The sequence below is a fragment of the Carassius auratus genome, unplaced genomic scaffold (genome assembly GCF_003368295.1).
Source record: "Carassius auratus strain Wakin unplaced genomic scaffold, ASM336829v1 scaf_tig00014207, whole genome shotgun sequence".
Classification (NCBI taxonomy): Eukaryota; Metazoa; Chordata; class Actinopteri; order Cypriniformes; family Cyprinidae; genus Carassius; species Carassius auratus.
In genome coordinates, this window is record NW_020524479.1 from 86,678 (window position 1) to 158,766 (window position 72,089).

Consider the following 72,089-nt stretch of genomic DNA (forward strand, 5'->3'; position numbering starts at 1 on the left):
ATTTCGTCTAATTCATTTGTATTTTTGGGTACAAATAGCAGTTGAGATAGATCAGGCAGGTTATTTGCGAATCTTTCTTTGGTGGCTGGAACAATAGTTCTGCCCAGACGGTAACGCTGAGACATATAGTTAATTATCAGTTATACGCAGCATGCACGATACAAGGAAATGGTCTGTAATATCATCACTTTGAGATACAGGTAGATTTTGCCTACTTAAACTCTGACTCTGCTTTATGAAAAAGCTTCTTATGTCCCCTATCTTCTTCTTGGGTGGCATCTACAAAGTACAAAAAGGGGCAAACAAAAATATGAAATATTAAATATAAAAATGTTTTTACTCTGGCCTTTGTATGTAGCATATAGACAGCCCTTGTAACTTACCATCGGCGTCGTCAACATGTGCGCGCGCACAAACCAACCGCTCGCTGCTAGTGCAATCACAAAAGTAGTCCCGGCCCGCGCGTGTAGCCTGTCAGATACCCCGCCGCCAATCAAATTATGGCGTTTCTTGTACTGTCGTCGTCCTGGCCGTTAGAATCGATCCAAATAGCAGTGCAAAGATCCAAATAGCAGTTCAAAGGAGCTTGCTAAATATTGGTGGGGACCAATTTGTCATTTAAAAATATTGATAGGGACTAGTACCTAGCGTCCCCCCCTAAACCTACGCCCATGGCCTTATCAACTGTAACTAGAAGGTCTGAGAGGAAATCTGCAAATTCTTTTAGGAATTCTGTATATGGCCCTGGTGGTCTATACAAAGTAGCCAGAGCAAGAGATACATTAGATTTCTTTTGCATGTCTGACAGTGTAACATTTAGCAGAAGTATTTCAAAAGAGTTAAACCTGTATCCTGTTTTCTGGGTAACATTGATAATATCACCATATAGTGTTGCAACACCTCCACCACGACCAGTCTGACGGGGCTCATGCTTATAGCAGTAGTTTGGTGGAGTAGACTCATTTAGACCAAAATAATCATTTGGTTTTAGCCAGGTTTACGTCTAGCAGAGTACATAAAAAAAACAATATAGTAACAATATGACAGTAAGGTTTCGGAGACCATGAACTTTCTATTAAAGAAAGAATGTGTTGGAAATATATGATGATGACACAGAGTTGCTAAAATGATACAGATTGTGAAGGTATTCTTTTTGTTACTGACCTTGTAAGAAATTCATTAACTTCTCCAACTATGAAACAATGCTCTGACAGAAATGAAAGAAATGTCTCAATGACAATTTTTGGCAACTGGAAAAATGCAGAAGTGCACAAGTGATGACTTGGAGCCCAAAATAGTCAACAATACGCAGAATATTAAATACCACTATTGCAGCCCTAACCATACCAAACATGCTATTGTATATTATTATATAAATATTTATTGACTTTTTGACTGACCTTCAAAATATACAGTAAAAGCTAGCCTCTTTAATCAGGATTGCAGACTCCCCTAAAGTTGTTGGAGCCATCAATAGCACTCTTATAAAGTAATTTAATATGGGGCTTGGACAAATGCCACTACTCTGGCCCTATGAAATACATTTAAATTATTTCCAAATTATTACAATTATTTTAGGCGTTTAGGGCTCTAATATTTTTTTTTTCCCACCTTATGTTTTATTGTTACCAAATTCTGTGTTAGCATGTCTAATTATATTACGCAGTAAAAACAAGTTTTATTTATTCTTACAGTAGCCTTAGTTTTTTTATTGTATATATATATATATATATATATATATATATGTGTGTGTGTGTGTGTGTGTGTGTGTGTGTGTGTGTGTGTGTGTGTTTATCAATTGAAGACAGAAAAAAACATTCATTAATTTTTTTTCTTTTTTAATTAATGAAAATTATACAAGTAAAATAAACATGATTTACTATTACAATTAAAACTCAGAAGAAATATTGTGGTAGTATTATGTACATTCTACAATACTTAATGTATTTCTGGCACAATATGTGTGTCCCAAATCACATACTTGTGCTCTATGACATATTGTAATATGTAGGCCTATTTAATTTTTTTTTTTTCTGGTTATCAAATGAAGATATAAAACATTAATTTAATTTATTTTTTTTTATTTATGAAAATTAAACAAATAAATTTGGCAAATAAAGAGGATTTACTTAAAAGAAATATTGTATGATTGTTCCTTCAAAAATATATTTTTTAATAATTGTAGTTAAGTCAGGTCCAGTCATCTTTATTTTAGTAGCACTTTAAACTAAACAGATTGTGTCAAAGCAACTGAACAACATTCATTAGGAAAACAGTGTGTCAATAATGCAAGATGACAGTTAAAGGCAGTTCATCATTTAATTCAGTGATTTCATCATCCAGCTAATTTCAGTTTAAATAGTATCTTTGCAATAATTTGCAATCAATTAATGGTAGTAGTATTATGTACAATCTACTGAACAATACCATAATGTATTTCTGGCACAATAGGTGCTTCCCAAATCACGTATATGCTCTATGACATTTTGTAGTACTGTATAAATATTGCGAGTAGTGCATTCACACTGAAAATTCCTAAAAGAAAAAAAAAACTTTAAATACCTGGATGATGCATTTAAATAACTGAAAAAATAAAGTGAAATGTTGGACTAGTCATGCACTCAACTGTCGCCACTTTAATTACGTCGCGAAAAGGGAGGGGCTATCAGACTCTGATTATTGATGACAAAAAAAAAAAAAAAACATACAAAATTCATATCCTACATGGTTGAATACATAGTGTGTAAGTACATAGTGTATCATTTGGGACATATTTGTATTAGAGTTAAACCAAACTTATTTTGACAAGGTTGCCTTGAATTTACATTTCTGTGTGTATATGATAAGATGCTAGTTTAACTCAAATGCAACAGTAAAATGCTCATGATGTGACTCTCAGAGCAGTTCTGGAGATGTTGTTGATGTATGTCCTAGTTAGACTGTAGACGTTGTCACCGCGAGCTTCACACGTAAAATTTAGCAAACAAAACTCCACATCTGCACCATTCATTTACATAGGGACACACCGAACATGCAGGATTCATATTTAAAAAAATTTTTTTGCTGCTTAATATTTACAAATACTAGTCCTTATTGCGGTTTTGATTTAAGTGTAATGACCTTTTGATTAATTCAGCCAGACATGAACAAATTCTGTGAAATTCTGCGTTAATTCCTGTTCCTTAAACTTTAAATTCTAGTTTTTATATCTGGATGCTGTAAGTCCACATTTTCCACAAGGCATATATCAGAGGGGCCTATTCCTCTGGGTCCTAAAGATGGTGCTTTTATATAATTTATTCTCAAACTATCAGAAAACTACACTACAACATGTCTACAATGTCAGTGCCTTCTGGAAATTTAGAGTGCATGTAGCCTACAGTACATCATACTTCGCCAATGCTGTCATAGTCTCCAAACAATGTTCGTCACTGGTGGAGTTCATGTTTGTAAAGTGTTGACACTCCTTTCTGCTGCGGGAGTCTACAGCCATTGTTAATGTCATTGTGTATATATACCCCGTGCGATAACGCTTCACATACTGTACAGCTCAGTAACAAACCAACAACCGTGATGGCTTTTTCATTGTAACTGGTGACGTCAACCAAGTAAAGACAGTTCTGCAGAAGTTCTACCAACATTCTAACTTTGCAAAAAAGGTGAACACATTGGACCTGGTGTACACAACCAAAAAATACTGCATTCAAAGCTCTCCCCTGCACCTGCCCCCACCCCCACCTCAGGTACTCGGATCACATCTTTGTCATGCTAATTTTAGCATACAGATCTCTTTTCAAACTAGCCAAACCGGTTCAAAAGAATATCACAGTATGGCCAGATGATGCTGTCTCAGCACTACAGAACTGTTTCCAGGACACAAACTGGAACGTTTAAAGACACCATCTACAACCATCAAACAAACCTGAAAGAGTACCCTGAAACAGAGAATTCTTACATCAAAATGTGCAATGATGATGTGAGTCACCAAGACCATAACCATATGTGCCAACCAGAAGCCATGGCTAATAGCAGATGTCCATAGGCTGATAAAGCTCACATCAGGATATAAAGCTGCCTTCAAAACAGCAAGAACCAATCTGAGACAGATGGAGCCTGTGGCTGGCAATTCAGACCATCAGCGACTATGATGCTGACAAATCCCTCCTATATGCACACCAAAAAGGATTCAAGATTCAACGCTCCCCTGAGCATGCTAGACACATTATTATGGCTAGTGTCATTTTACACAGTATTTGCATATCCCTCCTTGGTGATGATGGTGACCATAATTACTTCTGACGAGAATGATGAAGATACTTCCGACCACACAATACTGAGTGTTTCTGGGAAAGCATCAAAATGGGACTGCTTTGCTAGCTTACATTTTTGATACTGGCAAAACATGTTGACAATATGTAATGATACATCAAATTTGTTATCATCACATTTGATTTACTCAAAACATATGCACAATCATTGTATGTTTAATCACATCAGTTTTAGCGTGTTATATCAATATTCATATTGGATTTTAAGTTCACTACCTCAGACTGATGTGCCCTCCAGAAGCTTGTGCTCTGCAAGTGAACAGCAAATTATAGTACAATCCCAAAGAGGCAAAAAATCTCTTTCACATACTTTTATTTTAATTGTACCCTGCTAATGGAATGGCCTGCCCGACTTGATCTTAGCAGCTGAGTATTTAGCCATCCTTCAGAAACGGCTAAAGACACATATATTTCATCTTGACCATTTAACACTAGATCCCTCAATTCTATTTCTTTTATATGTGCTTGTTTCATTTTTATTTATTATAAAACTTGAACCTTTAACACCTGTACTCTTTATTATATTTCTATTGTATCTACTTGTTTTCTTTTATTTATTTATAATAATAAAAAAACCTTGACTAGTTTTTATTCTTATTATGTATTATATAATAAACCTTGCTACATTTGTTATATTATATATGAACCTTGATACATACTAATTTAGACTAACCGGGACTTGTCAATGCATTTACATATTGTTTCTTCCTTTTTTTTTTTTTTTTTTTTTGACTTGATTACTTATATTTTCCTCATGTTAATTTGGATAAAAGCATCTGCTAAATGATTAAATGTAAATGTAAAATAAATGAAGAATACCAACAGATGTGACCAAATTATTCAGTAACCATGGTGATTAGCAGATGGCAGGAAAACAGAGTAACAAAACTGACCAACTATAAATAACTAAGGAAGACAAAACATGAACTGAACAATGAAAAATAAATTAAATCACAGTAAAATTAAAGAACATAATTTTTCACCTGTATCATTGTATCACTGTAAGGCAGAATGGACATTTGGAAGACACAGGGAGACATCTAGTGACGGTACAGGACATACATCAGGTGGATTGTCTCCACCATCATCCACCACATTCACAACATTAAATAGTTAAAACAAGTTTATTATTATTATTATTATTATTATTATTATTAATTTATTTTTGATTGATCGATTGATTGATTGATTTACAGAATCTGGGGTATCTGCATTGCACTAATGGGAGGAACATTCCTAGTATCTCCCTTACAATTTTAGCAATCTCAGAAGATTACATGGAGGGCTGGCCTCCTACAATATGAACATGTATACATATATTTGTATATACATACACTAACCCCATTTTTCTTGAGCTAAACTCAATGATCTAAGACTTTTTCTATGTACACAAAAGGCATATTTCTCTCAAATACTGTTCACAAATCTGTCTAAATCTGTGTTAGTGAGCACTTCTCCTTTTAATCCATCCACCTCACAGGTGTTGCATATCAAGATTTATTCCTAAATAAAAAGTCTTAGATCTTTGAATTCAGCTCATGAAAATTTTGTTCTCTCTCTCTCTCTCTCTCTCTCTCTCTCTTTGCCTGACCATGTTTTATCTTAAGTGTTTTTCCTTGTGCTAATGCAAATGTTTTACACCACAGACTAAAGAAAACGGAGCATTGCTTGGTTGGTTGACCTAAATTGGTATTGTCTAATTGTGTACTTTAATTTAACAGCTGAATAATCTTTGGTGGATTGTAATTCATTACACGCTTTTCTATCAAAGTTATCTGACAATATCAAGTTAAATATGTTCTGGCACAGTGCAAATAAATGTGATAACGTGACAAATGTTGAAGGTGTCTGAGTAAATTAATAGCAAATGCATTCATTCATGAAATTTAGTGACTGTTTTTAGTTTAGTATTTATAAATATATAGTTATTTACACACACACACACACACGCACAATGACAAACCTTTACTGCTTAACTGTTTATAGCCTCGCCGTATGTAAAATTCCCTGTCACCCATCTCTCAACTGCTAAATGTGGACATTTAATCATTAACATTATGAATTTCTGTAAAACTGCTTTAATGCAAAGTGTATTATGAAAAACAATATACAAATAAAACTGATATGATACAACACTCACACATATTAAAAATGTGTTCCATTTTTAATAATTGAATACATTAAATTAGGCTGTAATAGCCTGCCATTTGACAGTATGGTACATACAATCACAGCATTAGTTGTTATACAACTACATAATTGCTGAAATTATGCAAGATGAAATTTAATCCCTTTCCCCACAGGACTGAAATACACTCATAAAACCAGAAGGATAAATTCATAGTGTGTGTCCTCTGCAAGAAATTTGCTTTTTGATTCCAAACACACTTATGTTCTAACTGCCACTGTGCAGTTAGTAGGGCTTCCCTCCAAGGGCTGTGATGATCTGTGTCACTCCTCAGTGGTTGGCATATCAGGCTTTACTCCATCACGCCTACACTGCAGCATCACACCATGCTGAGAATGTGAAATACATGTAATGTTTATATCAACAAGAACCCAGTGAAGCCAAAGTGACTGTGGTAAGAGTAAGAGGAAAAATGGAGATAAACCAATCTCAGCTAGGGGAGCTCATACTCCTCAAAATAACAAAAGAGTGTTGTAGATATCTTTCTGATTTACAGCGTATACGGTGGTCTTTCACTTTTGGTAAAGTGGATCAAAATATAATGAGAATTTCATAAATCTACAATACTGTCCAGGTAACATATAAGAGCCATTTCTAAAGACATTGTTTAGTTTAGTCTTGCAGTAAAAAAGCTTAAATGGTAAAAGCCAAATTAAAATATTTAATATTAAGTTAGCTTAGGTTACATAACAACAATAAGATGATTTATTAATGACATGCAGGTTATTAGATTGTCAGGATTAAAAGATGGAATGATTTCACTACTCTTAAATGTATGTGTGCAATGTATTTAAGTATCGGATTGGGTCTCAGTAGGATGGAGATCAGATGGTGATCGGGCTGGATGGCATGGCCAAAATCATAATCGTGATATATTTTTCATATCACTCAATATGAAAACTCAGCTCTTGTTGCTGTGTCCAAATTTTCTAAATTTTTCACCAGTTGTGTTATCATTGCAGTTGGCTGCATTAGATAAGCGCATTAACTATTTTGCATTGCAACTAATAAAATAAGCATTTATTATTATTATTTACTTTTATTATTGTTATAATTGCCTTCTTTGAAACTTATAACTACAAACTGAGCCTCCAAAAAAAAAAAAAAAAAAAAAAAATGAATGGAGGGGCCATTCAGACATGCAAATACTGACAACAAAGAACTACAGATAAATAATAAGAGGTTGTGCAATCATATGATGAACATCAATTATGTCAAGAAGGTGGTCATTTGTCATAAAGACAGAAGTTGAGAAGCAGAGGGTACATGAGCTATTTAGTGAAAAAATGTGAATAGATGAGTTTTAAGTTGAGACTTAAAAGTCTGAAGAGAGGAGGCAGCACGAATATTATGGGGCAGCTTATTCCACAGTTTAGGGCGATAATACAGAAAGTGCTACAACCCATCATACACTAAAAAACACTGGGTTAAAAACAATCCAATTTGGATAAATATAGAAAAGAACCCATCTTGGGTTACATATACCCAGCAAATTGGGTTTTTTAACCCGGCATAAGTTAATGGGTTTATTCATTTTTACTATATTAAAAAACATTTTTTTTTTGTACACACATTAATGTTTACAGATTAACTTAAATCCACTGAACTTTTCTAAAATACTCCACACAACCTCTGGTTTGTATGATAACTTCCTTTATGTATCATTTAAAGGCATTGTTTATATAATTTTTAATAGGCTACACATATTGTTCTATATTTAAACTCATTTAACAAACATTAGAAGAAAAATCCAACATTAAAAAGAAGTAATCCACGTGTAATCCACCAGCCTTGGTTATTCTGTTTTCACTTTAATGACATTGGTTCTCTTGCCCAAGTTGGAGTAGTGTTCGGCGGGGAACTGCTAACAGACTCCCACCCTGCATTTCACATAGACAAAACATGCTGTGACTCCATAACCTGCAAAAATACCGAACAATAAACAGCTTAACATGTTTTAACATCCAAAGTATTATAAGTAGTATAAATAAAATATTTTATTTTATGTAAAGCATCAGGCTTTTCCACCACGCAAAAAGACAGTGATACTTGTTAAAAGTGATTCCCCACGTGCGCCTGTATGTTTCCATGCATAAAACTGAATTATATACAGCATGGTAACGATTTTATAGATAAAATAAAAAGTACACATACCTGTATTTTACCGAAAAATGCATAAATGCGATGGCGCTTAGAACTGCAATCTCATGAGATGCAAAATCCCCATGATAAATAACTCATCTGCTGGGTTACGTCTGACCCAGGATCTGAGTAACACAAAAACTAGCCAAACATTGGGTTATGTCTGACCCAGGAGCTGCAAAACAACCCAAACACTGGGTTAAATTAAAGGGCTCAAGCAGTAGAGTTTTGTACCATTTGGAGGTGATTAATATCTTTGGCAGGTAAGCCACTACAGAAGGAGTTACAGTAATCAAATCTGGAGGTTATAAACGCATGAATGATAGTTGTATCATCTCCAAAATGAAGGGAGGGAATATACGAACAATATTCCACAATTGGTAAAAGCATGATTTAACAATCTGACCAATATTTGAATCAGTCATACAATACTCCCAAAGTTCTCACAGTTATTGATGGCCTAATCTGGACACAATCAATATTTATGAAAATGTCGTGCTGGGAGGAGCTCTGTGATTTACGGCCAACTAGTAGGATTTCAGTTTTGTCTGCATTTAGTTGTAAAAAAGCTATCTGACATCCAGGTTTCAAGTTCTTGAAGACAGGAAACGATAGAAAGGAGTGGACAAAATGAGTTGGGTTGAACTGTAAAATAGATTTGAATGTCATGAGCGTAACTATGAAAATTGAGTCCATGACGTCTGATGATCTGAACCAGTGGCAGCACATAAATGAGAAAAACGTGTAGCAAGTACAGAACCTTGGGGGACACCAAGGGAAATAGTGACAGTGCGAGATTCTTATCGATCCTAACAAATTCCTGTCTATCTGATAAATATGAAGTTAGCCACTGAAGAGCAGAACCAGTGATACATAGAAGATAATAAAAAAGAAGTACAGAGTGGCAAATGGTATCAAAGGCTGAACTCAGATCAAGGAGGACAAGGATACTGTGGACACCTGAATCAGAAACCAGAAGGAGATCATTAAACACTGTTGCTGTTAAGTGCTGTTTCTGTGCTGTGAGAGGGACAGAAACCAGATTGAAACCGCTCATAAATGTTCCTCTAAATGAGACTGCAGTTGTGGTGCAACTACTTTCAAGTATTTTAGCAACAAATGGGAGGTTTGATATTAGTCTGAAATTGTTCAGATATGTGTTGTCAAAGACCAGGTTTCTAAAGGATTGATGGGAGCTACTTTTAGGTCTTGTGGAACATAAACAGTGACAAGGGATCAGTTTATAATAGGAGTAATAGATTGGACGAGTGAACGCAAAAGGGTTTTGAGTAAGGATGTTGGAATAGGATCAAGTGTGTAGCAGGCAGAGTTAGATTTGATAATCAGTAGTTCAATCGCAGATATATGCATGGGTAAGAAAGTGTTGACTGGGTGACCTATCAGACATAGAGAAAGGTGGGGAGAGACCAATGGAGAAAAGTCTTGGTAATTGTTATAAATTTTACGTAGGAAAACAGACTGAAAGCTTCCATAAATATTAACAAAGCCATTAATTGCTACGGACGGTGGTTTAACAAGTTTGTTGATCTCAGAGAAAAGAGCTTTAGGTTTGCACTTGGCTTAATTAATGACAGTGGAGAGAGATGTAGAGCGTGCAGTGTTAAGTGCTTCTTTATATTTCATTACTGAATCTGAAAAAGCAATAGCATACACTACAATTTTTTTATAGTCGTTCTAGACGCCTACATTCAGCTTTCATTACTCTAGGTTAAAATGTGAACCAAGGAGAGGAGTGAGCAGGAGGGACTTTTCTAGTTTTTAGTGGACCAAGGTCATCCAAAATATTACAAATAGTTTAATTTTAGGTTGAGAATATCTCATCAGTGCTCAGGAGGTGGAATGTGGATGAGAGAGTGGAGGCAGCAATAGCAACAGAAAAAAAATGTCAGTGGTTACATATTTCCGGTTATAGTAAGATATAGTAGTTTTAGTTTTTGGTTTTACAATTGGGAGAGGAAAACCAAAGACAATAAGTTTATGATCAGAGATGCCCAATTCATGACCCTGAGCACCAATATTGTTAATACCAATAATGCAAAGCAAATTACGAATATGAAAATGTGAATGCATTGGAAAATCTATATTTTGTGATACATCGAGATAATACAAAACAGACAAAAAGTATTTTGCAGCAGTATTACAATCAGAATCAACATCTATGTTAAAGTTACCTGGCATTATGATTATGTTATGCTGGGCCCAGATCTTCATGGTTTAGGCTTTAACTATCTTTACCCAGAAGCAGAAATCTATGGTAAACCCGGGAATTCACAAACATAATTAAACAAATTTAAGAATCCTACATTTTGGAGAGTCCCATGCAATTGTATGCCTTTTTTTTCTCTCACTTCAACATGGTACATTTCTCTACAGAATATGGTTATGAAATATCAGATTAGTAAATTAGTAAATTATTTCTCATGAGTCTTAGTGTCTGTATACTTACCCAGTACATTCTCTCATGAAGTATGCAGAACACATGCACTATGCATCCAAACATTTCTGAGAACCATCACTCACCTATGCCAACACAAACACAGAGAAAATAGTTTTAAAATACAAATCTAATTTTACAACATGTCATGATATAACTGGCAATGTAGTTAACTAAATGTTTAGACATTATTACAATTACAATACTACAACTGCTACCTATTTACTTACAGAGCGCAAAATTTAACAAAGATTTTAAATATATTAAGACAAAAAAAAAAAAAAACATCTATAGTTTACATTAAATTTTACATATTATTTAGCAAAACAAACTCCATTGACCACTCAGCCTGACCTCAGTGCATGGGTAGATAGCCACATTCTGAACTTTGCATGCACTTGATTTGCCAGCCATTCTCCCACTGCATCTGTGTTACAGCTGGAATGTCAGAGAGCACCAGTTACATAAGAAATCAGGGATGGGCATTTCTTATTTTTCCTTTGGAGCACATGACAGATCAGCAAAACTTTTCCTCAACTACTGAGATGTGCAAGTCACAATGATAATGAAACATTTTAAATAAAACATAGTTTTGACAACTGTAGAGAGAAAAGTAGCATTACTAGATTATTAAAAATGCATCCGTTTTTGAAAAATAAACGTATGTAGGAATGTCACTATTAAAAAAATCATGATTGTTAAGTCCTGTGCCGGGAGGGCCAGTACCCTGCCAAGTATAACACCGACCAGCTCCAACACACTAGCTTGGAAGTTTCTAGTCACACCCTACATGCCTATTCACCATTTCCTTCATTAGTCCACTAATATAGTCCAGTTGAAAGAGTTAATGAAAACACAGGTGAGCGAATTCAGACACTGAGTGTGCCGGAAGGACTGCTGATTTTGCATAGTTTGTGCTTGCTCTTTAATATTCATTTTAATCTTAGCAAACTGGTAGCTCCACTAATGAAAAGATTTATCTTAACTCTGTCATGAAAACAAGCATGTATAAACCTTAATTAACCTATAAAAGGAATCTATACCTGTATGACATTACACTGCACCCACATTGAGCAAGCAGGTTGGAAAATGTTTGGATGGAAGGATTATTCAGCTCCAGGCGCCATCTTCTGGTGAGTCGTGGGAACTCGTTCAGAAGGACCATAGTGCAATATGGGTGCTAAGGTTAACATTGGTTGTATAGTCATTTTTGTGGTCCATTGCTGGATTGAATTAATGTACTTGATAATGTCCACTATGCTTTCAAACCTCACTGGTGCCCTATTTAAAAATATAGAGGGTATAGCTTGGTAATCCTGAACACCTTGATGATCTGGTTCAGGTGTGTTTAATTAAGGTTCCCTTACGAAAAAAAATCAATTTTTTATACTGTTTTATTAAAGTAAAACTGTAGTAACCCATGTTTTTTTGTGTCTTGACTACCATTTATAGAACCCAAGATTTACTACAAATACCATGGTTAAACTAATAATAAAACTAATTTAGCAAAACCATGGTTAATTTGTGGTAACCATGGTGTAACTATAGTAACCATGTTTTTTTTTTTTTTTTTTTTTTTGGTTTTATTTGTAGTAAAACCATGGTTACATTTCGTAAGGGTTGGAGCTACCCTTTGCAGGACAGTGGCCCTTCAGGAACAGATTTCAGGATTCAGACTCTCCTGAAATAATGCCGCATTCCAGGCAACCCTTAACTTGTGTTTTTCCAACCTTCTACCCATTAAAGTGCACTGGAACAGCAGTCAAACCCTTGACTTTCCACCAGTGAACTCGTACTAGATCGATGTACTCCCAGTTCCGAGCTGATGTCACATAGCCCACGAAACAACAATGGCAGCCCCTACAGATAATATTTTCTATGGATGCTGTGTTTATCCAAGTGGTACATGTTGAAAAAAACAATTTTAAGACAATGTAATATTGCAATAAAATGTATAATCTAGCTACAATTCCTTGCGCTCAGAAATTTTTAGAACAGTAGTATTTTCACAAGCAAACAAATTCTAAGTCAGGTTTTAAAAAAGTTATTTCTATCTTTTGTTGTAGTCTGTCAGTAGGAAATATCAGTATATATTTTCCAACGTTCCTTTTTGTCATTAATTGTGGTAATCCATTGAGATTTTTCAGAGGGGAACTGTAGTGAAGTATTTTTACTTTACTCAAGTAAATTTAAAAAGTATCTGTAGTTTTTCTTTGGAAAATTTTACTTCACTACATTCCAAAGCATAATGTCATACTTTTTACTACACTACATTTCATAAATTAAAGTTGTTGTTGTTGTTGTTTTACCGTTAATACTTAAGAACATTAAAAAAGTAAACATTAAGTCTTTGAATTACTTTTACTTGAGTAAAAGAAAGAAAGTAATAGATTTGTAATGTAATTAAATATTAAATTATATTTAATATGAGATGCAGAGCTGTAAAAAGTACAATGCTTTGAATTAAAGTTTTCTAAAGAAAAACACTATGATAAATTACTGACACTTCAAAAGTACTTTTACAGCGGAGTAAAAATACTTCACTTCTGTCCACCTCTGAGATTTTTGTTTGCACAAGCAGTCTGACAGCAGTCAGTGCTCCACACAGAGATCTGATCTAGTCATCATCCAGTCTGTCTGGAATAACATAAAGAAACAGAAAAAACTGAGACTGAGACTGAAATGTTTCCAGGATTCTTGAAGAAACCTACCTGCAAAGCTTCAGTACTGTTAAAAGTTTTAAGCACTTGTGTAAAAATACTGCAAACCCAATCTTTGGTGATGTCCATGAGTTCCAGACTTAAGGCAGTCATTGCCTGCAAAGGATTCTCAACAAAATATAAAAAAATAACATTTTAATTATGATTATACTTATTTGTCCAATTACGTCTGAGCCCCTGCAATTGGGGGGACTTTGTATAAAAATTAATGTAATTCCTAAGCATTTATCTTATAATTTTGTCAAACCCCTTGCATTAAAGCTTATGGTCTGCACTACAATTTCATTTTGATTGCTTAATATTCTAATCTGGTGGCATATATAGCCAAATTATATAAACCGTTTCAGTGTCTATATGGACCTATATGGCGTGTATTTTTCCAACACCTAACAGTGTATTTATTATTATTATTATTATTATTATTATTATTACATATTTTATTTTTTACTTTGTGTTTGCTGGGTTTCTACAGGTTTCATTTGGGTAACCTTAAAAAGAAAATTAAGACCAAGTATAAATAGAGAGGCTAATAAAATAATTAACTGAAGGGAACCCATATGTCAACATATTCTCTAATTGTAAATGTCTAGGTAGCACACAATATATTAGGAGCACTTAAAAGTCAGTAATTACAACTTTCTTTTTATTTAACCCTGGTTTGTATTGTGTTATACATATGAGTATTTTGTCAAGCCATTTATCAATGCATTCATTGTGAGCATGAACTTTTGCTAAATACTTTTGCAGATTCATTGAATAAATCCAAAATATGGAGCATATGATTGCTGACATGTTGATTTAGGGTTGATAAAAAAAGAAAAGAAAAATTGATGTTGTTGGTTTCTGCTTAGATGCATGTTTGGATGCACATCTAAATAGTGCCTGCATATACATTTCTTAAATCATTATAAATAATATAAATGATGAAATATATAATTAAATTATAAATAATTATAAATAATTAAATAGTAGGTGTTTTGGCTGATAGTGAAACAAAAATAGGCAAAGTGTTCAACAGTACAGTATTAGGGGTCAATAAGGTTGAAACCTATACATTGTTAGATAGATAGATAGATAGATAGATAGATAGATAGATAGATAGATAGATAGATAGATAGATAGCATATGTAATAGAACTTAAATGAAATTCAATTAAATTAAAATATACAAATTTAAACGAATTAAAAAGAGTTATATAAACTCTTATAGTAGCTTCTTATTGATGCTTAAATAACAAGAAGGCCAAATGTATGTCTTTTAGAAATTTTTGCATTTCTTCATATAACGTTACACTTATTTTCATTTTCGTCAGGGCTACTGTTTCACATGTGGCATAATGCAAACTAATTTAGATCTCCACGACCTCTGTCAGGTTGGTTTAGTTAATCAGTTGCGAGGATAATGCAAAATAAACGCCTCAAATACAAAAAAACAAAAAACAAAAAAACAACAACAACGTCATGAAGACATAGTCGTACCTTAACTCACTTTAAAACAAGCCACGAGATCATGGAAAACAACCAATCTCAGTCATTTACTTTTTTATTACAATAAATAGAAACACGTTAAATAGCAAAATACAAATAAACTGTGCTTGCCACTGAACAATAAGTTTATTGTTGAAAATACGTTACTTACAATTTACGTGTCGCATTGAACACTCAACCTTTCCTCGTCACGTCAAAACAGAGCGTCTGTCACAACACAACACTAAACACCACAACTTAACTTATTTGTAGGTGATTGACAGGCGTGAATGACCAATCAAACAGTAAGATGAAAATCGTCACCGTAGCAGTTGCATGAATTGTCAACTCTTTCAGCCAATGGAATAAGGATGATAACTGTTTTACCCTCCTATTGACTAAACAGAAATAAAACGAAGTCGTGCCGATTGACAGAATTACTGACGAGTCCTAAATGTTAGATTTTCTTAAAGGGAAGTGAGTGGCAGTAAAATCGGAAAATGACAGTTTATTACACAAATCATAAGCGCGAGGAAAGGAGGGTTTTGTGGTGGGCGTGGCCAAATCTTGGTTTGGTTGCATCGCAGCGCATACACAATGGCTGCTGGAAAGAGGGGAAAGCAAACAATTTTTAGGCCCGCCGCGTCCAGCAAAAAATATGAGAAAAAAATTGTTAAAAATCCGGGGAATAGTTGAAAGTCCAGAAAAATACCATAGAAGGGATGTTAACGCTCCCACGGTGAGTTTTATGCATATTTAGGAAATTGTTACGACGTTCTTTAATTAAAATATCGGGGTTATTCAAATTATGAGAGAGGGGTGAGCTAGAGAAAAAAAGTTTGGGGTTAATCAGCGCCTAGTTTGGGACCTGAGAGAAAAGCAACGAAAGACTGAATTAAATAGTAAATGTAACACAATTCTGTTTTTTTGTTTCTGTCAAGTCAGGTTGCGCTCGGGCGAATGTCAATAAACAGAGAAACGCGTGAAGTTGTAAAAGTTGAAAAAAAGTTTTTGAAAAAATTGTTTTGAGATTTTCTCCAAAATACAGTAACAACATGGCTAAGGTGATAGCTATAGCAAACCCCTGAGAATTTAAATATATAAAAAAGCACGCTGCATACATGGTGCGAAAATTTTGACACAAACATGCACGCGAATCGAACACAAACACGGGGTTAGTGATTAAAGCACCTTTTCATGTTTGTAATCACATTTAAACGCACAATGTAATAAGTAGGCTAAGCGGCGTAATTATGCTCAGTGTTGGCACAGTTTACAAAGTTAGTTGTTTGGGAGTCACAGTCAGTGAACTACCCTATTGGGGTGTCAATGAGTTATACAAAGTTGCACTAGGGTCATTATAGGAAGAGAAAGCTGCTTGTCAATATCGAAAACAACCAAAATGGTGGGAGAAGTGAAGGGGGACTAATTAGAAGATGCTGATCAGAACTCTTCAGTGTTCATCTGTCTAGCTTCTACTCCGAGAGAAAGTCACCAGGAAGAGTGATTGACGAAGGACCATTCGATCTTAAATCTTAAATAACAGAATCCTGTAATGATGCTGACAATAGTTTGATTCTACTCTGGACACCGAGAAGTAAATAGCCTATCGGAGTTGTTGGTTGCTAAGACAAGGTTTGTGGTGTGTTTCTGTAGAATGTCAGCGTACATTTATTGTAGGCTATAGTTTTCAATCAGATATAGTTTCATATGAAACATGTGCATGTGATGGAGCTGCGTGTGGTAACGCGAGAGCATCAGCGGCATTGTGCGCAAAATAGCCCACAATGTAGAGCTGTTTAAATCGGCGCACTACGCGCGCGCGCGTGTTTGCTATAGAGATAGAAGGTTTACATAAACATATTTTGGCTACACACGGCATATGGCCAGATGCGGTGGAAGGTTGGAAGTTAAGATTCTCTATCTGGGCTATGAAGCACCTTTATCCATACTGCTCCTGGATGTTCGTAAAAAAAAAAAAAAAATCACGTGAAAGGGGTCATCGGGTTTTCCGCGCAGTTGTTGTGAATGTGAAGTTAAAAAAAAAAACAAAAAAAAAAAAAAAAAACCCACAAAACCTTCCCCCGTAACTCACTATATTAGTAGTGTGAAATGCATGGATCTGTTGCATAGAAAAAAAAAAGCATTTAGCATTCAGGAAATGTTTTCGTAGCCTATATTTAGATCTTATAATTTATTTCGGCAGTCAAAAAGCTTAAATAATTGTTGGTCCGCGTAATGAAGTTGTAAGACTTGGTGCCGCGAGGAATGTAAAATTTTGAAATATGAATAACTGAAAAAAAAAAATGGTCCATGCAGGTCGCACTCCTAATAGCCTTATAAGAGACTACACATGATTTTTTTTTTTTTTTTTTTTTTTTTAGCAGACTTCCTGCAGCTTAAACAACACAAAGACCATAGGTTTGATTCCTAGGGAAAGCTAGAACCTTTACCCAGATGGAAGTTGTGCCTTTAATAGCTTTGGATAAGCTTTTGCCAAATTACATGTATTATGTAGCCTATTTAATTAAATGTGAATGAGTAGAATATTTTATCCTTTACTTGTGTTTGTTTAGGCTACGTTTTATTTATTAAAACTGTTACAATTTAGCCAAGTAGTGAATTCTTAGATAAAGATGGTGCTTTATGTTCTCTTGCATTGAAATGTCTAGAACTTCATTAAAATATGTGTAATAAAGTATATATGTTAACTAATGAATCTCTGCAGACAATAGTGCTTTATCTCGCCAAGGAGACTACAATTACTATAAAAAAACATTTCCTTGTAAGAATTTGTTTAATATTAAACAATATTTGTTTAATTCCCCTTTTTTCTTCTTCTTCGTGTTGTTTAATAAAACTGAAAACTGACATAGCATTTCAGTTTTGTACTGGTACAAAATCAAAACTTTTTTTTGTCATTTAATTTAAAAGTAATTACTAAAGCTTCAATGCTAGAAAAAAATCTTTGATGACAAAAAAAGTTGATGCAATTCTAAGTGACAACCCATTTTGTTCTAAATAATAGTCTAATTGTAATATACATTTTAATAAATCATAGAAGATGAGACATAATAAGTTAACTGATTTATCTTTTTTTTTTTTTTTTTTTTTTAAGGAATGTCTGTTGTTGTTTTAATGTTTAAATAGTTGTTGGATTTTAGTCTTTAATCCATCCAGTTTGGAAAGGAACAATGTGAGAGAAAACATAATTAAAATGTATAAAAAAAAAAGTAAAATAAAAAAACAATTGTGTTGAATGACAGCCTTTTAGCATTAAAATTTCACACTTCCTGTTTTTTGTCTTTAATTGCAAATATTCCACTGAAATAGCACACATGGAATGCCATGGGGGAATTGTATAGCACTGAAAAAAAAATGCAGGATATATACCTGTTCAAACGTTTGTGAGTTTGTGAAATAAATTAAGGAAAAAATATGTGAAAGAAAGACAAGTAAAGAAGTGATGTTGGCAACGTGAATACTTTCCTAGGTATAGTCTTTGAAAAAATAGGAAGGCAAGTGGATATCAGTGTAAAACGCAAAGTAAAGAAGAGCAGCTGAAGTTATTAAAGAGTTTACGTTTAGAGAGTCTGGACTTCTGTAAGGTTTAGTGAGCCTTGCCCTTTCACACAGTTCTTCATACAACCTGCATTTTCTGTAAATGATGTATGCCAATAAGTATAGTTTGCAACTTTGTATTTATTGCATGTTTTCTATATTTTAATATGTATGGAGTTTGCCACTGTGTTCACACAGTTTTTTACTGTTTCAACAGTATACACTTTACAATTAAATCAACCTGCAAGTGGCTTCTATGTGACAGTGTATAATATGATGGCATGGCCGTGAATGAAAGTATTTTATTAAAGGAAAGCAAATATTTTATTACTTAGTAAGGTTTTAGCTAAAGTTTTTTATTAAGCATTCATCATTTTGCCTGGATACAGATTTCTGTATCCTGTTATCATTGTCTAGCTAGTGATCTCAAAGTGTGGTACGAACACCATCAGTGGTACACTGAGTGTCCCCAGGTCATAAACTGAGGAAATTAAAAATGTAAAAAGGTAATCTGAAATCAATTACAGATTTGAAAAAAGTTATTTATTTTTATTATTATTATGTATTTGTTTGTTTGTTTAATAATTTTTGGGGCTCCAGAAATATTTCAATAACTTTGCAGGTACAAGAGCAAGTGTTTTTTTTTTTTTTTCACCGTACTACATAAAAAGTAGTCAGTTCATTCATCTAGCCAATTCATTGTTTGCTGTCTTTTTCTTAGAACATTGTGTCTCTGCTGTGTTGAAGATTTGGGCTGCCACACTCTGGGACATATCACTCCTGTCCAACACATGGCTTGCTGTCGCTAATTTGCCATGGCAACGGTATCTCCGAACGACTGCCCCACCACGGCAGAACATTGCCGAGTGCGGAAGAGGAGAGTAGAGGGTAAAGTGAGGAAGAACTTCTCCTGTCAGTTGTGTGAGAAGGCCTTCAACAGCTTGGAGAAGCTGAAGGTACACTCGTACTCCCACACAGGAGAAAGGCCGTATCACTGCACACACACTGACTGCACCAAGGCCTTCGTCTCCAAGTATAAACTCTTACGGTAGGAACTTATACTTTCACAAACCATTCCATGGCCATCATATGTTTCTGATGCAAACCCACTGTTTTTGTCTAAGTCAAAATTGACAAATAAATGAGTGGTCTGAAATCATATGGTAATTGTTATTTTGCAAAATAAGGTGTTCTTCAGTGGTCTTGGAACAGCATACCTACATCTTAATCTTGACCATCAAAAGGATAGATCACTTAAAATTAAACAATCTCTCATTTGCTCTCCCTCTTGTTGTTTCAAACGGTATTTCTGAAACTAAATGGGGTCGAAACCACATCACCAAACTTGTGGATAAACTGTCCTTTTAACTACCACAAGATTCAGAGGTAAATAAGTTTATTATGTTGTTGAAGCCCTAATACCAATTTACACCTAATATCAAAAGGTAATAACTGATTGAAAGGTATGTTAAAGCCCCAAACTGCAATTCTAACTCCACCTTCTAAGCTAAAACCAAAAATCAGATGGACTGATTGATAAGAATATTGGTCCCGTAACTTGATGCAATCTTATTAAGCAAGACCAGATATACTCAAGTTTTTTTAATGACATTTGGACATGAATAGTTTCTATTCTGATCAGTGTAGTTTAATGCGTTTGTGTCCATAGGCATATGGCCACACACTCTCCAGAAAAGACACACAAGTGCAGCTACTGCGAGAAGATGTTCCACCGTAAAGATCACCTGAAGAACCACCTCCACACACACGACCCCAACAAGGAGGCTTTCAGCTGCACAGAATGCGGCAAGAGCTACAATACCAAACTAGGCTTTCGAAGGCACCAAGCCCTACACGCCGCACACCGTGGAGACCTCACCTGCCAGGTGTGCCTGCAGTCATACCCAAGCACTCCCCTACTGCTGGAGCACCTACGTGGGCACGCAGGGAAAAGCGCTACCGCAACTAAGGAAAAGCGACATCAGTGCGAGCACTGCGAAAGGCGTTTTTACACCCGTAAGGATGTGCGACGCCACTTGGTTGTGCATACAGGACGCAAGGACTTCCTTTGCCAGTACTGTGCACAACGATTCGGCCGCAAGGACCACCTTACCCGGCATGTTAAGAAAAGCCACGCTCATGAGCTGCTGAGGGTTAAGGCAGAGCCCGTAGATTTGATGGAGTCACAATCCTCACCAACATCTGGGCCTCTCTCTCTAAGGTATCCAATAGGTCATGCTTCTTACTCACCACCACCACCACTGAGGGCGGAGCTTGAAAGTTATCTCTTAGAGCTACAGGCTGAAGATACACCCAAGCTGAGTGCTTCTGCAACGGTGACTGGAGAGACAACATCGTCCCTGGACTTTCTGTCTCCATTGTTTAATTTTCTGCCTTACAATCAAGGGCCAGGGCCTACTTTGGGAATGGCCTACAGCCAGGAGGAGGGGCCACTGACCACCCCCATGCAAGACACCCCAGAGCCTCTTAGCCTCCTTCACACAATCACACATTCACACACACTGTCACAAACAAATGCACTCACTCCGAGTTATACACATCCACCATCTCTGAATACAACCACCACCCTGCCTCGCTTCCACCAAGCCTTCCAGTAACCCAAATACATTCACACACTTACAATTTTTGTAGCACTTATTAAAACACTCTTATGTTTATTATTAACTTAGCCCTTAATCAGATTCATACAAGCATAGAGTCTATAAGAAATTTTAAGGAAAGTCTTGAGGACAGTATCACACTTTTCAAGAAGTTAAAAATGCAATGCTCATTTTATTTTGGCAATCTTTTTAACAATGGAGGATGGCAATCACCTTACAAATATAACTGAATATTAATTACAAGGTAATGTGATTTTTAAGAGCAGAGTTCAGTTTGCAGTGAGGTTTCACTCCCAAAATGCTGAAAGAGAAAGAGAGAGAGGGAGAGAGAGATTAACACTTTTAACTCATTAACACTTTAAATTTATAGCCACGTTGAAGTTTCATCAAAGCTGAAAGATATTTTGTCTAATGGTGTTTCCATCTTGTTGTTTAATATATAGCTCAAAAACTGTTGGGTACTGAACTACCACCATTTTAGTGACTATGTCACAACTATTTAAAGCCAAAGGCAACCAAAACCTTCACATCTTAAAAAATAAATAATAATGGTTACAAGGAAGGTTCATCTCTTTAGGTTTTTTTTTTTTGTTGATGGCTGTTTGCCATCATGCTGCTACTCGTTGTAAGGGCCTCAAAGGATACCAGTGCAGGAATGCTTCACAATTCACATCAACAAAGGGAAAGAAAGATGAAGACTCTCTCTCTCTCGCCCAAATACACACTCACATCCTTTTACTTTCTTACTTCATTCAACCTCATCCACCAGAATGCTGGCTATTGCACTGATCAAAACTGTCAATGAAAGAAACATTCATATCAGTTTTTGTCATATCAGTTTTTGCTGTCTTGGTTTAAAGCTCACATCTTATATAACTTCCAAAATACAAATTACAGTCTGTGACAGAGTGTGTCATTATATTGACTTCTCTACAGTTTACCTGAATATAAGCTGAGGATGTAGTTGATCTCGGTATCAAATCTATTGAAGTTTGTAATGAACATAAAAGTTATTCACATTGACAGTGATTTGCAAAGCAACCATTTGCCATTTATGTTTAATTAGAGTTGCCAATTTTAGGCGACACAAGTGACCGAGACAACTTTATGCAAATGGCCAGTGAAGCAATGTGTTGGTTACTAAAGAAAGTTTGCACACATATGATGAGATCACTCATATGATCTGTCACTGAATAAAGAAGCTGAAAAGGAATACCTGCTAGTATACCACAGTACAGCAAGTGGTTGATCTTCAGCAATGTAGCTGCTGTCAGTATGATTACATCTTCCTCTATAGACATCCTCTAGAGACTGATCTGTGTATGTGTGTGTGCTTAAAGGTATTTGGACAGAATGTTGGCTAAATGTCTGTTAAATGGAACTGTGTTTTACTTCATACGGAGCAGAAGGTTGTTAAAAGCATAAATATTCAGAGAACCTCCATTTTGGGCATATATTTCATAACAGCACTTTCAGAAAAAAAAAAAGACTTTTTGTGAAAGTAAATAGTATAGATAGCATAAGTAGCTTTTAGAAGATTTTAAGCATACATACACAATGCTATATGTGTGATATTTTTACAGGTACACATAATACAGTGTTTTTTTGTTATTGTTGTTTTGCTTTATTGCACAAAATATCTAATTGTCAGTGTCTCTCGATTGAGGCTTCAGCCAAACCAAGAAAAAAGGTCAATTCCATCAAGATTCCTTTATAAAGTACTTATGACATTTTCTGGTAGCTTCAGTATTGACAAAATTGTGTAGATCAAGGTGGCCCGCTTCGATGAGGTCATCTGAATGAGTGATGTCATTCATTTATATTGCTGCTGAATCATGGACTTATATTTCTATAGGATTGCTCTAAAAAGAAAACTTTATCATTGGGAGCCACAAACTCTCCTGTTCATTGTCATTGGTACAATCACAACACAGACTGTGTGAGCGACACTCCTGCAATAAATCTGATGGATAATGCTGCTAATGGACAGTGTATAGACCGTGGTGGAGCAAACAACTTTCTCTCCTCTTTTAACCCCCCGACATTTTAAACTGTGTTTTAAATTAGGTGTGTGTGTGTGTGTGTGTGTGTGTGTGTGTGAGAGAGAGAAAGAGAGAGAGAGAGAGAGAGAGAGAGAGAGAGAGTGTGTGTGAGAGTGAGAGTATCATGGGTTGGGGGTTATGTGAGCCATATTGTTAATGTGCTTGTAATATGGTGCATATGACACAAACCATTTAGAGGATGGACAACACCACAGCATGGGGAAGGCCGTGGAGGTACTGACCTATGATCCAAGATAGATGATATTGGTAGATAAACAAGGACAGACAGCATTCCAGCCATAAATATGTGTGTCATTGTGTTCTTTTTGTTTTAATGCCATTCTGTGTTAATGGCCTGCTATTGCTAATCAAGTATATTTTACTTTAATGTATTTTTCAAACTACTGTTGTACATGTATAGCCTAAGACAGACAGAATCCTATATATCTATATGTATGAATGTGTGTTATGCATTTGTCTCCATCATGAGAGCCTGCTGCCACAGCTGATAATTAATTTGTCTCCTACTGATAACATCATCCAAAGAGAAAGTTATTTATTCACTGACTAGCTGAGTCAGGTGTCTGTTAAGGAAGGCAGGCTGTTGGCAGTTGTGCATGTTTGATGAAAAGTGTGTGTTTCTGTGTATGTTCAGACGACCTTTGCTGCTATGTGAGGAGAGGAGAGATTTGGTCCAGTGTTAATACTGTCCACAGTAATGAGTGATCAATAAACACAAAAAAGACTCACTCTAACAGGTTTTTGTGTAAATGCACACCCACACACATTGGTTTACATTTTTATTTGGACATTCCATAAATGATTTTTATACCCAAACGTTATCCCTAAACCTATAAATATTTGTATATTTAAATAATAATTATAATAATAATAATCTGTATGATAAATGTGACCCTGGACCACAAAACCAGTCTACTGGGCTATATTTTTTAGCAATAGCTATAAAAATATTGTATCAAAATTGTCGATTTTTCCTTCATGCCAAAAATCATGAGGATATTAAGTAAAGATCATGTTCCAAGAGTTTTTTTTTTTTTTTTTTTTTTTCTACAACAAATATATCAAAAGATAATTTTTGATTAGTAATATGCATTGCTAAGAACTTAATTTGGACAACTTTAAAGACTTTATTTCGATTTTTTTAGACCTCAGATTCCAGATTTTCAAATAGTTGTATATTGGCCAAATATTGTCCTATCCTAACAAACAATACATCAATGGAAATCTTATTTATTCAGCTTTCAGATGATATATAAATAAAGTTTTACTTAAATAAAGAGGAAAAACCTGTACATACTATGATGCATAATGAAGACAACAAGAACAACAGGTGTAGGATAACTGTGATAACTTAGCAAACATAAGCAAATAAATAAATACCTAAATAAATAAATAACTGACATAAGTTATTACATGTTCGCATAATACCCAAAAAAGTTACAAAGTTAAGATTCTGAATATTTTTTTCAAAGTGTGTGTTTTTTCAAACTTACTTTCTTTTCCCTTTTTTTATAACATAAAAAATATAGTGGAAATATCTTTTATTTAAGCATGATCAATTTAAATTGAATATTTTGTTAATTTTTATTTGCAACATTTATTATATGTAATAAATCCATGTTAGTTTTTTTATTCTTTGTATTTGACAATTGCCATTATCCCCAGTGATCGGCAAAAATCCAGCAAAATGACTTTTTGTTAGGACGGAAATGTTGACGCGGTGTTGTTGTCACAGAATACCCGGATGCTTCATATAAATGAACAAGCAGGCCTCAAAGCCTTCCTTTCTTTTAGGACCGGAGCGGGTTCGTGTTGTGCATTTCCTGACTCACCGCTGTTCGCTTCTCAACTATTTCCACGAATAAGTCGGTCAGGAATTAGTAACCATGGTAATTTGACTTTTAATAAATATTGTATTAACACGGAGAAGCAGCATATGTTGTCTTATGTGTCTGTGTTTAGGTGTTGAGTAGCTCGTGTAAACACGTGCCGCGCTCCATGTTTCTGAATTGTTCCGGCGTTGCGCCGAGCCATGTTTTGCAGGCTTGGGAGTTTGAGGAGTCTGCGATCATTGAAAATCATTTTATGCCAAGAGACAGCTTATGATTCTTTGTTGATAAATAATGACACAGTTTACTTTGTGTTTTATATGGTAAAATAGTGTATATGTTTGTGAGCACACATTTTATCTTCCAATTTCTTTTGGAAGTAGAACATAGACGATTCATAGCATGAGTTGCGTATTTTTGGCTTGTTTAAAATGTTTTATGTAAATTATGTTTTACGACCTCCTCACTTCGGAGACACTAAGAACTTTTGACATTTAAGTATAAAGATTTTGCAAATTAGTGATTTGCACTGTATTTTGTATTGATATATTTGTCATAAAATCCAATTTCAATACATGTATTCAATTCAAGTTTATTTCTATAGTGGTTTTTACGATTAAAATAATTGCAAAGCAACTTTACAGAAAAAATATTTTCTACAATATTTAGTAGCTTAGAAGTGGTTATTTCTACATGCGGTGGAAATATATGGAAAAAAAAAAAAAATCTGTATATAATGTGCACAGAGTATTTGATAATTGCAGGTAAAAGTGTGCCCCAGACTGTTTTAAGTAAAATAATTTGATCCAGGATTTATTTTGAAATGTGTATGGGTTTGTTCTGACACTCTCTGCTGATAAACAGGTCAAGGTAAGTTTAGTGGGTATGTCAGCCCTCTGGGTTTTAATATGAAAGTAATTTAGGAAAAAAGTTGTAAGTATTTGAGTATCAGAATTGCATTGTTTGCACTGTTCAAGAAGTTTATTAACAGCATGTGTTTTGCAGGCATTCAAAGACACTGGTAAGGCTCCTGTTGAGGCCGAGGTGGCAATTCACCGTATCCGCATCACACTGACCAGCCGCAATGTCAAATCTCTGGAAAAAGGTGTGTTTGCTCCCTGGTTCTCTGCTGGTATTACATTGATGGCAGTGAGGATAATAATATATGAATGATATAAACATGAGCTATATTATACGCTATTCTGAGCCTTTCTTCACAAAACTAATTTGTGTGTCTGAATAGATCAGGCATGTTGTCATTAAACACTTTTTTTCTCTCTCTCTCTAGTGTGTGCTGATTTGATCCGAGGTGCCAAAGAGAAGAGTCTGAAGGTGAAAGGACCTGTGCGTATGCCCACCAAGGTGAGTACCAGTTTTGACTTCGGTCTTGATCTTCTCATATCTAAGCAAATGGAAGTGTCAAAGGACTTCAATTAAATACTTGTATCATTAACAGACAGATGTTTGCCAAGAGATACTCCCAGTTTAAGATGCATATCTGGCTGTCATTCTAATTATTATTTTTTTATTTTTCTTGTTTTCTCTCAATGTCAATAAGACTCTTCGTATCACTACTCGCAAGACGCCATGTGGTGAAGGTTCCAAGACCTGGGACAGATTCCAGATGCGGATTCACAAGCGCCTCATTGATCTACACAGTCCATCTGAGATCGTCAAGCAGATCACCAGCATCAGCATTGAGCCTGGTGTTGAGGTGGAGGTCACCATTGCAGATGCATAATTGCTGTTGTCCCACCTAATCAGCTGTGTGTTTGCTATCAGCTCAATAAAATTGAGATTTTTGGATTTCTGTCTGGTGTGTTGTTTTATTTATTTTTCTTCTTCTCACTACCCTCAGACTGGATTGGTCTCCCATAAAATTAATTGCTTGTCTTATTCATGTTGCAAGAAGCCTGTATGCATTTATTTCATTGTCAGGAGCATATTGACATTTAAAAAGGATACTTAGTGCATTTCATTATTGTTTGGGTCCAACATTCTTAAATTTTGTATCTTATGATCTGCAGAAGAAAAAGGTATAAAAGTTTGCAACTACACAAGGGTGTGTCAGAAGAATGAGTACTCCGATATGTTAAATTGCTTTCCACACACTATGGCCTTAATGCTGAATGAATTTATATATATATATATATATATATATATATATATATTTGTTTTGGTCAGGACTAATAAAAAAAAGAAAACCCTAATTGCACCGCAATGAATATTCATCCTAAAAGGAATTTACAGGTGTCATAAATGTCTTTTTAGGACCTGATCATTAAGTACTGATTGGTGAGCAGCTGTGACAAATGCATTTTGGGTAAAATATTGTCTTGCCCGTGTTATCAAAGCATTTTTTTGGTTGTTGTTTAAAATCGTTTCAGTTGTTGCAAGTTATATCAGTTTGCTTTTGGAGTCTTGCCTAAATCTCTTACCCAAGCTAATGTCAAGTTGAAGACTTTAAAATTTAGCTCTCATTGTTTTAAGCACATAGTGGTTTTATTACCATATAATAATGTCAACTGTTATTGACATGACAAATGAGGACACCGTGTTAGTGGCAATGGAGTCAACTGCTTGTGAGCCTCATCATGCAGCTCTACCTGAACTTTCTGGAGTTTCCTCCATAACATCACAGGTAAGATTGCAAGTACTTATGTTCTTTTGAACTCTTTTAATAACATGTTGTATTGTTTTATCTATGTAGTATAGTACTTTGTAGGTCTTTTGATGTCTTTGTTATGTGCAGAGTGAGACCGCTGAAATCTCTGAAAAACAGCAACTTCGAGTTTACTTGAAGGTACGCCCTTTTAGTGAAGAGGAACTCAAAAGCAGTGAAGATCAGGTATTTTATAACTTAGTATAATGTTAATTAAGTTGTGTTTGCTTTAGGAAATGTTGGACTTCTGTGAACATCCTTTTTCTTCCAGGGTTGTGTTGTTTTGGAAGACTCTGAGACCATTGCCCTTCATGCTCCTAAAGGATCTGCCACCATGAAAAGCAGCGAGAAAGGAATTGGTCAACAGGTTTATAAATTTAGCTTTACCCAGGTACAATACCATTAAAAAAAAAACAGAATTTGGACTAACCTTGATTCTACAGATAATGACATACATTTGTAATGGAATGCAGATCTTTGGACCTACCTGCACTCAGGCAGAGTTTTTTGATGGCACAATCAGTTCACAGGTGCATGACTTCGTTCATGGGAAAAATGCATTGGTGTTCAGTTATGGTGTGACCAATGCTGGAAAAACATACACCATTCAAGGTGAGCTTAAAGGAATACTTCACCCGAAAATGAAAATTGTCATTAATCACTTACTCCCATGTTGTTCCAAACCCGTAAAAGCTTCATTTTGTCTTGGGAACACAATTTTAAGATGTTTTGGATGGAAACCCGGAGGCTTGAGATTGTCCCATAGATTGCCAAATAAATAACACCGTCAAGGTCCAGAAAAGTATGAAACGCTTTATCAGAATAGTCCGTCTGCCATCAGTGGTTCAATTGTAATGTTATGAAGCGAAGAAAACAAAAATAATGACCTTATTCAATGACTCCTTTTGTCAGTCTCTTCTGTGTCTCTCCATATCGCCATAGGCTACCCATGCTCTCATGTGTCAGCTGCACCACAAGGATGCACGGTTTCTTTGTGCATTTTGATTTGAAAGCGCAACCTTGTGGCACAGCTGATAGAAAAGGGCGTGTCGTATTCTCCTTGCTTCCTAACATTACAGTTGAACCACTGATGGCAGATGTACTATTCTGCTTTTCATACATTACTGGAACTTGACAGTGTTATTTACTTGACCGTCTCAAGCCACCTGGTTTTCATCCAAAAGATCTTAAATTGTGCTCCTAAGATGAACAAAACTTTATTTTTATTTTTTTTACGTGTTTGGAACGACATTGGTAAGTGATTGATTTTTTTTTTTTTTTTTTTTTCTTTGGTTGGAGTAACCCTCGAAAGCTGCAGTAGGGAACTTTTGACGCTCTAGCGGTCAATAAACAGAACTGCTTGCGTCTTGCGGAAGAACATCGTAGCCGGAACTACTTCTCTCTGTTTATGTCTATGAAGAATCACAAAGGTACTGGGTTACTCCGCTGCAGTACCCCCGAAGCAATCTAAAATAGTCCGAATATAAACCCTTATTATAGGTGCACCCTAGTGATTCAGGACCGACTAAAAACACGGTTTGGAAAATGGATTCATGGTGTAATGGCTTATGTTCATTTTTCTACATTTTGAACACAAAGTTACGGACCGCAGCTCTGATTGGTTGTTTTTACCGGGAGAGGATGGCTTTCTGCAAATGGCAATAGGACCACTGGGAGGAGCATGTGTATATATATATATATATATATATATTTATTATTATTTTTTTTTTCACAGATTATCGGTCTCTCATTCTACTGTCAGGACATAATGACAGGTTTAACAAATATGTAACATATATTTTTACAAAAGTTCACTACTGCAGCTTTAATACATTCTCACTGCATATGCATCCTATTTTTTTTTTTTTTTGTGTTGTATGTCTGTAACTGTTACATGTGAATCTGTCTGTTTTAAGGTTCTCAGAAAGATCCTGGCATTTTGCCCCGTGCTTTAGAGGTTGTATTTAAACACATTTCTGGCCACCAGTATGAACATATGGACCTAAAGCCATATTTGAGCTCAGATGTGCAAAAATTGGACTCTGAGCAACTAAAAGTAGAGAAGAATGCCAAGGCAGCGCTCTTCAGTTTGCTCAAAGAGGTAAGACTGGTCTGCACCATATGTAGTGCTTCTGAAAGGCATTGTTAAATCTTGTATATCTCTTTTTTTAGGAGCCTGAACCCACAAAATCAAGTAGAAATAGAAGTTCAACATCCTCTGTCAGTAGTTTGTCATTTTCCAGTGTTTCGTATGACCACACAGGTAATCTGCAGTATGATCACTAAAATGGGTGTAAGAACCCGTTTTCAGCTTTCTGCCCATGTCTTTCAGCCGACAGTGTTGATGGGATGGTTGAAGGGCATTGTCTGTACTCTGTATGGGTGTCGTTTTATGAAATCTACAATGAGCACGTGTATGACCTGCTTCAGCTAGCCCACACCAGCAAGACCAAAAGACGTCTTGCACTGAGGGTTTGTGAGGACAGCACAGGGAGCTCTTACATTAGAGGTATAGATTCTTCATTAAAAATGAATGTTTATTTGTTTTTATTGCTTTTAATAAAGTTAGTTGGTCTCTTTTTAGATTTAAGATGGGTTAATGTGCAGAATGCAGAGGAGGCTAGTAAGATCCTGCGTGTTGGCAATAAGAACCGCAGCGCAGCAGCAACCAAGATGAACCAGTCATCCAGCAGAAGGTAATATATCTATTTACCCATTTAAAGAGACTTTTGTATTGCAAGCATAAAGGTGCTTTTACATGGTTTTTAAATTTAAATGTTCCCTCTTGGCAGTATGACCTGTCGAACTGAGTAGCTGAATCCTTTATCTTCAAGAATCTGCTTAAAACCCATCCCTGCCATCTTTTTTACCCTCTAGCTCTCTGCATTCTGGTTCGGTGTAAAAAAAATAAAAAAAAAAAAAATAAAAAAACACCTTGCCCCTTTTAGACTTGCACCCTACTCATTTACTAACTGCTTGTCATCTTCAAGTCTCTAACACTAGCTTGCTCTGTTATTTTTAATCCTTGCTGTGTACTGTTAAACTGAGACTTGTTAAAGTGATTTTGATCGCTTCCATTGCCCTCATTTATAAGTTGCTTTGGAAGAAAGTGTCTGGAAAATGTAATACAGTACATTCTTTGCAGTTTAGTGCAGCCTATACATTTAAAGCAAGTGAAGAACACTTTGGTCTGTTTGCAGTCATAGCATCTTCACCATCAAACTGATACGCATGGAAGGAGACGTTGTTCAGGGACTGTCAGAGTAAGTGAAATGCATATGTTTTGAATCGTGTTATTTTGAAAGTGTAACATCTCCTCTTTTCTTGCATAAGTCTCTCACTTTGTGACTTAGCCGGCTCTGAAAGGTGTAACAAAACCAAAACATTTGGAGAGCGACTGAAAGAAGCCGGTAATATAAACAACTCCTTGCTGATTCTAGGCAAATGTATCGCAGCACTCCGGAATAACCAAGGTTGCAGGTACATGCAAATACTAACTAGATGGGTAAGAGTGCCTGGTTTATGTGCTGTTTTCAAAACTGTTGTTTTCTTTAGGATGAAGATGAGTTACATCCCATTTCGAGAAAGCAAATTGACAAGGCTCTTTCAAGGAATGTTTTGTGGGCGTGGCAGGGCTTCCATGATTGTGAATATTAATCAGTGTGCCTCAACTTATGATGAGACCCTACATGTGATGAAGTTCTCTGCTGTTGCCAGACAGGTTTGTGTGTGTGGTTTTTTTTTTTTTTTTTTTTTTTTTTTTTGTGGGGTAACATGAGCTTTTGCAATTGGCTGAATAGAAAAGGTTACAAATGAGAGTTCTATAGTCATGGTTTTGATGGTTGCATAATTCATATGACTACACTGCTCCCTCAAGTGTGCCATCTGAGGTCTGTGTATATATTAGGTGTTGCAGGTTATACCTCAAAGATCTCTTGAGTCTCTGGCACCACGACTCGTGGGTCTGGATGGGAAGCCATTGCTGAAAAATGGAATTATTGATGACCATGCTGTGGATGACTACTTGTCAGAGGAAGAGCTGCTGGATGGAGATGAGGCAGATATGTCAATATTGCCTCAAGAGGTGATGCTTTGCTTTTCTTGAATACGTGCATCAGCTGTGACACTGCTGCACTACAGTAACTGAAGTTGCTCAGTGCTCAAATAAGACTAACACTTTTACAGAAGCCTTTGCAATGTGTTCACTGACTTGGCTATTTGAATAATTCTGTAGGAGTTGATGAGCTTGGTGGAAAGCTTGCGTGTAAAGCTGTTGGCGGAGCGCAGGAAAAATCTGCTGCAGGAGATTCAGATACGAAAGGAGATGGGAGATGCAATGTTGCAACAGATTATGGAGGCAGAGGAGCTGCACAGGTATGTTCTTGTGAATGCAGAAGCAACAAAGACAAATCATAGTAACATGTGAGGGTTTTTTTTTTCCTCTTTAAAAAGTCGTCAGATGGTGGACCTAAAGGAGAGTTATGAAGAGAAGATGGACAGCACATTTGACATGTATAAAGAGGCGTTGAAAGAGCATGCATACCAATGCGCTCTGGAGAGACTAGAAGAGGATTACATCCCTGTAGAGGAATACAATGAGGAGCAAGAGCGAGTCAAGGTATAGACAATTGTTCAAATTAACCCCTTATATAACTATATAGTGTAACAGCATTGGGTGTGATACATTTGTCTGTATATAATTAACTATATCTAGGTATGAGAATTGAATAGGCCAGCACTTTAGCATTGTAACTGTACAAAATGTCAACCCTGTTGCCTTTAGCGCTTTCCCCACCTTTGACGAGTTATGGCTTTTCGTGTTTTCACTGTTATACACTTGGGGGTGCTATGGCACATCTTCTGAATGAGTACAAAACCTCCTGAACAGGATGGAGAAACGAGTGATCTCTTATGTAAATGGATGCATATTAAAAATTAATGCAATCAGCAATAGGCAGCATGCAAATGAAAACCACATGATGTTACAGAGTAATTGTTGATCCATGAAGTGTTAGTCTGTGCAGGCTTTGGGGGTATTGAATGAAGAGATTTTACTGGATTTGTGCTCTTATTATACTAAATATTAGGTAGATGTAGTTTTTCACTAGGCTTTTTTTAATGCTGGCAGGGGAAAGAGTTAATTGATTAACATACTATCCATAAAACACCTGATTTTTGCTGGTCATTAATATAGGAGCTAGAAAAGCTTGTTCGAGAGTTGGAGGAGAAATGCCAGCATTGTGGTCCTCCACAACTCATGCAGGACAATTCCATGCAAACAAATCCAGTTCCTGCCACAGAAGAATCAGGTATTATCTATTTGGTGTGTGAATGGACCGGTCTCTCTGTGAGTTGTGGTGAAAATTTTATATCCTTTTGTTTTATCTTTGTTTTTGTTTTTTTGACTGGAAAATGTAAATGCATCTGTGTGGGGTGAGGATTAGTTTTTGTTAGATTTGAACAGTCATCTATACTCTAGCCATCCTTTGCAGAAAGGTTCAAAATGCTGTACAAGGAAAAGTGTGCAGTGGAGAAACTATGTGTTGAGAAACAAGAGGTACATGGGAAACAAAGTTTCTGTAGCCGTTTCATGATTTATTGTTCTGAGGGTTTTTGAGTTAATTGTGTCTTTCGAGCAGCGGATCAGTGAGTTGAATGAGACTCTGCAGGAAGCTGGGGAGAGCTACTTGGAAAAACTTGCAGAGGTCCAAAACCTACAAAACAGACTCTCAAATCAAGTAAGAACAAACTTTGATGAAACCTACTGTATGGCCATGTGCTCATTATCAAAGCTTTTTATTTGTTAACAGGAGCAAAAAATTGAGTGTTTACAAAGTGATGTCATGGCCAAAGAGAAGGAGATAATCCATTTGCGGCAGGAAATTGCAAAGCTGTCTAATGATTCTGTAGGACCGTCTCGTCAAAGATGTGGTTTGCTGGTCAACATTAAAGAATCAATGACGCCACAATCTACAGGAAGTCTATGTCGCACCATTAAAAAGTCTGTAAGGGCAACAACATCTCTAAGGAAAAAGCCGAGCTAATTACATTGAAGCTCTACTGTAGCACTATTCGTTAAATGTTTTTCTGTTTTTATCTTTTGTAATAAAAGTATTTTTAAACTTGAGTTCTATCAATGACTGACTTAACATGCTGATACAATATTTACTGCCCAAAGGATCTCAGAAACCAGTGAATTGTCTTTTTAAAGGAGTCATGGTATGAGATCATGTTTGAGATGTTGATGCATTGGAGGGGTTCCATATTATGATATAAGAGAAAAAGAAGTGCTTTCCCCTCCTTTAATTACTTATAAACAACATATTATTTAACCCTAACACTAAACAATAGATCCAGAATTTATCCTTATTTCTTCTAATTTCTTATGTTCACTTAAAACACAACTGTGTTGTAGTCTTATACTCAAGAGGATGGCTCAAGCTATTTCACTTTCAACATTAAAGGTTAACTCTTAAAATGATGATATTTTGCTGTTAACGTAATGACAAACCCTTGTTATTAGTGATAGTGGTGACTGTTGAGTGAGTTATGGCCAGCAACACTCCATATAGTAATGCGAGCGAACAATGACTAATGTGATTCACCAACATGTCAACAGAGGAAGTTCTTTAAAATTACACTGTAGTGTATGGGGCAGATTGGCCAGTTTTTATTATTGGTTGGGACTTTTCCCCCTCAATGTGTATGGTGGTTATGACCCTGCACTTTCGTGAAATATGTTCCACTGTCTATGTGTGTCTACACGTGCTACAGAATGTTATCTAAAAATATGTAATGATTGATTGACTTCTGCTTGTCCTATACAGAGATGAGAAATAACCAAATCTTCCCTTTTCTTATCAAAAACGGCTCAAATATCTTCCCATTCTCTGTGCCTAGCAGTCATCTTCAAATTGCTTCAAATTCCTATTCCTAGCATTTCTCTCTCTCTCTCTCTCTCTCTCTCTCTCTCTCTCTCTCTCTCTCTCTCTCTCTCTCTCTCTATATATATATATATACATATTCTGTGATGCAACTGTATATAGAAAAGATGTACTACAACATATTCTTAATGAGTTTGTATGTCAGTCTTTTTCTTCAGTGACAATGCTGCTGAATTGTAAGCCTGTCATATTCAACTGTAGATCTAATCAGAGCACAGTATACTCTCTAAAAGTGACAGTCAGCTAGCACCCCATTCTAGACACCTTATATTAATATCCTTCTTGTATTTGTCAAATATCTTTTGAATATGGATGCCGATTATCAATTTTGAATCCATCCACAATCTTAACACACCTGCTCCAACAACTGATTATAAATCTTTAATTTAACTTTAGGTCTTTTTCACTTTCTTAAAAAAAACGTATTACTAGCCTCTTGGATTTCATTTCTACATAACTTACATATCTTTCTCCTCTCACTCTCTCTATAATCCAGGTAGGTAATCCAGGTACTTTTTACCAACCCATTTATGAGTATTGTGAATTTGGTCATATTACTTTTATAACTTTCTGTTTTTGACCTGCTACATAATAGGGAAGTATGCAATTTTAGATACAGCCAAATTCTCTAATGAGCTGTCTTATTTTACTGGATTGCAGCCATTTTACTGGATTGCAGCCAGGAGGGCTGCATCACTGTCTTGCGCTACAGCACCACACTGGTCAAACTATGTTATTGCAGGACCTTACTTGTCTATTTTTGATAATGTTGATTAATCATTTCAGCGCCAGCAGATGTTGAAATATGGGCTACAAATTGAAATGTCACACTTCTGACCTCAATGCATCAATCATACCACAAGATGGCACCATAACTCACCAAAAAAACATTTTATGTTCTGGAAAGTCTTATGATCTAGTTGGGATTTTATGCCCTTCACTTGCTAACTTCTGTACGTAATTGGTTACACTCCACAAGTGCCAATTACTGGCAGAACCCTTGCTATGGGCTAAATTGGAACCACCTAAGCCCTTGATTTACTGGAGTTAATTTACTATTTATTTATTTTTCCCCTTAAAAATTAGTTTGATGCAGCATTCTCTCTCTCTCTCTCTCTGTCTATATATATATATATATATATATATATATATATATATATATATATATATATATATATATATATATATAGGTATGCTTGGGCTATATTAAATCTTAAACAAATAAGTAATATATTTTATATATATTTTATAATAATATTTATTATTAGAGTTGTTCGGGGTGGGGATAAATTAAATGAAATATGCTATAACATCACAATCGTGTTGCAATATGGGTCTGTCCATATGAACTATCCTTGTCCACTTTACTAAGTAGAACACACTTCAGAGTGAACTTGGAGCATATTGGATTGATATACATAACATGACATGCTGTCTTAATATTACTACAGTTTGTTGCATTTCTGTATTTTTTGTTTGTTTTGTTTTTGGCACACGTAGGCTCTACCCTCAAACTATGTCATTGTGATTTGCAAACACAAAAATGGTCTTAAAATTTCAACGTACATCACTGTTGCACTCGGGGCATCCCGAATCTTGGTTTGAAAATTCCCAAAATATAAATCTTAAAAAAAGTGAATGCTAATGTATGTGTTTATCTTCAAAGATGTTGCTAGAAATGGTGCTGCCAGGGGTGTAGTGGCCATCTTACGGCCGTCAGCCTGCTGATTTATCATCTAAGAGAAAGTGTCAGATAAAGTGACGTTGACAGTCAACCAAAGGGGGCGCTAATGCAATCTAACAGTGGGTAGTACAATTCGACAATGAAAAATGCTACTGTAAAGTTATGGTTTATTAATGTCTACACCTACCACAACCCTAATCCTACCCTTACAGTACTGCAAATACAGTGATTATGTGTTATATTCGCTGTTATAGCTAGGGATACAGCTACAGGAAACCAACAATAGCCTAAATATTATTTTCTACCAATTAGATTGCATTTTTATTAAAGTCTACTCCTACTCCTACCTCAACCCTAAACCTACCCTTACAGTAATGCAGATACATTAAATATCGCTGCTTAGCATGAGAAAAAGGATGCGATATTGATGTGCGCATGCGCAGTTAATCCTGGTAGGAAAATCTGATGGGTAGGAAAAAACGTCAGGACACCGGCCCGCAATGTCTTTTAGTATGGCACGATGGATCGTTTTAGACTAGGATGATCAATTTAAAAATATTTGGCACAGGTAGGCTCTTAATCATAAACAGGATTATGATGTTAATGCTATTTCCAACCAGGAGAGATCGCTAGTTTCAGCCTCTCCCCGTATTCATTTCAGTGTAGACATGCACTCTAATGTAAACATTCACTTACATTAGCACATTTTTAAATGAAAAACAGAGCATGAAAACAGCATTTTCCGGTCAGGATGGTAAACAGATTATCTTTTACCAAGTTCAATGGGATACTTATATGTTTAGAGTGTTTGGGAATATGTTACTTAAATCTTTATCACAACACTATGCATTAGGGCTGTCAAAATAGCTGAAAAACGTAATTCGAATTGTGTACTTAAATATTATCAAAGTTCAAATTAAATTCGTATTAAAAATAGTAGGTTTAATACGAATTAAATTCGTATTAAAAAAGCATAATTTCAGTAAGGGTGAAGAAAGCGATTGGCGTCTCTCCTGAGGCCACAAGAGGGTGCATGAGCAAAATATTATTAATGCACGTTTATTCAAACAAAACAAACAAACAAAAAAATATATATTTAAAATAATGTTCATAAACCATTTATAATTAATTAAATTAATTAAAAAAAATTGTACTTTCATTAATTTTACATGGCTTTCAAAACACGCGACTCTCTTGAGACATGAGTCCAACGGTGTCCCTCTAGAAAATGTGTGAAATATGCATTCTGTGTTTCAGTTTTGATGTAAACATGATCTTCTATTCTTCTTCACATTGATGTCCTTTTTTTTTTTTTCATGGGTTTCAACTGAATACGCTAACATAATTCTTATAATGCAATGACATCGCATCGCATCTCGTGTGCCACTGATAAAGGTCAAGTATACTATTTTTGAGACCACGAGAACGGTGCACGTACGCAAGGTGAATGTTGAGACAGAAGTATCAAAAACTTAAAAATGCTGCCTTCGGAGGATGCATTCCAGGGTAGGAAGGCATCAAGGCACATCTGAAATCAATGCTAGCTTCACTTCCTGTCTCCTGAGATACCTTCATCTGGCCGATTTTTGAAGGCAGCATAGATGTATCCTTCGCTGCCTTTGATATCCCACAATCCTGTGCGTTATTGTTCGAGGGGGAGTGGCTTGCTAAAGTCGATTAAGGTAGAAAAAAAAAAATGGTGTCAGAGAATACGGTTGGAGGCCAGTTTTTGTACAAATGTAAGTTATATTTTCACATCAACAGCTTTTGATTGCATTTCCACTGAGAAATAAGTGTTGTAGTCGCTAAATATTTGCTTGTTTATCACCAAACCACTCTCTATTTATAGTTCAAATATCATTTCAAAAGGGTCATCTGAGGATACAGCCGCTTTCATAAAGGCTCGGGCTGAAAATGAGCAGGCATTCACTGACCATAAAAACAGTGCTGTGAATGGGTGGAAGTAAGTTGTTGAATATAATTTTTCTTCTTAATTAAAAATGATTAAATGCCAATGTTAATGTTGCATTATTTGTAAACTAAATGCTTAAGCTTTTGCTGTATGAATTACCATTGTCGTAATGTACAGATGTGTAACTCTAAGCATATTATTTAATATTTCCTTTGTGAGTTAATAATGAATGCTTTACAGGGATAGGTTATCTGTATGTTTTTAAACCTTTAATCTCACTGAATTTTCTCAAGAAAAGTGCTTCAGACAATTAGACTGGAGGGGAAAGTAACACCACAATAACCCCTAAAAAAGAAATATTAGGTATGTTTTATACATATTCTTGGTAAATATTTTGACATGCATTCTATAGTTTATAAAATATATATATTTTCCCTAATGGATGAGGCATTGGGTTAGAAGCATTCAGTTACTCCTCCAGAACTGCTTGCCTCAATGTCCCATGCCTCTTCCACCTGTGGTAAGCAGGGCCTTCAAATGCCTCTCCCTTGCCGCTCAATGAAGACCGAGAACCTGAACCAAGCAGACTAGGGGGTAAGAAGAGGAGCCTCATTGAAATGTTGAGGGAGAAAATTGCCAGAGAGGAAGCCAGGGAAGAAGCCAGACAAAAGGCTGCAGAAGAGAGGACCAACAGACTTCTCAATTTACTTGAGACTCTTGTAAAGAAAAACTAAATTGTATATATTTCATGTGTTCAAGTTATGTATTTAAGTTATGTTAAAATAAGTTTGTTTACTTGTATAAGTACTGCGGTGGATTTGTTTTGATTAATTTGGGAATAAACATACTTACATTGACAGGTTCCAATCTCAATAGGTTTCATTGAATAATTTTCTTATTAATTCAATACTTATGTCAAGTCACCTTTATTTTGTAGAGGTCGTCTTTGAGTGACAACCTCATGTTAAAACTTATGTTTACTCATTTGAGATGAAGACACCAGTCATATCAGTAACTTTTATAAATACTGCTTTATGCTACATTGACCTGTGATATTAGTATTAAATGTGTGGAACAAGAATATAAAACATACAAAGGCAATAACAAAAACAAATGCAATAATAACAAGGTCAGACATGTGAAATAAAGATAAAGGGTAATATCAATCTTGTTTGTATTTAAGTTGAATTGTATTGTACATGGTAATCAAGATCAACAACATGGTCCTGCAGGATGGACAGTTGTGCAGAAGTGCGTTCACGCAGAGCACTTCCATTTGTAGTCTCCCCAGCCACGTCTTCTTGCTCAGGTTGCTCTTCTTCTACTGCCATAATGTCACCATTTCCAATACAGATGTTATGCAGTATGGTGCATGCCATCACAACATCTGGGACAAATGATGTTTCAACCTCCAGGGTGTGGAAGAAGATGGCCCTCCACCTGGCCTTCATGATGCCAAATGCTCGCTCAATGACTGAGTGGGCTTTGGCATGATGAGCATTAAACCTGTAAAGCCCCCAAAGTGATAATATAAATACAATTTAACTATAAGAACCATGTAATGAAGCTTAATTTAATTTTTATCTTTTTCCAAACCTCTGTTGTGCCTCTACTCTTACATGGCTGCCTGAAGGGTGTCAACAGGGCAATGGACCTCTCCAAACAGAGGTAGCCTCCATCACCCAGGAGGAAGTGTCTCGGTGGTGGATATGTCCCACTGCGATACAGGTTGCTGTGTCGGAGGAGTCGTGAGCAGAGCCAGGAAAGCCTACACTTGTTACTCTACACTGCTCAAGCTTGTGTTTGAATAATCATTGACAGATATTTAAGCAGTTGTATGTTCACTGCTGTGTGTGTTCACTTTGGATGGGTTAAATGCAGAGCACGAATTCTGAGTATGGGTCACCATACTTGACTGTATTTCATGACACTTCCCTTAATCTCTTTGTGTTTGAGACTTTATTCTTTGCAACTTTAGGGATCTTATCTATTCAAAAAGAGCTTTTAACACTCTAAAGAGAAAGGAAAACTTGAAATCATATCATATGACCCCTTTAACAACACAAGCTTCGAATTGAGACATTTGTTCTCGACACAAGCTTCATGTGATGATGATAGGGAGGATGACATCATCACCAAAGTGCCTGCTTAATATCTGTGTTGTGGCTAACATAATTTATTCATATATTTATAAGTATAGTTGTTGAAGATGTATAGACCAGTCTTATCTGTCAGTTAAATTTTTAGCATGGAGTGCTTTGGTAGCACGCGTAATGGGAGCCCTCCTGTAGTTAAGATCATTCCATTTTCTAAATGGGAGGGGTGCTAGGAGATGTGGTAACATATCACTTATATGAATAAGTCAGTTTCAGTGTAGTAATGTGGTATATAAGAGGTATTTTTCTTTGTATTAATGTAATTTATTTTCTTTTTGTATTTCTATTCTGAGGAAATGTGTTCTATGAGAAGTAGATTGGGATATGTGCTTCCCCATGATTGATTTGGGCCATTATTGTCTAGTGGGAAAATAGCCTATTTAATCAGTGTGTTTGTAGTTGTAAAGGAGAGGGGGTAGAAGGTAGAGCTGTAGGTTTTCCTGCTGACAGCATTTTTCTTTTTTCTTTTTTTGTAGTTTCAGTGCTTGTTGTGTTTGCTTTGTTTTTGTTACTTTCCTTGTATTTATTTTTTCCTTTTTAAATATCACTGAAATCATCACAAATTGGTGGCATGTTTTTAATAAATTTGAGCATCTGGAAAATTACCCTGTTGTACTGAGCCTTCCTAACTCCATCCTGGCCTCTCGGTTACTTCTACCCGACACTCCGATGCATTTGTTCAAATGTCAGATCACCAGGAAATGGCATTGAGTTTTGCTTTGTTTGAAAGAGTCATTAGTGGTTTTAAGGCGAATTAAGCTTTGGGCATCATAGATTGTATGCTTTTCTCAAAACGAATCAAGCTCCAATACAGTGCTTAAATATGAAATGTGTCGTTTTTTAGATACAAGCTTCGAAGCTTCTGTGCTGAACGTAACATTGCTAGTCTTGTCTTGAGGTATCGCTTGTCTGGTTGTTATCCTGTCCTGGAGGCTGAGCTTCCCTGGTCTTGTTCCTGCCAAGCAGCAAGACCTGTGCAGTGCCTGAGAGGCCTGGGGTGTTTAAGCTTGTGCTAAATGTTCCGTTCAGGCCATTGCTGTTCACCAGCAGTCTTGCTCTGCGCTGCCTTTACTGCTCACTAGCCTACATTCTTCCTGGGCTTACTCAACGGCCATTTCCTCAGCTTGCCTGTCTTCAGATCTCACCCTTGCCCATCATTTGGACTGTTCACTCCCCTCCTCACCTTCTCTTGTCCTGTAAGCTTTTTTGTTAAACCCAGGATCACTTATTTCTCCATTTGAGTCCTCTCTCATAGAATCCTTAACAGACCCTACTGAAATTCAGGGAGAAAAAAAAACAAAAAACAAATTGTAGTTGTGGTAACAGAAGATCAGGTTGTTTAACTTTTGTCATTGTTGTTTTGTAGAGCTGCCAGAAATCTCTGAAAACTTTAGTGCAGAACACAAAAAAAGTTCATAGAACTGGAAGAGCTGCATGAATAATGCTTGCTATAATCTTAACAGCCAGTGGGTGGCACTTGATGGCACCACAAGGTTCACAGAGAGGAGGATCCCATTTTGGATCTGCAGCGACAGAAGGATAGACAGAACTCTATATGCCTTTTATTTGCCTTACCTTTTCTTCTGCTGTGATGAGCTCTGACATGCCCCTCAATGTGACATCATCAGCTATACCTCTCAAAGATATATTTATCTTTAAGATAAACAGTTTAAGGAAATTCATATAGATATAACGGTGATCAAGCTTTACTGTCTCAGATCCAGTTTACCCATATATATATATATATATATATATATATATATATATATATATATATATATATATATATATATATATATAAAAAAAAAACATTCAGTATTATATTATTAAAACTTGTTGCCTAATAATTCATTTGAAATCATCATGACATGATCTGTATAAATATGTATATATATATATACAGACCAAAAGTTTGGCCACACTTTCTCATTCAAAGAGTTTTCTTTATTTTCATGACTATGAAAATTGTAGATTCACACTGAAGGCATCAAAACTATGAATTAACACATGTGGAATTATATATGGATTTATATATGTAACAAAAAAGTGTGAAACAACTGAAAATATGTCATATTATAGGTTCTTCAAAGTAGCCACCTTTTGCTTTGATTACTGCTTTGCACACTCTTGGCATTCTCTTGATGAGCTTCAAGAGGTAGTCACCTGAAATGGTCTTCCAACAGTCTTGAAGGAGTTCCCCGAGAGATGCTTAGCACTTGTTGGCCCTTTTGCCTTCTGTGTGCGGTCCAGCTCACCCCTAAACCATCTCGATTGGGTTCAGGTCCGGTGACTGTGGAGGCCAGGTCATCTGGCGCAGCACCCCATCACTCTCCTTCTTGGTCAAATAGCCCTTGATGCCTTCAATGTTACTCTACAATTTTCACAGTCATGAAAATAAAGAAAACTCTTTGAATGAGATGGTGTGTCCAAACTTTTGGTCTGTATTGTATATATATATATATATATATATATATATATATATGTGTGTGTGTGTGTGTGTGTGTGTGTGTGTGTGTGTGTGTGTGTGTGTGTGTGTGTGTGTGTGTGTGTGTGTGTGTGTGTGTGTGTGTGTGTGTGTGTGTGTGTGTGTGTGTGTATGAACACATTATGTAACCTCTTTAATTAAAACACATGCATAACAATAAAAGAAAAGGCCAAAAAGTGTAGGTTCAAATTTGTTTTTAATTGTTTAAAATAATCACATTTCAGTAGCTACTTAGTTTTAGGGGAAGTCGTGGCCTAATGTTTAGAGGGTTGGACTCCCAATCGAAGGGTTGTGGGTTCTAGTCTCGGGCCGGACGGAATTGTAGGTGGGGGTAGTGCATGTACAGTTCTCTCTCCACCTTCAATACCACGACTTAGGTGCCCTTGAGCAAGGCATCGAACCCCCAACTGCTCCCCAGGCGCCGCAGCATAAATGGCTGCCCACTGCTCCGGGTGTGTGCTCACAGTGTGTGTGTGTGTGTGCGTGTGTTCACTGCTCTGTGTGTGTGCATTTCGGATGGGTTAAATGCAGAGCACAAATTCTGAGTATGGGTCACCATACTTGGCTGAATGTCACTTCACTTTAGTTTTTACGTATGGGTGGGTAAAAATTTAACTAATGCGAAGTGTGATGAAGAAAAAAAAAACAGGTAGGTAGACAAAATATAAATAAATCAACTTGCTCTTTGTGTGTGTCTATATATATATATATATATATATAGACACACACACACACACATACATATATATGTACACACACTTTTAGTGTGCTGTGTACAAATAAAGGTACTGTATTATATATCTATGATATTGGTCAGTCTGACCTCCATTGGTAAATACATGCTGGGAAAGAAATATTAGTTCATTAAAAAGTGGAAACAAACAATATGTTTAACACAATTATAACATTTTATTTCAGAAACAATAATAACATATCAGCTGCCACTGAAAAAAGTTATGCATTTTTACAAAACAGTACTGTTTTTTTGTTTGTTTGTTTGTTTTTTGGTATGTTACCCTTTCTTTCTTTTCTTTTCTTTTCTTTTCTTTGTTGCTAGGTCAAATAAATTATCTTGAGTGTGCTAGATTTTTACTGTTTTTATGTATAACTGTTCTACTTCATATGTACCATAAGCTATTTGTTTACATTTAGCCATCATAATTAAGACTCTGTCACACTCTAAACTATGCACATTAATTAAATGGATAGTTCACCCAAAAATGAAAATGCTGTCCCTAGGTGGGACTTGCAGTAATCAGGTTATAAAACGTGATATTTTTGTCTGACTCATTTAATTAAAGGGATAGTTCACCCAAAAAATATAAATTATGTCATTAATTACTCACCCTCATGTCATTCCAAACCTGTACAACAATCGTTCATTTTTAGAACACAAATATTTTTGATGCATTCCGAGATCTCTCTGACCCTCCCATACACAGCAAGGATCCTTACACGATGAAGGCTAAGAAATGTAGCAAGAATATCGTTAAAATGATCCATGTGACATCACAAAGAAAACATTTTTATTTTCTTTTTTTTGCACAAAGAAACAATTTGTGTTCTGAAGATGAATGAAGGTCTTACAGGTAATGAATGTCATGATAGAGAGTAATTACAGATTTTTTGGGGGGTTGAACTACTCGTCACTACAGTGTTTCTTCTACAGTGCATAGTGACCTAACAACACTACTACCACAGGTACCACACTGCTATATAGCTGTTGCCTTACATTCTATTGTTTCTTTTAAATAGTTTTTCTATGTATACATGTCCTATAAAGACGTAATTGTGCCACATGTCACTGCTGCTCACTGCACAGCAGGAATACTGTAATGTACATACAATACATTTAAATGGCATTGCACAGTGTTTTTAAAATGGTGTGCCAAGTTGTTCATATTTAAAAATACATATTGAGTCTTTCAAAAATAATTAATTGCAGACAAATGATTATTGAAATACATGATTTAGCATTACTTTTCAGAATATATATAAAAATGGTAAGCAAGTTTAAAGAATGGGGCAATGCTGTCCACAAAACATGTATAGAATCTCCAGTGCATCAGGTTCTGCAGAGTGTCTTGCAACTTCTACACTTTGTCCTTTGGCTGGCTGAGTAATAACAGGAGATGTAGTGTCTATCACAGGATGCACCTTATTAGCTGATTTTTTTATGTCCATTGGTGTGAAGACAGTTACAATGCTGTGTTTCTCAGTCCAACATTTTGGAGGCTCTGTTAAAGGAGTCACTTTGTTTTCTGTTTTCCTTTTTGGAGTGTCAGTTTTTTGGTCATTTCGCTGTATCTCAGAATCACTGGCATCTGGAAGGTGAAAATAGGTGATTGTCCTCCCTGGGCACTCTTCTTCTTGTTCTGTGAAAGAAGGATCCTTGTCAGGCATCATAGAAGAATGGCCAAATAAGGAATATGGAATATTCTCTTTTCCAGAATCTGACTCGGCCAACACATCCTTGTCTTCTATTTTCTTGGATGTGTCTTCATTGTCCGAACAAGATTTCAGACTCATTTGATTTTCCCTAAGTAACCAGCGACCCTTATCAATTAAGACTGCATCCTTGGGTCCCACCCTGGCATTCAGAGTGACACAGTTCATTGGCTCATTTAAACTATCTACTGAGCTTGTGGCATTAAAATATGACAAATCTGTAATGACATCTGTGTGAACTTCTTGGAGGGAGGGCAGACTTGAGGCATTTGTACCTCTAAGACCTTCTCTCTTCTCGATTTTGTCGGTTGAAGGATATCTCTTTTCATCAGAACTACATCCTTTAGAGCCTTTTCCATAAAGCTGCTCAATAGTTCTTTTTACATAACCCTTTGCAATGGACAACCTGCATGTGTTTTTCTCTTCTCTTGACAACTCTGACGATGTTAATAATTGGTATTCTTTTCTGTGAGAAGATTCAAGTTGGTCATTTGACAGTTCAGAACTTGGACTGTTTAGCTGTGCCTGTCCATGCCGCATGTCTGTATTGCTCTTGGCAAGAAACATGTCTCTGATGGATTTCACTCTGTTGGTCTGAATGTGTTCCTCTGAATCCTTTGCCAAATCACTGTTTTTGGAATCATAACTGAATGCTAATGATGATGAGACTGAATCCATTGATCCACTTTCTGTGGTTTTGACAATATTTGATGCCTCTTGATTAGTTACACTGATGTGATTCAAGAGCCTTTTGCCAGTTGTCTGTTCTGTATTAAATTTTCTCTTACTCTCAGATTTTTCCTGGTCTTGTAGACTACTGATAGGCTTTGCTATATCAGTTGCGCTTGCCTTCTTAAAATCATTCTCATTTTCTTTATACTCAGTGATTTCTTCAGGAATCTCCACACAGTTCTCCTGATAGATGGAGTAGCATTCTGGTGCTTCTAGGATAACATGTTCCTCCTCAGAATAAGTCATACTTTCCATACAGAAGTCTTGGTGTGTTATTGAATGTTGAATTTCATCCACTTCTATATTTGATTCAATATGAGTATGATGGCTATCTTGCACCTCAGATAATACAAAACCCTTCTCTGTTATTTTTGTTTTATTGTATAACTGATCTTGATTTTGAATGGCCTGAAACTCATTTCGCCAATGTCCTGATATTGTCTCCTTTGAACATATCTGTTCTGCTCCATCACTTGGCTCAGGACTTTTCACAGTAAGATTATCTTCTTTACTGAAATACTTATCTTTAGGAAATGTCTCATCACTATGTTTTACATTCTCCTCAAGTTTGTTGACCTTTTCATTTCTGATAATTGGTGGTTCTGATAATTTCGACCCTTCCTCTTCAACTGAGTCTCTGTCTTTTTCTACCTCATTTACCACTTTTCTTAGCACTTCGTTTTTTAATACTGTCTTAAGAGATTCAGAATTCTCCCATTTAGGACTATTTTCTTTGCATATACCTCTTCCCTCAGTAATTTCATTTTGCCTTTCTACTCTACTCATCTCTTCTACTTTTTCCTGATGTTTCGTAAACGCTTCTTCTTCTTGTCTCTTGTGTCCTACGTTCTCCAACTCTCTGTACATTTCAGTCTCAAAGCTAAATTCACCAAGTAACATATCTTTGCAGATATCAGAATCAGGTATGACATCCCCTTTAATTTTTTTCTCTGTGTTGTAAAAGTTGTCATTTCTCAAATCCTGTTGGTATCTATCTTCATTCACAATATCCTTTTCAGGCCTTTCCAGTGAGTCACTATCTTTAAGGTGTGCAGTTATAGCTCTATCAATAACCGAATTAACATACATGTTCACACAATCTTCCAGCACAAAATCTGATAAACTATCAGTTTTCTCTTTAGAGTGGAGCTCTGAAAATCCATTCATTTTCATTGATTGGATTGATTCACTAACTTTGTCAGTGTCTTCTATCTGATTGCATATCATGATGCTCTCATCTGAATGGTTAAGGGCTGCCAGCTCCTCTCTGACTCTCTCTGGAACACCTAACTGTTCAGTCAGCATTTGGATAGCATGTTCTTCCTCCTCTGAACTTGAACTTTGATTGGACTCACTCAAAGTGGTCTCTGGTGTGGCACTGCTACACCTTGCTTTATTGATCAGTACTTGGAAGTCCTTCCAGCTCTGTAACAGCTGATTAGATGCTGAGTTGTGAAGGTGGGATAGACTTATCCTAAGTTGTTCTGCATCTTCTATTGCTGCTAATTCGTTTAGAGATTGCATCATGTGCATAGCCTCGGAACAGCTTAGACTGGCATCAGCCTGTCTACATGCATTTAAATGGCTTAAGCCATCCTTTAAAGTCATAACACAAAGAAAGGCAAGAAGCACCCTAGAGGAAGTGCCAAATGTAGATTCCACATATGAAGAAAAATCTGGCACACATATAGACATTTTTGAGCATAACCATTTGTGTTGTGTGATCTCACGAAGTGACTCAATGTAATAACAAAGCTGATCAAGTACTGGCTTCATATCTGGCCTAACAGCCATTTTTACATTGTAGAATTTTTGTGCTTGCAAATCTATCAGTTCTATTGAAGGCTTTGTATGGATACTCAAAGTATTTTCTGTGTTATATGAGTCAGTCTTACTTATTGGCTCAGATGTCTGTTGATTTTCCATTGTTTTTGTTAAGTGATCACTATTTATCTGTTCAGGCTTTTTTGTCTTTGGTGAATATACACAAATCTCTTTCTCTTCAAAAGCTTCATTGGTTAATGCTTGTATTGATTTACAAGATTGATAATTGAACAGAGATGCTTTAACCATTGTGTTATTTTTGGGTATAGTTTCTAAAGAGGGCTGGTAAACCAGTGGTGGTTTTACCTTTGTACTTCTCTGTAACCAGAGTTCAACATATTCTGATGTGTGCTGACTCAGCGTGCCTTTGATGAGTGTTGCTTTTTGCATTTTTGACTTCGGCAAAGTGTAACTACCAGCTTGTACTTGGATGTTGTTTTGATCTTTTTCAACCAAAATAGAGCTTAGGTCATCTGTTTTCAGTTGAACATACTCTAACTGCTCTGTTTTCGGTTTTAGAGGCACATTTCCATTTCCATTATTATTTCTCCTTTTTAGTAGTTTTTGAGCTGCTTTTGTTGTGGAATTCTTGTTTAGTTTAACATCTCCTTTCTGGCTTGATATACCAAGTCTTTTTTTCTTTATTTCTTTCAGAATGTCAGCTTTATTAGTCCTTGGTTTTCTTTTTGGAATAGCACACTTAAGCAAGTGATTCTTCTTTACTACTACTCTAACTGTCTTCCTCTTTGTGGTTGTACCAATCGTAAGAACTCGTTTAGATACTAAGGCTTTCGAGGATGCGGTAACTGGTGTCACTGCCATCTTGACATCATATTCATGGTGTGAACTGCCAAAGAATTGCAAATGATGTTGCGTTTTGTCTGAGAAGTTGTCTTGACAAGTCTGCTTTTCATAAATATGTAAAGGCGTCTCATACATCTTTTTCTGATTGTCCTGAAACTGAAGATTCTCTGAACATCTGTAGTTGCTCAATTGTAGCCGTGTCGTTGTGTGAATTTCAGAGGCCAAGGTACATCGAGGCTTGGGTACAGGTTTGTTACACTGCTGTACCATACAGTATTCCTGCTTGACATCTCCACTGTCCAGTTCTTCAGTGTCAGAGTATGAATGGTTCTTATGAAATTCTGTATCACTTACTGTCTTGATGCTCTCAATGGATTCTTGTTTGTGTTGTACCTTGTGCAACCCTGGAAAGTGGGAAAGCGGTGAGGGTAGTCGCTCTAACTGAATGCTTGCAGCAGCTCCACTTATCTCAGTATCTTCATTTATCTTACAGCCATCCTTAGGGCAGAAATGGTTGCTGTCATTAGGGTCAATCTCGCTGACCTCTATAGTAGGAGTATCACTTTGAGGGGGTAAATTATCAGGTAAATTAGCATCCAGATCAGGACAGGAAATAGTGGCTGCTTTAAATTGATTGTACACACTGGAACGACTGACTGTGGTCGTCCAATGAATTGTTTCCTCTTCTTTAATAGTAAGGCGTACTTTCATTTCTACTGTCATACTTCCATCTTGATTGACTCTGAAAGCTTTCTCAATGTCATCATCAGAAGGCATATGTATGTCATCCACTTTCTCAACATCCTGACTGGTAATGACTTCTGTTTCAGCAACTGACTCAAGATGCTGTCCAGGCTCTACTTCCACAGAGCAGTTTGGATTGCTTTGAAAATCATACGTACTTCCTGACATAGTGTTTTGAATTTGATTCACAAAGTAGTGTTCAGAGGATGGGGAGAAGGGACAGGATTTGGTGCTGCTGGACTTATTTTTTCCTTTAGAATGTTGGTGATACAGGTATGGGGATAAAATAGGATTTCAGAGTGTGGTGATAGATGTAGATGTTTTTAAGACCAGGAGGTGTTTGGTCAAGTCAGGACAGCAGCAAAGCATTCCAAGTGAGAAAAATAAAGAGCATACAAAAGCAGATTAGAGAGAGCATGTATGATATAATTAGTACTGAAGGATGTAGGCCACTGTGGGCATTACAGTAGATATGAAAGTCTCAGCACTTGCTTAAAGCTAGTCTCAGTAATAGATTATCCTGACATGTACATTAGTGTATCGGTCCCACTTTATATTAGGTGGCCTTAACTACTATGTACTTACATAAGAAATAAGTACAATGTACTTATTGTGTTCATATTGTATTGTAAAACACCTTTGCTGCTATTGAGGTGGGATAGGGGTAAGGTTAGGGAGACGGTTGGAGGTATGGGTAAGTTTAAGGGTGGGTTAAGGTGTAAAGTATGGGTCAACAGTGTAATTATAAATGTAATTACATAAATTAAATACAGATGTAATTACAAGTAGTTTTTTTTTTAAATATAAGTACAATGTAAAAACATGTATGTACACAATAAGTACATTGTACTAAATTATTAATTAAAATGTAAGTACATAGTAGTTAAGGCCACTTAATATAAAGTGGGTCCAGTGTATCTATAAAGCATTTTTAAATTGGAATCTATCACAAATTTTTAACAAATGTCTTACATTTGCAAACAATTATTGAATTTATATTACTTTGTCCTCATTTTTATAGTAGTTGAGCTCAGTATTAGAATAAAAGTGAAATGAATAAACTTACTGGCTATTGGATGTCGCCGTTTCAGTCTTTTAACTGGCAGCCACGTTGGTGGAGATGACTTCTGAATATCATAGTTTCTTTTTTTGAAAGGTTCCCGGCCAGCAGCCACCAATACCCCAGAGCATAATATCAGTGCAGGAAGCCCATCCACCTATGATCACGTGAAAACATCTTTATAGTGTATAAACAAACTATCTATTCAACAAAGCAGGAATTAATTATTAGTATTGTCAGTAGTCATCCTAGATTATATTGCAATTCATTTCAATTAATGAGTTTTCTATGATAATGCATTTCTGTTAATGCTATGTCTAAAATGCCTGTTAAAGTTCATTGTTATGCTTCCTTTTAGCTTCTCTTGCTAGGCCACTTTGTTTCCAAATTCCAGCAGAGTATTTCTTTAAAGGAACACTATAATATTTTTGAAAACAGGCTCCTTTTCTAACTCCCCTTGAGTAGTAAAAGTGAAGTTTTACCATTTTCTAATCAATTTAGCTGATCTCTTGTAGCACTTTTAGCGTAGCTTAGCATAGATCATTGAATCTGATTAGACCGTTAGCTCAAAAATGATCAAAGAGTTTCAATATTTTTCCTATTTAAAACTTTACTCTTCTGTAGTTATATATTGTAAAACAGACAGAAAATTAAAAGTTGCTATTTTCTAGGCTGATATGGCTAGGAACTATACTCTCATTCCAATGTAATAATTAAGGAACTTTCCTGCAGTAACATGGGTGCAGCAGGCACAATGATATTATGCAGCTCCTGAAAATAATCCCAGCTAGTTAGTAGTCGGTCTTTGTTTCCAATGCATCTATCCATTGTGGTCAGCTGTGCCATTTAATTGTAAATTGATTTTATATATATATATATATATATATATATATATATATATATATATATATATATATATATATATATATATATATATATATATATATAATATGAAATACAACCCCCCCCCCCCCCACCAACACCAATATATTCCCATTCATATCCACAATTTTGAGCACCCCAGTGTGATTATAAACAGGAAATTATCCAGCCATGGCTACCTGTTTCACAGAAATATAAAGAGGAGGGAAAACAAAGCCCAAATTCCCTTGATCATCCATCACAATGAGAAAAACCAAAGAATATATTTCTGATGTGCAGCAAAAGATAATTGAGCTTCACAAATTAGTGAAGTGGCTTTAAGAAAAGAGCTAAAAAAAACAGAAATGGTACAAATCTGCCTGGAAGAGGATGTGTGTCTATATCGTCCTAATGTATGGTGAGAAGGAGAGTTTGAGTGGCTAAAGGCTCTCCAAGGATCACAGCTGGAGAATTGCAGAAAATAGTTGAATCTCGGGCTCAGAAAACCTTAAAAAAAAACAGAACCTACATCACCACATGTTGTTGGGAGAGTTACAAGAAAAATTTTCCTAGCTCATCCGAAAACAAACTAAAGCATATTCAGTTATTAGACATGACTGGAACTTCAAATGGGACTGGCTTCTATGGTAAAATGAAATTAAAATGAGCTTTTTAGCAGCAAACACTCAATATGGGTTTGGTGAACACAGAGATAAAAAGTACCCCATGTGTACAATGAAATACACTGCTGTATTTTTGATGTTGTGGGCCTATATTTCTGCTGGAGGTCCTGGGCATATTGTTCTGATACATGGCATCATGGATTCTATCAAATATCAACAGATAAAAAATCAGTAAGTGACTGACTGTTAAAAATCTTATAATGGGCCATGTTTGGATCTTCCAACTGTACAAAACCCAAGCACAAACCTCAAAAAAAAAAAAAAAAAAAAAAAAAAAAAAACACAGAAATGGGTCACTGAGCTCAAAACCAAGCTTCTGCTATAGCCATTCCAGTCCTCGGACCTGAACCCTATGGTTTCAAAAGGTATTGAATAAAAGGGTGCCATTAATTGTGGCCAAAGTGTATTAGAGAAAAACATTTATTTCATAATGGTATTTCCCCCTATTTTAAATTCTTAACCAATGAAAGGATACATTTTTGCGAATTTTTAAAATTAAAGATCAAAAGGATTAACAATGCAGATCAATTTTCAAAGCCTCCTTTGATCATATTTACCCAGGGGGGCAATGTTTTTGGCCACAACTGTATATATTAAATAAACAGTTGATTGCAAACTTGCAATTTTTATTTATTTATTTTGCTCCTTTTGTTGTCTTCTCCCTTATTCCATCTTCTGAACTCAGACTTATTAATATATATATATATATATATATATATATATATATATATATATATATATATATATATATATATATATATATATATATATATATATTTGTATTGGTCACTTACATTATTAACATATTTCTGTTTTCTATTTTGAATATGTATACATTGTTTTTTTGGTATTTATTTGCTATAAGGTTGTGCAAGGTGGCATCTGCAAACTTTTATCATGTAAGTTACTGTAACAGACATTTTTGTGAGTGTGACAAGTGCATAAGGTATGTAAGGTTGACAATGCAAAAAACAAAAACAAAAAAATATTACCATGTAAAAAAATTTAATAAACTGTATGTAAAATTACGCACCATAAGTATTACCATTTCATGTTTTAATTATCATTAAAACTGTAGACTATTAGATTACCGCGATTTGAACAACTCATGATAATAAATACTGTCCAGCATAAAACTAAGTTTGCAGTAACAGTTTCATGTGTGCAGAGCATGCAGAGTATGCAGAGTAGTTTTGTTTTGAGTGAAAACAGGGTGAAAAAGCTGGGAGGTTTTAAAAGAGTGCAAAGGGAATTATACAAATGAATATATCAATTAAATAATTTTATGAATGTACCTCTGCAGTAACATTTTATTTTCATTTTAGCTCCATGTAATACCTAAAGGAAGTGTTCTTAATTGCAGTACTGCTTTGTCCACGGAGTTTACAGGCATATTTCTTAAAATTTTAAAACTATTAACACATTCCACCTGTTTTCACACACATTACAATATTCACATTTAGCAGGACTTTGACTTTGTTTCTAACCTTAGGGTTCAAGAGTTATGATCCAAAACACAAATATCCTTGTAAAAGCGCTGACTGCTTTTGGACAGATATTTGTCTGCATGCATTAGTTGTGGTGCATGATGGAATCATCCTGTCAGATTTGAGGTCTAAGTAATTAACGGTCTCTGACTTTAACTTTGACAGTGAGCCTATATAAAAACTGTTTGAGGTATCAAAAATCTTTTATTAGATTTTTGCCAGTATCTGTTCTAAGTGTTTTTGACCTAAATCAAAATGGCTGACTACTGAAAACCATTTGTTAATTGGACCCAAGTAAAAGAAAAAAGAGAATCGTGGCCATCATGCAAAATTGACAAAAGCTGTACGAATATTTGTAAAATTTGTTATATATTGTATTTTGCTGCTGGCCCACAACTTCATAGGTTGCTTCAGGACAGGGTGCCAAAGACAAAAAAAAAAAGTTTTGGAATGATATGTCAATGTGTTCGTAAAGTAGAATACTTACTAAAAATCACACAAGAAAACTACTATGCCACATGCAAAACTAAAGTCAGAAGATACTGTTTGGTCAATCTGTACAAGCTATAAGTAAAAATGGCACATTTCCATATCTCTTGAGCAGTAAGTGTCGCTGTGACAAAATTGATAGGGTGCATTCATTGTTGGATGACAATGACACACAAAAAGTTTAATTTCAATTAATCATTTTTGCATCATGCAGTCAATTTTATTAAACATTAATTACTTGTATATCAACTCAAAATCCATAATGTCTTCATGAAGATGGTCTCAATCAGATTTGGTGAAAAAAAGGCCAATGGTCTTAAGAGTTCAGTTGTTCTCAGTCTGACTCAGTGGATCTATCAAGACCAGATTTACTACAATAGGGAAAATTAATGAAAAGATATACCCAAAATATGCAATAAAACTGCCATTTATCTTTCCATATTTTTTCCCCCAAGAGATATAGCCTCAGAATCTTTTTGACACCATGCCAAGTAAATCGGTTGATATCGATGTTAACGGGTTAGTTCACCTAAAAATCAAAAGTCAATCTTTCGTTCATTATCTGGCTCAGTGTTCATCTTCAGTTCTCTCTTCACAGCAGTTCAGTCAGTGTACTGTTTGAGTAAATGAATTACTCCGCGATATTGGTTTGTTTTAACTCAGAGAGAGTGTCAGCCACATTAAAAAAGTTAACAGCTTAAGTCATTTGTGGATTAATGCGTATTGGAGACGCAAACCGTTTAAAACGATTCAGTTCAATTTGGTGAACTGATCCGGTTACATGGAATGATTCGTTCGCGAACCTGATATCACAAACTGCTTTGTTTTGAACTCTCTCACAAGAGACACGGAAGAGAAGACAATGATGAATAAAGTCGTTATTTTTTGCTATTTTTGGACCAAAATGTATTTTTGATGCTTCAAAAATTCTAATTGACCCTCTGATGTCACATGGACTACTTTGATGATGTTTTTCTTACCTTTCTGGACATGGACAGTATACCATACACACAGTTTCAGTGGAGGGACTGAGAGCTCTCTGACTAAATCTAAAATATCTTAAACTGTGTTCCGAAGATGAACAGAGGTCTCACGGGTTTGGAACGACATGAGGGTGAGTTATTAATGACATAATTTAGATTTTTGGGTGAACTAACCCTTAAAGGATAGGGTTTATTCATAATTCATTAATATTATTTATTAATTTAAAAGGTTTTGCATATCAACATGAAATCTATGCATTTTTGCTGACATGGTCTGAAGATTCTCTTATAATTTGTTGAAAGTCAGACTAAATGTCTAGAACGAGTAGGTTTTCATAGTAGGCTTTCAAGAGCATTTGTATTACAATAGACACAATTAATCAAAAAATATAAAATTTTTCAACTTAAGGTTGAGTGCCTTCAGTAAATGATACCTAAGACACACAATGAGTGTTGTAATTATAATAAAGGTTGCACAGACTAATCGACTAGTCGACTTCAATGCACTACCATGACACTTTAAGCTTGACGTTGACTAGTTGCCAGTCCTAGAGGGCGCAACAGAATAATAAATGTTTGAAGGACTTCCACATTTACGCACTGTTTCCAAACATTTAAAATGACAAATAAATGTATACTCCGAAAGGTCCACACAACATGTGTGGTTATATTACTGGATGCTCGAAATTGAATGAGAGAATGCACATTCTAAACAACTTATGGTACAGGTAAGTTAATTGCTGTTCTAATCTAATGCCGATCACTAACAGTCAGAATCATTCAGCACAGAAATGTACTGTCAACGCTGTTCTGTGTTTTCTCAATAAAATAGATTAAAAACTGAAAAGTTCAGGCATATATTTGTTAATAACTAAATCCCACAGCGTCACTACTAATAGAGAGAGCCATGTAGAAATAATTCACACACATAATCCCTCTAACAAATGCATTCATATAAATGTAATCTTTACTGTGCTACTATATCTGTATCTGATTTAGAACGAACAGAAATCTGTGAGAAATAAAATGACCCAAGGGCAAAAGAACTGATAAAAATGAGCTGTTATAGGAGCAATAGCCATGTACACAGCGCTTTGCCATATGGCATAGCTGTGCACAAGGGGTTTTTCACAGCTCCAGACTTATTTGTTCATTAATGACGTCACCAGCAACTAATCGACTTTGACTCGACTTTCATCACATAAAAGTCAACTTAAAAAAATCAGAAGTCATTCAACCCCTAAATGATAACCCAATGTGTTCTGAAAAATACATATATAGAAATATTGAGATAAATATAGAGACTATGTGGAGATAATAGCATCACATCTACTTTGCCGTGCTCATTGCCAAATTTGTACAGTTTGGATAGTAAACTTGATTTTTAATTCAACTTGATAATTGCGCTAAACTTGGTTTATTATGCTTAAGACAACAGTTAATGGTAACATTATTAATAACATGTTTTTGGTGGTCTAAATGACATCTCTCTAATTCCCATCTCTATGCCCTATCCCAGACTGCAATGCAGTATAATAGGATGAAATAGTAAAGAGGCTTAGGGCCACTGGGCAGCAAGTCTTCCTCAATCTGTAAATGCTATTTATACTTAAAACTGGGTTAGCTTGCTTACACGATAGACACAACTGACACGGTCACAACTCTGATCTTTAAAAAATACTTTGAAAATATGGTAATGGAACATTTCCTTTTGGTTCTGTTGTTTCTTGCTTGATGTGAAGTTGACATGTCAAAACAAGTAATGTGTCTTTGTAGTTTGGTGTTTCATCCTGTTGTACATTAACCTGTAAATTGTGGTAAAGTGAATATGTACTGTATACAGTTGAATGAAATGAAATTCATAATTGATTAACTTTGCACAGTTAGCAATTAACTTACTTTAACTGAAATTTTTTTTTTACTCTTTACTATTGTTTACTATTGTCCTTATTTTTGAGCTGTTTTAAAGCAGAATTGAATTATGTTTGTATCACTGAAAAATTATTTTCCTATTTACCATTGTAAAACTCTTTTAAAACAATCAATGCTCTGTATAAATAAAGCTGACTTGAATTGACTAAAGTACATGGAGAAAAGGTGTGTGTGTTTGTGTGTGTCATTAAGAGGCTTAAGCAGAAAAAAAAAAAAAAAAACAAAAAAAAAATCAAATATTGTACCTGAAAATGAATGTGATTTGGGGACAAAATTCTTACCCTTCTTCCATCAGGTGAATGTAACCTGAGCACCGGGAAGTGCATAACCTCTGACATGTGATCTAACAGTGCTTCAAATGAGTATGCTTTTCTTCTCTGCAGTATCAGGGTGTGCTTTACTTCTGGCTCTCCATTACGAAACAGTACTAGCCGCTTTGGTGTGTGCAACAAGATGGCATGCTCATTCAGTCTTGCACTGCAGGTTCCATGTTGAGCAGAGCTATGTGTATACCAAGCCAAGCACCGGGCACTAACAGGACGTGCGTGATACCAGGGAGGCAGTTTCCGGCGTGCTTGTTCCAAGTCAATGGGTTTGACAGTTCGACGATCAGAGCAAATGTAGGAGTGACCATGATGTAACTGATCAAGAGACTGAACGGTCGTATGACCACGAGGAGTTGTAATAGTGCGCACTCCAAATGGCAGTGGCACACGCTTAGATAGGCTATCCAGGAGAGCCTCAAAAGTTTTAAAGGTGCGGCTGTTGATAATCACAGGAAGACCGCTGAACTGAGAATCACCACTTTTATAAAAGCACACACGTTTGGAGGCAGTTGGTTCAGTGATGTGTAGTGGCCGTGATGTCATCTGAGTGTGACCACTAATGGTAGACTGAGCCTGTGGAATAGCCTTCCGCACTACTGGAGCTTCACTCATGATAGCAATTTACCTGCATCGTACATGAAAGGCAGACATGATGAGGGTGAAGGAAATAACTCAAACAACTCAATTTAATAAATAGATATAATGTTACTGCTTATGGCCAACAGAAAATATTAACAAACCATATCAATCTGCACATCGCAGAGACTTCAAAATCATGCTTTCAACCAAAAACACACTCAAGTGCACCCATTCCAATTTTTAATATAATCAATATATCTGAAAACACCAGCTTTAACATCAGAATTTGAATAATTTAATTTAGTTTATTATTTATTAATAATAAACATAATTTTCTCTATGATGGAGGAAAATGCCTCTTCAATTTTATAAATGATTATAACAAACACATACTGATTGACCACTAGTCCAAATATATGAGAGGCAGTAGGTTACAGACTGCACATCACTGTTGATAGCAGATGTTGTTTACTGTTTGACAGACCTGGATTTAACAACTGCTCCAATCAAATTGTCATTCAGCTATTTAATTTAGTTTAACACCACTATATTAATATTAACAAATATTTTTTTTTCAGACAACACGCTTTAAATTGTAAAGAATGTCTCAAAGTGTTTTAATAGATTATATAACAATCTTTCTTTAATTAGTTTCAATAGTCATTATAAGGATAAAACCTAATTAACACATTTATTTTATCTTTTTGACAGTCAGAAGGGCTATTATGAACTGCATTATATTCCATCATAAGGTTACCATAAATAAATGTTTTATTTATATATATATATATATATCCTGTGGCTCAACTGGTAGAGCATTGCGGTAGCAAGCAAGGTTGGGGGTTCGATTCCCCGGGAACACACGAGAGGTAAAAATTGATAGCCTGAATGCAATGCAAGTCGCTTTGGATAAAAGCGTCTGCTAACTGCATAAATTTACATTTAAATATATATATATATATATATATATATATATATATATATATATATATATATATATATATATATAAATATATACATATATATATATATATATATATATATATATATATATATATATATATAAATATATACATATATATATATATATATATATATATATATATATATATATATAAATATATACATATATATATATATATATATATATATATATATATATATATATATATATATATATATATATAATTTACAGAATTACCTTCCATCATAAGGTAGCAATAAATACATTTAATTTTTTTCATACACAAGAGAATAATTATATTCATTTATTTTCTAAAAACGAATGTCCCTTCGTGATCTAAGTATAGCTTCATACAAAGAAGATTTGTTTGATGACAACTACAGACAATTTATGCAAACCAATTACAAAACTCAAAAACGACTTTAGATAACAAACTCCATGTACAGTCATAAAGTTTGAAAAATACTCACTGTGTTCCTCATTTTGAGCAGGGTTTATATTAACGCACCTAAGCACTGTCATATACTGCACGGAGCAGCCCAAGATGGAGACTAGAAGTTATTTTGGGCAACTGCTTCAGACTTAATTTGCTTAATCTTTGGTCACTTGTAATCTCACCAACCAGGGACAGCATTACACATGCAGCCCAGCTTTAAGAGTGTGTGAGCTGCGTTCACTATTATCTACCCTGTTGATCTACTACAGCCTACTTCAGGTTTCTCTATTACATAGCACCCTCACACAAGCCCACTAACTATAAGCAATGCCTTATGTAAGAATGAATACCTTTAAGAAATATACAATTAGTGATGATGGAAAATAAATAAATAAAATGCTATTCATAAAATAATAAAATAATAGTGTATTATAGTGTTATGTAGTTTTAGCAACCATTCAGCTCTATTCTAGACCAGATGTATTTCGGGGACAGTCTCGATTTTTTGTTGTCTTGTACCCGAGTTGTCCGCGTACATGTCCCCATTATACCTTCAAAAATCCCTCAAGTACTGCAAAATCCCAGACAAACATCGCCTGTTGGATGCCTAGTTTTTATTTTAACCAACAACAAAATGGTCTGCTATTTTCATTACAAGACACTGTAATATTTTGTCAGATAGCTAAAATTATTCATGTTAAATTAAATAATACCATGAACTATCCCTGGATGAGAAGCCTCGCCTCTCATTGACAGATCACACTGGACCTTCCGAAGATGGCCTGAACCTCATGAACCACCTAGACCCTTTGTACTGAGGCTACACTACTTTCACACGCTTGAGGACATCCTACGAAAGGCTGCAGCGGAAAAACAAATCTTCCATGGTGGTAAAAGGATCCGAACTACCCGCCTGACGTAGCTAAAAAGAGGGCACTATTCAACCGCATGAGGGAGCTGTTAAGGGGCAGACCCGGAGGTCAGGTATGGCCTCCTCTATCCTGCTAGACTCCTGATAACGCACAACGGCACAAAGATCTCATTCATAGATGGCAAAAAAGTGGAGGAATATGCCGAACGCCTCTTCAGACCTGGCTTGACTGAAGTGAGACAGAAAGAAGCTTAAACTGATGCAATCACTGCTGATGTGGAGAAACAAGATATTCAGAGAGGTGGTTATGTACTGGTGCTTACATAGCACAGCACTATCTGTTTCTTCTACACTTGAGTTACACACTTAATGTTAAACACACGTACAAACTGTAAAACCGCCATTCTAATTAGAAGAAAAATTGGAAAGTGTTATGTCCCACCTCAAACAGATCGAGGTTTGCACTGTTATTTTATTTTTTCTCTCTTCCTTCTTTCTATTTTTCTGATATCTTATCTAGAGCCCTGACAATTGTTCAGCTAGTTCTTTAAAGTGTGGAAATGGCTCACTGTTATTGAAAGGTATTCAAAGTGTTATTGCCTCCGTTGGAGTTGCAACTCAGTTAAGTTTTTGGTCATACATATTTAAAACTATTTCTCCTATTTAAAACTATTATTATTATTATTATTATTATTTGTACAGTAGATGCAAATTCCCACCTTGGGGAAAGCGTTCTTCTTCTTAACTGTGGACATTAGGTATATGGGTCTTTGTATATGTATGGGTGTGTTGGGTCAAGACGAGTCAAGTCACCTTTATTTATATAGCGCTTTAAACAAAATACATTGCGTCAAAGCAACTGAACAACATTCATTAGGAAAACAGTTGTGTCAATAGGGCAAAATGACATTTAAAGGCAGTTCATCATTGAATTCAGTGATGTCATCTCTGTTCAGTTTAAATAGTGTCTGTGCAACTATTTGCAATCAAGCAGGCCCGGCGCCAAAAGGGGGCAAAGGGGGGCAATGCCCCCTCAGATATGAATTGTGCCCCCTCTGTTTAATTTTTGTATTCATGGTTAAAAATAAAATGTTCAACCTTTTGAGTAAAATAATAATTTAACCTTATCCCCATGGGATTTAGAATGTTCAGTGTTGTGACTCGTGACATTACTGCCAGATTCAAAAATCTTTCACGTTGGTTGGCGCTGAGCCAGATACGGACAAGCTCAACGCTGTCATATATCACAAATATGCAGTGTTTTCAACCTCATAATGTTTATTTTAGATTTCAGACATTTAAATACACATAAGCACTGGTAAAACAGCAGCCTACATTTGGAGTTTGTAAAATACACACTGATGTCTGTGGAAGCAAGTGCTATTGTCGTGTTGGTTGGCGCTGAGCCAGAGACGGACGAGTTCAGTGCTGTCATATCACAACTATGCAGTGTTTTCAACCTCATAATGTTTAATTTAGATTTCATACATTTAAATAGGCTACACATAAGCACTGGTAAAACAATAGCCTACACTCTAAAAACTGCTGGGTTGAAAACAACCCAATTTGGGTTATTTTGACAACCCAGCGCTGGGTCAAAAAGGGACGAACCCAGCGCTGGGTTGTTTTAACCCAACCAGTTGGGTTATCATATTTAACCCAGCCTGCTGGGTTGCCTTTTTTATGGTTTAAAATGACTATATTGCAGGGTTTAAAAAAACAGAGCGGGTGTTTTTTTTATCACTGTATTTCAGAAGGAAAACTACTGTATTTAGAAAATGTTCGATATCATTTCGCATATGCTTGATAAGGCAGCGTTTGAGAGCTCAGCACCGCTCTGCAGCCGTTACCGGAGAAACCTACCTCCCGCTCTCAGCGCCTCCTGCTGGCAGAAATTAACTCGCTGAGTGCAGCCATGTGGGGAAACAATGCATTTCTACGTTAAAATTAACCCAAATTGAGCTAGGCATTAAACCTACAAATGTTGTTCATTTTAAATATCACTTTTACACACAAATAATAATTACCAAAAGGAAAATATTTATTAAAAACAAGAGAAAAGTCAAAAAGTAACATGTTAGAAGAAATGCAGAAAAGGATGGCATTAACAGCTACAGAGTTCATAAACAAAGCATTGAACATTTGATGAATATAACTTAAGATCAAATTGGACTTTGTTCAATTGTATATATTGTATAAAAATATACGAAAACACATACAATAAATTTACAATTAGTTAGTTTTTTTTCCAACTATTCTGGCATGACAGTACACAAATAAATCACAACATTAACTTTGATATTATAACCTTTAACAGACGCATGTGTGTGTGTGTGTGTGTGTGTGAAAGAATGTGAGCAGGTGTATGAATGACAGAGTGTAAACTTTTCTACTAAACAACACAGAAAAAGCATTTAACTTTTTTTTTTTAACAAATTATACACTTACAGTTTGTTTCATTGTCCATGAATACAGATCATGCATCACGGTCAATTTTCATGATCTCTTTAGCATAACTGATGTAATCATGAAGAAACCCCATCAGCACAGCATCTGACATCTTCTACATCATCCAGGGCAGCGTCCTCCTTTAAAACCAGTGCTGTTTAGGGGAAATAAGATTCTCCTCTCTGACCAGCATTCATCCCAGTCACCGCCTGCTCTTCATCAGTGGCCTAAGAGAAACAAATTTGAAAAAATTAAACATTTAATTAAACCATCCATTTTCAGGTAGAGGTGTATTCACATCCGTAAGGATAGGTGAATAATCTGTGTTAAAGTTTCAACACTTTGTGCGGTTGTTTAATGTCTCAGTCCACCACAGCTCTCATGAAGTCTATAATGGCAGCACTAGTGTGAGGACATGCGATATTGTTTGAATAAATATTGCTTTCAGAAAGCTTCTTTACTGAAACATTAAAACAGACATGACATTCACATACCTCACAATATTCATGTACATGGAGGGCTGCTCTTCAAACCGTTAGTTCACCAAATAATTAAAATGTTCATAATTTACTCTCCCCATGTTTTTCCAGACTCATACAAACTCTGTTCATTTTTTGGAAAACATATGAATATATTTAATATTCTTTTTTTGTGTCCTCCATTGCTGGTCTGGGAGACCAATATTTTATTTTGAACATACATGTTTGCTATCATATAATTTAAGATGTATTCATATATAAATATCAGAATTTACTTCTACAATAACTCTATATTTATGAAGCTTGAAAATACTGATTATCTAAACTATAAATGGATTAACAAATATTATGAGAAAACTAAAAATATATTAATTTATGTTGTAAAGACAGACAAAAGTCTTATAGGTTTGGAATGACTTGAGGGCAAGTAAATGATTTTTTGTGTGAACTTTACCTCTAAGAGCGCAGACCAAGAATAATAACTCTCCAAATCAGACAACTCCAAAGTTGGTTTGAGTTCTGCAATGAAAAACACAGACATCAATGGTCTTAATGAAATGAGCACATAATCACACTGTTGTTGCATCAAAATGTGAAGTAAACTGGCAGGAGACAACAGAAAAATTTATTTTCTAAAAATAACTTACATAAAATCTCAAGGGAATGATGATCTCCCATGTCTCTTGCTTTTAACATCTACAAAAACAAAAAACAAACATTATTTTACTCTTAGTAAAAAAACAGCAACTGATAACATGAAATTATGAAGTTTACTTGCCTTAAACGATCTTTCCCTCTCTTCAGAAGAAGCTGAGAAAACCTCCTCACACAAGCAGACTTGTGTGTCCTTAACTCCAGTTAGTTTGAGTTCTGCAAAGAGGGACATCAATGGTTCAATAAAATATTAACATATACATATATAAAATCACACTGTTTTTGCATCAAAATGTGAAGTTAACAGGCAGGACACAACAGAAACATAAATTTTCTAAAATTCTATAATTTAACTTACATCAGTCTCAAAAGAATGAAGTTATCTTGTCTCTAGATTTCAACATCTAAAAAAAACACACACATTATTTTAGTCTTAGTAAAAATAAAGATAACTTGATGTTATTCTGAAGTTTACTCTCCTTAACCCGTCTGTCCCTCTCTTCAGAAGAACACATCCTCCTCATCCTCACACAGGTCTGTGACTCCTCACACAAACAGCTTCTGTGTCTTTAACTCTCAGCGCGAGGACAATGAAGACACAAGCTTGACAAGTCTGAAATATTACATGTAAAACATACTTTTAACAGTAACCACTTCAACAGCCTCAAAATAATTATGCTAGTCTTTACTACACAATGCCGTTTCCTTTAGGAGACAAACATACATTCAGTTTAACCGCGAAAAAAAAAGACAAATTCACATGAGCGTAACCGTGACCATAACCGTCTGTTAACGCCTCAAAGAGAACAGATAATGTAAAATCTTATGTAAATATGACAAAATACATTCACAGACGTTATATTAAAAGTACATCCTCCGTTCAGTAACGTTACATGAGGCAGTTAAGACCTCCGTGTCCGAGGCGAAAACCGCGTCCGTTTTTTTTATATAACGTTAGATATAACGTTAAGCTCCTTTGTTTCCGCCTTTCATAAAACCTTCCGCCTTTCATACAACCGGGTAAACAATAAAAGATAACTTTACATTTTGAATATTTAACGTTACTTACCATAGTCTTTCACTCGCTTCTCGCTTCTATCACGCTGAGAAAATGGCGGCTGCTCGCACTGGAGAGACGTACGATTTTGACGTGACGTGCGTGCTCTCCTTCACGTCCGCGTCCTCAACCCACCCCCGCTGGGTTAAAAAAGATAGTTCCCTTATCGAGTCGGTCTCTCGACATTACGTATGGGGAAATCCATTTCCTCGAAATTATGAAGTCTGATTGAATAACTCTTTTGCTTGCAAATAGCCAATGGCGCCCTCGCCCTCACCTGATTGGCTGACAGCCATCAATATAGGTGACGGTGGGCGCCAAAACCCTCAGAATCTTTTTTCTTCACTTGAGTCTGGTTTCGCCGTGGATTCACGCATACAGAGCGGAAAATTGTGGAAAATTATCCCCTCTCGCGTTCCGGTGATTTTACTTTTAAAATGTCTCTTTGCCGCATGTGTGGTGGGCCCATTGATTTCCCGGACGCACACGAGCAGTGTGTGCTGTGCCTGGGTCGGGCTCACGCAGAGGCGGCATTCGAAGGATCCGGATGTCGTGCCTGTGAGGAGCTTCCCATCAAGATCCTTCGTGCAAGGCTGGCCGTTACCCGTAACGGTGGCCCTGTATCTCCTGCCTCTCCCCCGTCCGCCGCCGTCGAGCCGCGAACCGGGAGACTGCAGAGAGCTCCGTCGACGGATTCTGTCGAGGTACTGGCGTCGGCCCAACGCCCACGCCACCCTCACGTGGAAGATCCCCTCTCATACTCTGAGGCCAGTTACCGCCCTCCACTAGAAGCGCGGGAAATGGTCTCGTTTGGATATGACGAGGACGACGCCATGTCTACTAATGCCTCAGACCCGGGAGCGTGGTCCGAGACCCCGTCTGAAGCCGCCCCCGCCTCGCTGGATGCCGAGCTTATGGCGATCCTCACGGAGGCGGTGGCAGATATGGAACTGGAGTGGACAGCCCCCAAGGAGCTGCCGTCTAAGAGATGGATGGACGGTTCTTTCCTCGGCGCGGGCCGCCAGGCTGAAGCCCCGCAGAGACCCGCGCCTTTTTTCTCTGAGGTCCACGAGGAACTCACCCGGTCATGGCGCTCCCCTTACTCAGCCCGAGCCCATGCACAGGGGACCCAGCTGCTGACGACGGTGGAAGGGGCGGAGAAATTGGGATACGCGCGACCGCCTCCCGTCGAGGATGCTATCGCGGCCCATCTCGCGTCTTCTCCCGGCTGGAAAACCGCCTCTTTGCCTTCTAAGCCATGTCGAGCTACTGCTCACATCGCTGAGAAGGCGTACATATCTGCTGGACATGCAGCATCTGCCCTCCACACGATGGCAATCCTGCAGGTCTTCCAAACTCGGCTCCTTGGGTCCCTGGATGAGGGAAGCCCGGACCCAGAGTCGCTCAGGAAGCTGCGTACGGCGGCGGATCTCGCTCTCGCGGCGTCAAAAAAGATAGCGCAGGGAATCGGCCGCAATATGAGCAGCCTTGTGGTCCTGCATCGCCATCTGTGGCTGACGCTGTCCGGCATGCGCGATGCCGAAAAGAGGCAGTTCCTGGATGCACCGGTGAGCCCCACCGGTCTTTTCGGTGTCGGAGAAATACGCCGAGACCGTCAAGCAGTCTAAGATGATGCCTCATCTTTTGCCGAAACGGTCTCAAGCCCCCCCTGCAGCGAGGTCCAGATCTTCTTCGGCACAGCGACAAGCGGGAAATACCAGGCGCGCGTTCCCGAGCGCGGCAGAGCGTCGTGAGCCAGAGCCACCATTCCGCCAGAGGCAGCCCAGGAAGCCCCGTTTTGGTCCGAAACCGGCCTCTAGCAGCCAAGGGCGCCCGGCTGGCAAGAAGGAGCAGCGTTCCTGATGCTCGTGCCAGGGGGAAGAGAGCGCGGGACGTGTTCGTCGGACCCGCGGCGAAAAGGGCGTGTTCCCGCCCAGAGTTCGTCAAAGATGTGAATGTTGTGAGAATGAAACCGCTATGTTCTGTTTCAATAAACATGCATTACATGCCTCAGCAAAAGAGCTTTCTTCCTCCCTCTACTATTACCCGCTACATAAGCGAAGCCTCTCCTCCGAGAGACGCTTCGCAAAGCGGAAGCTCGGGGAAACCCGAGGAGGTGACTATGTATGTTCCCGTGCAAGAAGCCGCGAACGAGTCACCTGCCACTCATATAGCGGTCAACGCTTCCCCAGTGGCTGGCGCGCACGCCCCGCCGCAGCATGCATTAATACCCTCCGTATTGAGTCATCTCAGCGCGTGGGCGACGCTCCCCGCGGCATCTTATTGGGTGATCAACACGATAAAACGCGGCTATACGCTCCAGTTCGCTCGCAGACCACCCCGCTTCGGCGGTGTGATTATGACAGAAGTGTCAGAACAGAGCGCCCCGCTGCTACGAGCAGAAATATCCTCTCTCCTGGCCAAACAAGCAGTAGAGATAGTGCCCGTGGAACGGAGAAATTCCGGTTTCTACAGCCGTTATTTTCTAGTTCCGAAAAGGGACGGAGGTATGCGCCCCATCTTAGACCTGAGATTACTGAACAAAGCGCTCGCGAAACGCACGTTCAAGATGATAACTGTGAAGCAGATCCTCGCGCACATTCAGCCCGACGATTACTTCATTGCAGTGGATCTAAAGGATGCTTACTTCCACATCCAGATAGCCCCACATCACAGGCGCTTCCTGCGTTTTGCATTCGAGGGTGTGGCGTACCAGTTCAAAGTGTTGCCGTTTGGGCTCGCTTTGGCTCCCCGTGTATTTACAATATGCATGAATACAGCGCTCGCTCCCCTGAAGCTCAGTGGAATGCGCATACTGAATTATCTCGACGACTGGTTAGTCATCGCACGGTCGAGAAGCGCTCTCGAGGAACACAAACACAGACTCCTCGCCCATCTGACAGGTTTGGGGCTGTCTGTGAACATTCAGAAGAGCACACTGCAGCTGCGCCAATATATCACATTCCTGGGTATGATACTGGACTCGCGCTCTATGACCGCGAAGCTGTCAGAGCCGAGAATCCAGTCGATTCAAAATACACTAGCCCTCTTCGTTCAAGGCAGAGCTATCCCCTTAAGAACGTTTCAGAGGTTGCTCGGTCTGATGGCGGCCGCAGCCTCCGTCTGCAGACTGGGCTTGTTACACATGAGACCGCTTCAACACTGGTTACAGAGCCGAGTGAAGCCGCGGGCGTGGAGAGCGGGAACGGAACGCCTTATCATAACGCGTTCATGTCTCGAGACTCTGGCGCCTTGGTTCGGCACGACCATATTCGAGCAGGGTGCTGCTATGGGCAGAGTGGTCAGACGTGTAGTGGTCACTAAGGATGCTTCACTATCAGGCTGGGGAGCCCTATGCGATGGCAGACCAGCATTCGGTACGTGGACAGGGGACCAGACGCGCTGGCATATAAACTGCTTGGAGATGGAAGCGGTTCATCTAGCGCTGCAGAGTTTCCTTCCGTTTGTGAAACACCGTCATGTTCTCATCAGAACGGACAACACGGCGGTGGTGGCGTACATCAATCGCCAGGGAGGTTTGCGTTCGCGATCCCTGCAGGGATTAGCGAGACAGCTGCTGTTATGGACGGACAGGGTACTTCTGTCGATTCGAGCAGTGCACGTACCGGGCAGCTTGAATTGCGGCGCGGACATGCTGTCCAGGGACGGCATTGTACACGGAGAATGGAGGCTCCATCCGCAAACGATAAATATGATCTGGAATCTGTTTGGCAAAGCGGAGATCGACCTCTTTGCGTCGCAAGAGAACGCCCACTGCCCTCTGTACTTCTCGCTGACAGCATCCCCCCTGGGGGGAGACGCGCTGTCGAGCCGCTGGCCAAAGGGACGGAAGTATGGTTTTCCCCCAGTCAAGTTAATGCCGCTGGTGCTGCAGAAGATCAGGGAGGAGAGATGTGCGTTGATCCTGGTAGCACCCAAATGGCCCAACCAGCCGTGGTTCCCGGAACTGGTGAACATGTCGCGACTTCCCCCGTGGCGGATCCCGCCGAGAAGGGACCTCTTATCCCAGGCGAGGGGCACCATATGGCACCCCAACCCAGAGCTTTGGGATCTGCATGTGTGGCAGATCAGCGTGGAGTATATCAGCGAGTGCTGCAGACAATAGCAGAGGCTAGAGCCCCTTCGACGAGGCGTTTATACACTCTGAAGTGGAAAGTATTTGCTAACTGGTGTGTTGACAAAAATGAGGACCCCAGGAGTTGCGATATCTCCATTATTCTGACCTTCCTACAGGAACGTCTGGATGCTGGCAGTACCCCATCTACAGTGAAAGTCTACGTGGCCGCTATCGCCGTTTTTCGTGACTTGCTAGACGGCCATTCAGTGGGGAGGCACCCCCTGATAACGAGCTTTCTTCGGGGAGCTAGGCGGCTTAATCCACCCCGCCTTCGTCAGATGCCGGTCTGGGACCTGTCATTAGTGCTTAGTGCGCTGTCCAACCCACCTTTTGAACCAGCCGAGTTAAGCGACCTTAAAGTGCTCTCATTTAAGACGGCGCTACTGCTCGCGCTAGCTTGCGGGAAACGAGTGGGAGACTTGCATGCCATGTCAGTGAACAGCGCGTGTATGCAGTTTGGACCGGACGATTGTATGGTCAGACTTTTACCCAAACGCGGTTATTCGCCTAAAGTGCTCTCAACGCCGTTCAGAGCTCAGATAGTTACAATTCAAGCATTTTGCCCCGAGGAGGACAGTAATTCAGTGTCTCAGAAGTGCGCTTTGTGCCCCGTGCGTGCCCTGCGTGCATACGTGAACAGAACTAGTCAGTTTCGAACTTCAGAGCAGCTTTTCGTCTGCTACGCGGGTGCCAAGAAGGGCAGCGCGCTGTCGAAGCAGAGGCTATCACACTGGATAGTGGAGGCTGTGCGACTAGCTTATGCTTCCCGGGGAACCGCCTGCCCAATCGGGGTGCACGCCCACTCCACAAGGAGTTTGGCGTCGTCATGGGGTTGGGCGAAAGGTATGTCTATTCAGGACATTTGTTTCGCAGCGGGCTGGTCGTCTCGCAACACGTTTGCGAGATTCTATAATCTGGACATTCCCTCGTTCGCATCACATGTGCTGTCAGTGCAGGAGGAGGGAGTTGAGCAGTCTTTGGACTAAGCTATGGGCACGCCCTACCTAGCGCGTGCACTAGCCGTGGTTCTTTCTACCAGGTCAGCGTCAGTTATTGTTGTAATAGCTGCGGTTGAGGTATTCATTCACTATCTAATGTGGTCCCTTTATTATGCCCGCATTATAAGCCGGCAGTGTATTCCCAAGCACCAACATATTGCTGCATTTTCCCCATATCACACCAGTGTTGCTTATCTGGGTGCACTGGATTACGATGGTGTAAGAGCTGATTTGGCTCTGTGCCAAGAGGTGTTTCAACCAGGTCCGGTACCCGACCTAGAGCTAACGCGCTGTAAGAGCTAGTGCTTATGCTCTTCTGTGGCTCGATGCGAGCTGGGCCGGACAGTATTTCCCACACGGCGGGGGTTTTATTGTTCCCCATACGTAATGTCGAGAGACCGACTCGATAAGGGAACGTCCCCGGTTACTCACGTAACCTTAGTTCCCTGAGAGGAGGGAACGAGACATTACGTAACCTGCCGTGTGGAAAAACCTTCCAGCCTCATTACTCTCGTTCAGTGGAAGATTCTGAGGGTTTTGGCGCCCACCGTCACCTATATTGATGGCTGTCAGCCAATCAGGTGAGGGCGAGGGCGCCATTGGCTATTTGCAAGCAAAAGAGTTATTCAATCAGACTTCATAATTTCGAGGAAATGGATTTCCCCATACGTAATGTCTCGTTCCCTCCTCTCAGGGAACTAAGGTTACGTGAGTAACCGGGGACGTTATTTTCAACCCAAACTTGGGTTAAAACATCCCAAAGTCCTATCCAACGGCCTCAACCCAGCAGTTGGGTTGAAAAAACAACCCAGCGTTTTTTAGAGTGTACATTTGGAGTCTGTGAAAGCAGCAAAAACTATATATTCAAATATAATTTGCCGACGTGTGTTTTTCATATCAGATAAACACAGTGGAAGTAAGCTAACTATAAAGTTTACTCTATTGTTATAAAGATTTTTAAAGGACCAAACACACTCACTTACACATATTTGAGAATCGGAATATAGGATAGTTAATGACATGGTAAGTAAGTTTGTGAATATTAAAAAAAAAAAAAAGGAAAAACGAAATGAAGGATAGCCTACATCTGTTATACAGTGTTATTATTGTGGCTGCGGTGTTTCACGTGACAAATATGACGCGTTGCCATGGAAACATTAAGGGGGAACATTCTAAAATAACTGTTGCCTTGAAAAATCTTGAAAAATACTCTTGGGAGTCAGAATATTTTAAACTTAAGTGTGAAAGGGTTAATTATTCATAATAAATGATGCCGGCTTATCTTTTGTCGACTGTGTGATTTCCTGATGTGGGTATTAAGTCACATGGAAAATACAGTTGTTTAAATTTAAAGCAAGGGGCATGGTTTTATCCAATCCCACGCCATTCAGTGTCCGTCAAACAAATATCTGAACGTGTGATATTATCAGCAATTCAGTTTCAGCTAAAATGTGAATTATCATTAATATTCAACAATGGACATAAGAAAGTATATGCAGTGTATTTCAGACCATGAAAAGGACACTGAAAGTGTGATTGAGAGTACAGCTGATGAAGATGACAGCCATCAAAATGCAGCTGCATTTTTTGATAAGCACCAACACTCAGAGCCAGCAGCACCCAGCACAAGCGTTGACCTGGACAGCCAGGCCCAAGCGGCAGTCCTGTCTCAACCCCAACCTCCTCCGCTGCTGCTGCCTAATGACCTCGGAACAGAGAGCCCAGTCCAGGTCTGCCTACAGTCGTAACCAGGTTGTATGTTCAATAGCAGGAAACGTTCATTCTGCAGTGGTTGGTTTAAAGGAAGGGAATGGCTGGAATATTCACGTTCCGCCGATTCAGCCTTTTGTTTTCCATATAGAAAGTCCCGAATACT

General features: G+C 37.3%; 4 protein-coding genes, 1 long non-coding RNA gene and 1 other non-coding gene across 9 annotated transcripts; 4 read left to right on the plus strand and 2 right to left on the minus strand.

Annotated features, from left to right (window-relative positions):
- Positions 1 to 6,250: 6,250 nt before the first annotated feature.
- On the minus strand, positions 6,251 to 15,549 carry LOC113074270 (uncharacterized). Of its 4 annotated transcripts, none has more exons than XR_003280621.1 (4): positions 15,472 to 15,549; positions 11,468 to 11,551; positions 11,126 to 11,199; positions 6,251 to 10,928 (listed from the first exon to the last, which is right to left on the minus strand). It is a non-coding gene; the product is annotated as an uncharacterized LOC113074270 (long non-coding RNA). The 4 variants fall into 4 exon arrangements; XR_003280623.1 differs by having other exon boundaries at positions 6,251 to 8,436; positions 8,671 to 11,199; XR_003280622.1 differs by having other exon boundaries at positions 6,252 to 8,833.
- Positions 15,550 to 15,860: 311 nt separating this feature from the next.
- On the plus strand, positions 15,861 to 24,278 carry plag1 (pleiomorphic adenoma gene 1). The gene is made up of 3 exons (XM_026247032.1): positions 15,861 to 16,038; positions 19,582 to 19,908; positions 20,530 to 24,278. The coding sequence occupies exons 2-3, from the start codon at positions 19,676 to 19,678 to the stop codon at positions 21,476 to 21,478; spliced, it is 1,182 nt and encodes a 393-aa protein (XP_026102817.1). The 5' UTR covers positions 15,861 to 16,038; positions 19,582 to 19,675; the 3' UTR covers positions 21,479 to 24,278.
- A 1,001-nt stretch (positions 24,279 to 25,279) lies between these two features.
- rps20 (ribosomal protein S20) lies at positions 25,280 to 27,179 on the plus strand. Its single transcript, XM_026247033.1, has 4 exons — positions 25,280 to 25,433; positions 26,379 to 26,478; positions 26,662 to 26,735; positions 26,932 to 27,179. The coding sequence occupies exons 1-4, from the start codon at positions 25,431 to 25,433 to the stop codon at positions 27,112 to 27,114; spliced, it is 360 nt and encodes a 119-aa protein (XP_026102818.1). The 5' UTR covers positions 25,280 to 25,430; the 3' UTR covers positions 27,115 to 27,179.
- On the plus strand, positions 26,518 to 26,586 carry LOC113074298 (small nucleolar RNA U54). Its single transcript, XR_003280630.1, has one exon. It is a non-coding gene; the product is annotated as a small nucleolar RNA U54 (small nucleolar RNA).
- A 545-nt stretch (positions 27,180 to 27,724) lies between the features above and the next one.
- LOC113074274 (kinesin-like protein KIF20A) lies at positions 27,725 to 34,162 on the plus strand. Its single transcript, XM_026247034.1, has 18 exons — positions 27,725 to 28,014; positions 28,126 to 28,221; positions 28,307 to 28,426; positions 28,509 to 28,647; positions 29,952 to 30,136; positions 30,208 to 30,298; positions 30,368 to 30,544; positions 30,620 to 30,731; positions 31,236 to 31,298; positions 31,369 to 31,515; positions 31,591 to 31,756; positions 31,943 to 32,119; positions 32,270 to 32,409; positions 32,488 to 32,653; positions 33,230 to 33,344; positions 33,528 to 33,592; positions 33,675 to 33,773; positions 33,846 to 34,162. Exons 1-18 carry the CDS (start codon positions 27,892 to 27,894, stop codon positions 34,077 to 34,079), a joined length of 2,415 nt encoding a protein of 804 aa, XP_026102819.1. The 5' UTR covers positions 27,725 to 27,891; the 3' UTR covers positions 34,080 to 34,162.
- Positions 34,163 to 47,487: 13,325 nt separating this feature from the next.
- On the minus strand, positions 47,488 to 59,689 carry LOC113074292 (oxygen-regulated protein 1). The gene is made up of 7 exons (XM_026247068.1): positions 59,603 to 59,689; positions 57,545 to 58,214; positions 50,831 to 50,985; positions 49,750 to 49,907; positions 49,379 to 49,569; positions 47,591 to 47,821; positions 47,488 to 47,496 (listed from the first exon to the last, which is right to left on the minus strand). The coding sequence occupies exons 2-7, from the start codon at positions 58,199 to 58,201 to the stop codon at positions 47,488 to 47,490; spliced, it is 1,401 nt and encodes a 466-aa protein (XP_026102853.1). The 5' UTR covers positions 58,202 to 58,214; positions 59,603 to 59,689.
- Between the last annotated feature and the right edge of the window lie 12,400 nt (positions 59,690 to 72,089).

Bases quoted from the DNA above. Each gene is read 5' to 3' on its own strand.
- plag1 (XM_026247032.1), top strand. From the start codon at position 19,676: ATGGCAACGGTATCTCCGAACGACTGCCCCACCACGGCAGAACATTGC. The intron at 19,909-20,529 runs GTAGGAACTTAT...TTGTGTCCATAG, and splicing joins TCCAAGTATAAACTCTTACG to GCATATGGCCACACACTCTC.
- rps20 (XM_026247033.1), top strand. The intron at 26,479-26,661 runs GTGTGTTTGCTC...CTCTCTCTCTAG, and splicing joins TGTCAAATCTCTGGAAAAAG to TGTGTGCTGATTTGATCCGA. The intron at 26,736-26,931 runs GTGAGTACCAGT...AATGTCAATAAG, and splicing joins CTGTGCGTATGCCCACCAAG to ACTCTTCGTATCACTACTCG.
- LOC113074274 (XM_026247034.1), top strand. From the start codon at position 27,892: ATGTCAACTGTTATTGACATGACAAATGAGGACACCGTGTTAGTGGCA. The intron at 31,516-31,590 runs GTACATGCAAAT...TGTTTTCTTTAG, and splicing joins CGGAATAACCAAGGTTGCAG to GATGAAGATGAGTTACATCC. The intron at 33,345-33,527 runs GTATTATCTATT...CATCCTTTGCAG, and splicing joins TCCTGCCACAGAAGAATCAG to AAAGGTTCAAAATGCTGTAC.
- LOC113074292 (XM_026247068.1), bottom strand. From the start codon at position 58,201: ATGAGTGAAGCTCCAGTAGTGCGGAAGGCTATTCCACAGGCTCAGTCT. The intron at 50,986-57,544 runs GTAAGAATTTTG...ACGTGATCATAG, and splicing joins ATTCACCTGATGGAAGAAGG to GTGGATGGGCTTCCTGCACT. The intron at 47,822-49,378 runs GTAAGTGATACA...CAGCTGTTACAG, and splicing joins CCATTGAGAGCATCAAGACA to AGCTGGAAGGACTTCCAAGT.